Source organism: Oncorhynchus tshawytscha, linkage group LG01 (assembly GCF_018296145.1).
Source record: "Oncorhynchus tshawytscha isolate Ot180627B linkage group LG01, Otsh_v2.0, whole genome shotgun sequence".
Classification (NCBI taxonomy): Eukaryota; Metazoa; Chordata; class Actinopteri; order Salmoniformes; family Salmonidae; genus Oncorhynchus; species Oncorhynchus tshawytscha.
Genome location: NC_056429.1, coordinates 57645279 through 57717367, shown reverse-complemented (window position 1 = coordinate 57717367; position 72089 = coordinate 57645279). Strand labels below are relative to the sequence as shown.

Below are 72089 nucleotides of genomic sequence, written 5' to 3'. Positions count from 1 at the left end.
TCTATAAGTAATTTATATTTTCCAGAATCAATTTGGGTCAGTTGTGTCACTTTTGTATGAGGAACCTTGACATTAATAATTGAATAGTCGAAGGACGCACGTGGCTGTGTTTTATGAGAATGTATTGGGGATGCATTGGGCATTCAGGGGCCATGTGAGTTAAAGTTACATTCTACCATTTACACAAACAAAAAACAAACCTTGAATAGCTAGTGGGTGGTACATTTCTATTTTTTTAACATTAAAAAATACACTTATTTTGTTACCAGTCCTTTATTTTCTGTGTTTTTCTGTTATTGTGTGCTCAATACTGCATTTGGTCGCCTCTAGAAGTAGAGAGGTTTGTCTTGAATACCGTCATCAATTATCTTTTTCAGTTGAATAAGAACATTTAATAAGAAAATATATTTCTTTAATACCTTGGATATTTCTGTCAATACTTTGAAGGACCACATTTTCATAGCTGAGTTATGTGCTAGCTAACAATGGCTTTATTGTATTATCTTAATTGAAGGTCACAAGGGTTTACCCATTCAATTGTTGGCATTCTCTCAACCAGCTTCACCTGGAATGCATTTCCAAAAGTCTTGAAGGAGTTCCCACATATGCTGAGCACTTGTTGGCTGCTTTTCCTTCACTCTGCGGTCCAACCAATCCCAAACCATCTCAATTGGGTTGAGGTCAGGTGATTGTGGAGGCCAGGTCATCTGATGCAGCACTCTCTCACTCTCCTTCTTGGTCAAATTTCCCTTACACAGCCTGGAGGTGTGTTTTGGGTCATTGTCCTGTTGAAAAACAAATGATAGTCCCACTAAGTGCAAACCAGATGGGATGGCGTATTGCTGCAGAATGCTGTGGTAGCCATACTGGTTAAGTGTGCCTTGAATTCTAAATAAATCACGGACAGTGTCACCAGCAAAGCACTCCCACACCATCACACCTCCTCTTCCAAGCATCATGATGGGAACCACACATGCGGAGATCATCTGTTCACCTACTCTGCGTCTTTCAAATAGATATTGCGGTTGGAACCAAATATCTCAAATTTGGACTCCACAGACTAAAGGACAGATTTCCACCAGTCTAATGTCCATTGCTCGTGTTTCTTGGCTCTCGCAAATCTCTTCTTCTTATTGGTGTCCATTAGTAATGGTTTCTGTGCAATTTGACCATGAAGGCCTGATTCACACAGTCTCCTGTGAACAGTTTATGTTGAGATATGTCTGTTACTTGAACTCTGTGAAGCATTTATTTGGGCTGCAATTCCTGAGGCTGGTAGCTCTAATGAACTGTTCCTCTGCAGCAGAGGTTACTCTGGGTCTTCCTTTCCTGTGACAGTCCTCATAAGAGACAGTTTCATCATAGCGCTTGATGGTTTTTGCAACTGCACTTGAAGAAACGTTCAAAGTTCTTGAAATATTCCGCATTGACTGACCTTCATGTCTTAAAGTAATGATGGACTGTCATTTCTCTTTGCTTATTTGAGCTGTTCTTGCCATAACATGGACTTGGTATTTTACCAAATAGGGCTATCTTCTGTATACCAATCCTACCTTGTCACAACACAACTGATTGACTCAACCGCATTAAGAAGGAAAACATTTCACATATTAACATTTAACAAGGCACACCTGTTAATGGAAATGCATTCCGGGTGACTACCTCATGAAGCTGGTTGAGAGAATGCCAAGAGCGTGCAAAGCTGTCATCAAGGCAAAGGGTAGCTACTTTGAAGAATCTCAAATATTTTCTCATCCTCCTGGTTTTGACCCTTGCCTGTCCTGACTATGAGCCCGCCTGCAGTCCTGTTCCATTTTGGACTCTGCCATGGCTATGAACTCTTGCCTGTCCTCGACCTGCATTTGGTCTATCCCTTGGACTATGATAAATATCAGAGCTCAAACCATCTGCCTCCTGTGTCTGAATCTGGGTCTCGACTTGTGTCCTTATAGTGCAACACTGTAATCAAGACAATGGGTGGCTACTTTGAAGAATCTGAAATGTAACATATTTTGATTTGTTTAACACTTTTTTGGTTACTACACGATTCCATACGTGTTATTTCCATAGTTTTGATGTCTTCACTATTATTCTACAATGAAGAAAAAATTACAAATAAAGAAAAACCCTGGAATGGATAGATATGTCCAAACTTTTGACTGGTACTGTATAGTGTGCAAAAAAAAAATCTACAAGCTGTTAAATCAAATAACTCCAATCTTTAAGCTGCATATAACTTTTATTTCTTACTGAATTTTCTCAACTTCTGAATGAACATAATGGCTGTTGATTTTGAAGGAGCAGCCTACCGAAGCCATTTGTAAAGACCACTGTATGAATTGTTGCCTACAATGTTTGATCTCAATACTCACCTTTATGGAACGTAAAAACTGGAATAAGGGAGGATGGAGGTAATGCTTCTTATAAAATCTCCTCCTGAAGTGGTACTGTATAGTTATTATTGATCAAAATCCAGACAGTATCTTTTGACTGATATCAGGCAACATGCTGTGGCTGAGATGATACAGAGAGTCAAGAGAGGGGTTCACCTCCGACACGTGGGCCAGGCCCTCAACAGAACCAAAGCCATACATACCTCACAAAGGGTCACCAACATTGTACCACTTCACCTCAGAGAAAAGCTGTGTTTAAACATAAATGCACTCTTTCATCTTTGCTGGTGAAATGGCTTTATGACTTGTGCAATCATATTCATGGGCGTGTCTCCCTGTTCCTGTACTCCCTGCTCACCCACAACTGTGTGGCCACGCACGACTCCAAAACCAAGTTTGCTGATGACACAACGGTGGTAGGCCTGATCACTGGCGACAATGAGACAGTCTACAGAGAGGAGGTCAGTGACCTGGCAGTGTGGTGCCTGGACAACCACCTTTGCCTCAACGTCAGTAAGACCAAGTAGCTGATAGTGGACTACAGGATATGGTGGAGGCGAGCACTCCCCGATCCACTTCGACGGGGCTGCAGTGGAGCGGGTCGAGAGCTTCAAATTCCTCTGGGTTCAAATCCCTAGGGACTTAAAATGGTCCACACACGCGCGCACAGTCCTGAAGAAGCTTGAAAGCTCCTCTTTCCCCTTCAGGAGGTTGAAATTGTTTGGCATGAGCCCTCAAGTTCTACAGCTGCACCTTTGAGAGCATATTGATTGGCTGCATCACTGCTTGGTATGGCAACCGCACCGCCCTCGATCACATGGCTCTACAGAAGGTGGTGCGGACACCCAGTAGGGGGCCGAGCACCCTGCCATCCAGGAACTCTATATCAGGCCGTGTGACAGGAAGGCCCGAGAAATCGTTAAAGTCTCCAGCCACCCAAGCCATAGACTGTTCTGTCTGCTTCTGCATGGCAAGCGGTACCGGTTCATAAAGTCTGACACCAACAGGGTCCTGAATAGCTTCTATCCCCAAGTCATAGGACTGCTAAATAGCTAACAAAATGTCTATCTGAGTTGACCCATGCATTTATTTTTATTTTTGCACTGTCTCTATGCACACTCACAGGACTCATGCTCATGCACGCTGACACTCCAACACACACAACATGCACATACATTTATACTGACTCTACACACACACACACATGCACACACCCTCACATAAAATCTTCATTTACACTTACACTACTCTGTTTGTCATACATCCTGATGCCTAGTCACCTTTCCCCTATACATGTCTACCTCTGTAACTCCAGTATCCCTGCACATTGTAAATATGGTACTGGAATTGACCCTGTATATAGTTTCTTACTTCAAATCAAATCCTGTGTATTTTAGTTCAAATTTAATTTGTTGTGTGTTTTTGATCTACCTTGTTATTTTAGTACTACATTGATATTGATTACTGCAGTGTTGGGTTTAGAGCTTGCAAGTAAAGCATTTCACTGTACTTGTGCATGTGACATTCAAACTTGAACTTGAGACTGGAAGCAAACTTAAAATAGAAAAACCTAATCCTGCATTATTTATTCACAACTGGTAAATGTTAGTCAACTGATAATCAAGGTTTAAATAGCATGTCAATGTCAGTATCACAAATAATTAATGTATCAAAATGGCATGTCAATATCTATATCACATTCATCAGCATCAATATATATATATTTTTTTTTTCAACCTTAATTTAACTAGGCAAGTCAGTTAAAACTTTTTAGGGCTAGGGTCCTTTTTTCAGAATTTCCACCTGACTGACATGCCCAAAGTAAACTGCCTGTTACTCAGGCCCAGAAGCCAGGATATGCATACAATTGGTATCATTGGATAGAAAACACTTTGAAGTTTGTAGAAATTTTAAAATAATGTATGAGACTATAACACAATTGATATGGTAGCCGAAAAAAACAACCAGAATATTTTTTTGAGATCCCATGCGCTTTCAATGGAAAGCTATGGGTCCTATGCAGTTCCAGCTCCCAGATTGCAATTCCTATGGCTTCCACTAGATGTCAACAGTCTTTGTTCAAGGTTTAAGGCTTGTTTCTTTCAAAACGAGGAATAATTTTGAGTCTGTGGGCATGCAACGAAGAGGACGCACACTTGCTAATTTTACTTTTCTATTGAACATACTTCTTCCTGCATGAAATATTATAGTTTATTTACATTTTAGAGCAGCTGAGGCTTAAATAGAAAAGTAGTTTGACTTATTTTAACAAAGTTTAGTGGTAGCATGTTGAACGAGTGGATTACTGAAATCGATGGTGCCAACTAAACTGACTTTTTGGGATTTAAAGAAGGATTTTATCTAACAAAACGAATATGCGTGTTGTAGCTTGGACCCTTGGGATTGCGAACAGAGGAAGATTTTCAAAAAGTATGTGATTATTTATTTGCTTTTTGTGATTTCATGAAGCATGTACTGGTTGAAAAATATGTTGATGTGGAGCACCGTCCTCAAACAATTACATGATATGCTTTCGCTTTAAAGCCTATTGTAAATCAGACAATACAGTTAGATTAACAAGAATTTAAGCTTTTAACCGATATGAGACACTTATATGTTCATAAATGTTTAATATTCTGATTATTTGTTTGAATTGCGCACCCTCCAATTTCACCGGATGTTGACAACAGGTGTCCACTGTCGGGACGCTTACCGCTAACACATTATTATTTACAATGAAGGACAGAGACCTGGGCCAACACTTTCACATCCATCCTTCTCCAGTCAGTAGGTCATCATCAGGGTGGTGGTGGTGCTTGGAATCATTGTTCTTCCTCTGTCAACCATGGTTTCCTGCAAGGAAACGTGCCGTCATCATTGCTTTGCACAAAAAGGGCTTCACAGGCAAGGATATTGCTGCCAGTAAGATTGCACCTAAATCAACCATTTATCGGATCATCAAGAACTTCAAGGAAAGCGGTTCAGTTGTTGTGAAGAAGGCTTCAGGGCGCCCAAGAAAGTCCAGCAAGCGCTAGGACCATGTCCTAAAGTTGATTTAGCTGCGGGATCGGGGCACCACCAGTACAGAGCTTGCTCAGGAATGGCAGCAGGCAGGCGTGAGTGCATCTGCACGCACAGTGAGACAAAGACTTTTGGAGGATGGCCTGGTGTCAAGAAGGGCCGCAAAGGGCTCTCTCACAATTTTGCCTAAGAACACAGCCATGAATAAAGAATGATACCAACACATCCTCTGAGAGCAACTTCTCCCAAACATCCAGAAACAATTTGGTGACAAACAATGCATTTTCCAGCATGATGGAGCACCTTGCCATGAGGCAAAAGTGATAACTAAGTGGCTTGGGGAACAAAACATCGATATTTTGGGTCCATGGCCAGGAAACTCCCCAGACCTTAATCACATTGAGACCTTGTGGTCAATCCTCAAGAGGTGGGTGGACAAACAAAAACCCACAAATTCTGACAAATTCCAAGCATTGATTATGCATGAATGGGCTGCCATCAGTCAGGATGTGGCACAGAAGTAAATTGACAGCCTGTCAGGGCAGATCGCAGAGGTCTTGAAAAAGAAGGGTCAACACTGCAAATATTGACTATTTGCATCAACTTCATGTAATTGTCTATAAAAGCCTTTGACGCTAATGAAATGTTTGTAATAATACTTCAGTATTCCATAGTAACATCTGACAAAAATATCTAAAGACACTGAGGCAGCAGACTTTGTGAAAATTAATATTTGTGTCATTCTCAAAACGTTTGGCCATGTCTGTACACTTGGGTGCGACACTCACATGCCATCTCAGCAACACTATGGGGGCCTTGACGAAGGGACTGGAGTCGTTTAGCGGCATCCTTCCCACAGACCGGGTGGTCGAAGACTTTCTTTATCTCCTCCGTGAATCTGGAGTAGAAGAAGCAGATTGGGGACTGTCTCTCCCACACCATCGTAGCCCAGGAAAGCGTTGCTCCATGGAGGCAGCCAATCAGGAAGGAAATCTTGGCCCTATCGCTATCATAAGATTAGGGTTGTTGCTCAAGTGACTCGTGAACATTGTACTAAAAAGGCTCTGCAATCTCCGAGGTAGCCATCGTAGTGCTCAGGATTTGGAACAAACGGCTCCCAGGGCGTAAAATAAGTATTTGGGACTGGTTGTAAGCTCTGGACGAAGGTTCGGTCCTGTAGGTCAGACAGACTCAAGGAAAATGAAGTGAAAACTCCTTGATGTGTTCCAGAAGGGCTTTCAGGGCCTGGTCATGTTGCTTGAGCAGGGCGCCTTGGCCAGCGAGGGTTTGGTGGAGAGGATCTGAGTCTGCTGGGTTCATCTCGTTGGCCAGATCGTACTGTTAGGCAGAGTGGAACAGGGAAACCCAAGAGCAGTCTCAGATGAGGAGACTGGGATGAAGTAACCAAGGTATTTATTGAAATACAGGGGTAAGATGGAGTGCAGGCAAGGGGAAGCTCGGTCAGGTTGCAGGAAACCAGTTGCTGAGGCTGGAGCGAGAGGGGTTGGGAGAGGGTAAGCAGGTCTGTAGGGGAATCCAAGGGAGCAGTAGAGTGGGGAATCCAGGGTAGAGTAGCAGGATGAGGAGACGTGGGACTGGAGACAGGAACCAGTCAGAGCTGGCAGAACTGTATCGGAGAGGAAAGCCATGTCAGGCAAGGAAAACAGGCACAACAGGATAACAGGAGCTAAATAGTAACAAATGGCTAGAAACGTAGACTGACTGAGCAGAGATTACGATCTGGCAGTGTATAAGTGGCAGGACTGAATATTTGTAAAGGTCTTGGTTATGGAAGAGGTTGCAGCTGGTGGGGATCTGCTCAGACTCTAACACACCTGTCTCTGCCCACACAATCACACACACACACACACACACACACACACACACACACACAGAGGGAGAGGGAGAGAGCACTGGGGGAGTGGCGTCAGGTCAAGGAGACACAGGATGAGCAGTAGAGTGCGTGGCAGGAGTAGATGTAACATGTTCGTTCCTGATGCCGTCCACTCCGCGGTCCTGGAGTGGGCCAACTCCTTCAGGCTTGCCTGCCATCTGGGCTCCCGTCGGACCCTAGCTTTTGTGCAACAATGCTTTTGGTGGCCTACCATGGTCCCTGACGTGTCCAGATTCGTCTCCGCTTGCATGGTTTGTGCACAGAACAAGACTCCTTGGCAAGCTCCGGCTGGTCTCCTCCAACCTCTGCCTGTCCCTCATCTCCCTGGACTTTGTCACAGGTCTTCCCACGTTTGATGGCAACGCCATCCTGACCATGGTGGATCGGTTTAGCAAAGCCGCCCACTTCATTCCTCTCCCCAAACTACCCTCTGCACCCAGCTCATGGTGCAGCACGTCTTCTGGATACATGGTCTAACAGTAGACATGGTCTCCGACCAGAGTTCTTGTCCCAGTTCTGGAAGGCGTCCTGCACCCTCATTGGGTCATCGACCAGCCTGTCCTGATGGTTCCACCCCCAGTCCAATGGCCAATCAGAGCGAGCCAACCAGGACCTAGAGACTACTCTGCACTGCCTGGTCTCTGATAAACCCCACCACCTGGAGCCAGCAGCTTGTGTGGGTCAAATATGCCCGCAACACCTTTCCCTGCTCCGCCATGGGCCTATCACCTTTTGAATGTTTCTTGAGGTATCAGCCCCCGCTCCTCCCTGAGCAAGAAGAAGAGGTTGGCATACCTTCAGCCCAGATGTTTGTCCACCGCTGTCGTCGTACCTGGAGGAGAGCCTAGCCGGGCCCTCCTCAAGACCACCTCCAGGTATCAACGACAAGCAGATTGCCACAGGAACCCGGCTCCCCGGTATCGGCTAGGGCAGAAGGTATGGCTGTCCAACCGGGATCTGCCTCTCCAGGTTTAATCACACAAACTCTTCCACCAGTTTATCAGCCCGTTTCCTATCTCAAAAGTCCTTAACCCCTCTGCTGTTCATCTTCTGTTGCCCCATACCTTTCGTATACATCCTACCTTTCATGTGTCCAGAGCCAAACCCATGTCTCACAGCCCTTTGTCTCCTGTTTCCAGGTCCACACCTGTCCCCATCTCAACGACGGGCAACCGGCGTACACTGTGAGGCGTCTCCTGAGGGTTCAACCTCGGGGCAGGGGGTTCCAGTACCTGGTTGACTGGGAGGGTTATGACGGGAAACTGGCGTACACTGTGAGGCTTCTCCTGAGGGTTCAACCTCGGGGCAGGGGGTTCCGGTACCTGGTTGACTGGGAGGGTTAGAGGTGGTGGGTCCCCACCAGGGAATTCTGGACCCAGGCCTCATCGTGGATTTCCAATGCCGGCACCCTAGTCAACCAGGTAGGACGCCAGGTGGCGCTTCTAGGGAGGGGGGGGTGTTACTGTCACACCCTGATCTGTTTCACCTGTCCTTGTGCTTGTCTCCACCACGGTGTTGCCCATCTTCCCCATTATCCCCTGTGTATTTATATCTGTGTTCTCTGTTCGTCTGTTGCCAATTTGTTTTGTTTTGTCAAGCCTACCAGTATTTTCCCCTCTGCTTCTGTCTCTCAATTGTTCCTGTTTCCTAGTTTTCCCGGTGTTGACCATTCTGCCTACCCTGACCCTGACCCTGACCCTGAGCCAGCCTGCCGTCCTGTACCTTTGCCCCACCTATCTGGATTACTGACCTCTGCCTGCCCTCGACCTGCCTTTTGCCTGCCCCTGTTCGATTAATAAACTGTTGTTACTTCGACATTGTCCTGAAACGTGATAGCGGGGGAACTGTGTATAATGTTGAGTCATTATACACAGCGGAGAGTGGCTTCTTGCCTAGTTAAATAAAAAAATAAAAGAAGCAGGGGTTGGAACCATTACAGGGAACAGAACCGAAAATCAAAAAATAACTAACGAAAGTGATCTCTAGTGTTCTGGAACAGAACCGTTATTTTAAAATCTAGAGAACCGGTTCATCGTGCTACCCACTACTCCTAGAAGACCTGACAGAAGCCCGCACCATTACATGGAGTCAGCAGGAGCAGCGGGAACTCCTCTTCCATCTATGGAGGAGCGCTTCCTCCATCATACGGCCATCCTCCATCGTATCGGGTCAGCAATGGACCAAATTATGGAGAGAATGGACCGATGGGAGGGGAGTGGTCTCCCTACCTCGCTTCCAGCACCACCTTCAATGACTTAACCCACTCCTCCGGCGGCGTCCGGCCCCAGCGCACTTTGTCTCGCGCCCCCGAGGGAGTACGATGGAGCGGCGGCTTAGGTGCCAGGGATTGTTGCTCCAGCTTGAGCTATACCTGGCTACCGTTCGGCAGACTCCCTCGGGTGAAGAGAGTGTGAGCGTCCTCGTCTCCTGCCTGACGGGCAGAGCCCTGGAGTGAGCCAACACAGTTTGGAATAGCCCAGAATCTGCTAGGAACCACTACCCAGAGTTCACCGCCGTTTCCGGACTGTGTTCGACCACCCTCCAGAGGGCCGAGCGGCTGTTCCACCTTAGGCAGGAGACGAGGAGCGCGCAGGACTTCGAGCTGGAGTTCGGGACCTTGGCCACTGGGGCGGGGTGGAATGACAGGGCCCTGATGGACCTCTACCAGTGTAGCCTCCGGGAGGACGTCCGAAGGGAGCTAGCTTGTCGGGACGCCACTCTCTCCCTCAATGAGCTCGAAGACATGTCGATCAGACTGGACAATCTGCTGGCTTCCCGCGGGCGTTTAGAAAGGGCCCTGTCAGTTCCACCTCCTGGCCCTCCCGCTCCCATACCTATGGAGTTAGGGGGGAGGGGGGCGCAGGGACGGGGACCGGAGGAGGAGGCTCCTCCTGCACCAGCTGTGGTCGGAGAGGACACACTTCCGACCGGTGCTGGAGGAGCTCGTCTGGGAGTTGATAGGGCCAGCAGAACACTTCTCGGTCACCCCAGGTGAGTCAGCACCACACTCACCCAGAGCTCCCTGTTGGTCACATGTTTTTTTCAATTTCGTTTCCTGAGTTTTCTCCCTCTCTTCAGCATAAGGCGCTAGTCGATTCAGGCGCAGCTGGGAACTTTATGGATCGCGGACTCGCCCATAGGTTGGGGATTCCGCTGGTGCCAATAGATCCACCCTTCCCCGTGCACTCCTTAAATAGCCGACCGTTCAAGTCAGGGCTGGTCGCGGAGGCCACGGTTCCACTGGACATGGTAATGCAGGGGGATCGTAGGGAGCGGATTAGTCTCTTCCTTATCGATTCACCTGCGTGTCCAGTGGTGCTGGGGGTTCCCTGGCTGGCTAGCCACAATCCCAGGATTTCATGGAAACAAGGGGCTCTTCAAGGGTGGTCAGAGGAGTGTTCAGGTAGGTGTATAGGAGTTTCCATTGGTGCCACGTCGGTGGAGAGTCCAGACCAGGTTTCCACTGTGTGCATTCCCTCAGAATATGCCGATTTGGCTATCGCCTTCTGTAAGAAGAGGGCAACCAAATTACCAACTCATCGACGGGGGGATTGCGTGATAAACCTCCAGGTAAACGCTGCACTTCCCAGGAGTCATGTGTACCCATTGTCACAGGAGGAGACATTGGCTATGGAGACATATGTCACTGAATCTCTGGGATAGGGGTACATTCGGCCCTCCACTTCACACGTCTTCTCAAGGTTCTTTTTTGTGAAAAAAAGGAGGGAAGTCTGCATCCGTGCATTGATTATCGAGGTCTCAATTCCATCACAGTGGGGTTTAGTTACCCGCCACTTCTCATCGCTACGGCGGTAGAATCATTTCACGGAGCGTGTTTTTTCACGAAACTGGACCTCAAGAGAGAGTATAATCTGGTGCGAATTCGGGAGAGAGATGTGTGGAAAACCACGTTTAGTACCACATCTGGCCATTATAAGTACCTTGTCATGCCGTATGGGTTAAAGAATGCTCCAGCCGTCTTTCAATTCTTTGTAGACGAGATTCTCAGGGACCTGCACGGGCAGGGTGTGGTGGTGTATATTGATGATATCCTGATCTATTCCGCCATATGCACCGTGCATGTGTCTCTGGTGCACAAGGTACTTGGGCGACTGCTGGAGCATGACCTGTACATTAAGTCTGAGAAATGTGTGTTCTCCAAACGAGCCGTTTCCTTCCTGGGTTGTCGCATTTCCACATGGGACATCCGGACCCCTCTTTGGTGTTCATAGTGGAGGTGGACGCGTCCGAGGCTGGGGTTGGAGCCGTGCTATCACAGCGCTCGCGCACGCCACCGAAGCTCCGTCCCTGCGCTTTCTTTTCGAAGAGGCTCATTCCGGCGGAGCGAAACTATGATATGGGGGACCATGAGTTGTTAGCTGTGGTAAAGGCCCTGAAGGTGTGGAGACATTGGCTTGAGGGGGCCGAGCACCCTATCCTCATCTGGACTGACCACCGTAATCTGGAGTATATCCGGGCAGCGAGGAGACTGAATCCTCATCAGGCAAGGTGGGCCATGTTTTTCACCAGATTTAGGTTCACTATCTCTTATAGACCGGGTCCCTCAACATGAAAGCCAACGCACTGTCCCGTCTCTATGACACTGAGGACCTACAGCCTTTAGATGTAGTTTCAGGCCTTTATTTTGAAGAATGAGCGTAAACGACTACATTGCGTAAGTGGCCACCTGAGGGCTCTCAGAGTGATTCTTGCGTAAAAGACAGAGGTAGTACATTTTCCTCTCGCTCCTACTGAAAAGCAAATTGTCCCGGTTGATATATTATCCAATAGATATTTGAAAAACACCTTGAGGTTTGATTATAAAAAACGTTTGCCATGTTTTTGTCGATATTATGGACATAATTTGGAATTTGGAACACTACGATCCTGGTCGTAGTGGATTGTTTTTCTAAGTCCTGCCGTCTCCGCCCGTTGCCCGGTCTCCCTACGGCCCTACAGACTGCGGAGGCCCTGTTTACCCACGTCTTCCGGCACTACGGGGTGCCTGAGGACATCGTTTCTGATCGGGGTCCCCAGTTCACGTCCCGAGTTTGGAGGGCGTTTATGGAGTATCTGGGGGTCTCGGTCAGCCTGACCTCAGGTTATCACCCCGTGCGTAATGGAGAGAGTGAACCAGGAGGTGGGTAGGTTTCTGCGGTCGTATTGCCAGGACCGGCCAGGAGAATGGGCGGGGTACGTCCCATGGGCGGAGGCAGCTCAGGACTCACTCCGCCACTCCTCCACGAACATGTCACCGTTTCAATGCGTGTTGGGCTACCAGCCGGTCCTGGCACTGTGGCATCAGAGTCGGACCTAGGCTCCTGCGGTGGAGGAGTGGGTGCAGGAATCACTTAAGCAAGGGCCATCCAGGAATCACTTAAGCAAGCTGGTGGACGGCAGAAGAGGAGCGCTGAACGCCACCGAAGTGAGGCCCCCGTGTTTGCACCGGGAGACCCAAAACCTGCCCCTCCGCCTGCCCTGCGGGAACTGAGGCCGCAGTGTGTGGGCCCATTTAAAGTCCCGAGGAGGATGAACGAGGTGTGTTATAGATTACAACTCCCTTCTTACTATCGTATTAACCCCTCGTTTCATGTGTCTCTCCTCAGGCCGGTGGTAGCTGGTCCCCTGCAGGAAGGTGAGGTGCCGGAGGTCCCCCTGCCCCCTCTGGACATCGAGGGGTCCCCGGCGTACACAGTAAGTGCTGTTCTGGCCTCTAGACGCCGAGTGAGGGGCCTGCAGTACCTCGTGGACTGGGAGGGGTACGGTCTGGAGGAGAGGTGCTGGGTACCGGTGGGGGGCATCTTGAATCCGTCACTGCTGAGGAATTTCCATCGCCTCCATCTGGATCACCCTGCACCTCGCCCTCTGGGTCTCCGCGTCGGGGGGGTACTGTCACGACTCCCACCGAAGGTGGCTCCTCTTCCTATTCGGGCGGCGCTCGGCGCTCGGCGTCACCGGTCTACTAGTTGCCACCGATCCCCTTTTCCTTTTATGTTAGCTTTGTCTTATTGGTTACACCTGTTTCTTGTTTGGGTTTTGGTTAGGGCTATTTAAGCCGGTTATGCCCGCCTGCTTTTGTGCAGGCTTGTTCCTCTGTTAGTTTGTGGATGTGCATTTGTATTTTATTTTCTCCGGACTGTTTGGGTCCTGTTTTTGGACCGGTTAGTTTTATGCGCCTAGTATTTTTGGCGTGGCCGTTTTGTACCGGAATAAATACGATTGTCCTAACCCTCTGCTCTCTGCGCCTGACTCCAAACCCACTACTCCTAGAAGACCTGACAACCGGGGAAATTTCAGTCGCATCTCACACTTGCACATATCTTACCAATCCATGGCAAGCTCTATCTGTGCTAATTAAAAACTATGTGGATTTCACAAGTTAAAAAAATAACGAAAATTAAATATGGACCGTTACTTTTTTGGGTTCAAACCGGTTCTGACCTAGGGGTTCTGTTTGGAATGGAATGATTGGGAAAATAATTTTGGTTCCAAACCCTGATTAGAAGTTATTCTCAAGACCATACCAGAATCTGATTCACTTTTTGTTCTAACTGTACAGGACACTTTCAAAGGCCCTCCCCCCACATCAAAGTTGTATCTCCGTTAACAAACCCTGAGTGTGTGCTGGAGAGTGTCGTTCTAAAGACACTGAGTCTGAGCTTTCGAGACCTCATTTGTGACCTCACATGAAAGTTGTGAGTTTTGTATCCTTTAAACTAAATAAAATTAAAGAATGACGAGCCCATACTTACTCTGAGGGTGGACTCTGGAGGGGGTTTCAGTAGTTGTAAACATGAGGAACAATATTTTATCACTTTTTGTCAATTAAGACAGACCACTAATAGTTAAAATAAGAACAGCTTATTTTATTGTGAATGTTAAATTTAACAAGTGGCATGACATTACATTTTAGAAAACTGTATGAGGCATTTAGATTTACAAATGTATTTCTAGTAATTCACACAATAATAAGGTTATTGCCTTACTCCCTTCACCTGTTGTGAAATGCATATAAATATGAATAATTTCCAGACACATTCTAATTATAGAATAGTAATTTAGTGAAACAAAATATTGTAACAAAAAAAATACATTATGACATTCCATCTTCCACACAGCCCACCCAAGTTTTGTAGTAAGGGTACCGCTACTGAGGAGGTGGTTCTTGTCTGCTGGTTGTTGATTTTGTTAAACGTTCAATACCTTTTTTATGTGTGATTCCACACAGCCCACCCAAGTTTTGTAGTATGGGCACCGCTATTGAGGAGGTGGTTGCTGTCTGCTGGTTGTAGATTTTGTTAAATGTTAAAAACCTTTTTTATGTGTGATTATTTGATGCTCCTCTGCAATAAATATAACATATAAGAAGTTAAGTTGTGCCCTGTTGCAAACATAACTTCAAATAATTTCAGTTCTCTGCCACTGCAAATCTTTCCATCAGACAAATGGCATAGTCGCGCAAAGTAGGAGTGCTGCAGCTCATCAAATATTTATAACTGTCTGTGAAGGTTCGCCGTCCTCACCGTATCCCTTCCCCAGCAGTGTACTGGATGTCACCAGTGTGAACAGCCCCAGACCAAGCAGAACTCCCAGGACTCTGTACAGTTCTAGGCCCACTCAGCTGGCCTGAGACCTGTTCACTAGCACCCCAGGGCCCTGGGTAAGTATGCCTCACTGCATTAATCAACACCTCAAATATACCATCACTGCATGACTTACACTGACGTTCAAGTCCCAAGACCCAACTGGTTGAAAATTTAAAACCTACTTCTTTCTGTAGGAAAAAGCTCATATAGTGTAAGAACCAGTCTTGATGTAGTTGTTTCTGATGATCACATGAATTATTACAGCAGGTCTGAGGCCCAGTGGCTTCATATTGTATTAAGCTGTGATGTCCTGATACTGCTGCTTGTTTTGTTTTGGGGAGGGAGTGCCCTACAGTATGAAGGATTACCATGGTGCAATTTGATTTAAGTGAAATGAAATACTTTGTTCGCACAACCTGAGGCTTTGTTCAAATTTCCTTAATGGTGGTAATGGTTCCTTGAAGGTGAAGCCCAAATTATTGACAGTCTTTGTTTGCACTGAGAGGATACGCCAGCCAGTTTTTGTAGCCTTGAGCATTTGCCAGAGCAAGTATGTCTTTTAAATTGGTCTGTCTAGACCAGTATTAACCTTGTAGCCTCCCAGTGAGCAATTACAGGGCACTGTGGCAGATTTTGTTTCCACTACTCCCCTCGCTCGTTGCTTCCCCAGACCTTCATGGACCAGGATTGTTTTGGGCAATGGGACCTCTTGTGTCAGGCTGTGCAGGTGTTACATGAAGGTGTTATTGTAAAGTTGTTTATGCAGAATCAATTGGTCACTATTGGCCATTTCAAACTAAAGAATTTCAAGCATGTAATTCAGCATCACAGCTGGCAGTGCTGGAGCTTTAGAATTGAGTCAAATGTGAGAACTCAAGATGGCACCGATAGAGATGGCAGCTTCGCTTTAAGTCGTTAGGAAACTGTGCAGTATTTAGTTTTTTTAATGTATTATTTCTTACATTGTTAGCCCAGAAAACCTTAAGTGTTATTACATACAGCCGGGAAGAACTATTGGATATCAGAGAGACGTCAACTTCCCAGCACAACCAGAACTACGATCAGGAATACGACTTTCCCAAAGCGGATCCTTTGTCTGCACCTCCCAGAGCATTTGAACTGATTCCAGAGGCCGACCCAAAACAACGTCATCGGAAGAGACGGTGCCGGAGCGGTCCTCTAGTGAGGCTTCGGATGCGCGCACACCACCCACCGCTTCAGAGTATATTACTCGCTAATGTCCGGTCCCTAGTTAACAAAGTCGATGAAATTAGGGGAAGAGTTGCTTTCCAAAGAGATAGCCAGGATTGTAACATACTCTGTTTCACGAAGACATGGCTAGCTGGGGACATGCTGTCAGAGTCCGTTCAGCGAACGGGATTTTCAGTGCATTGCAACGACGTGAACAAACATCTCTCTGGTAAGAAGAAGGGCAGGTGTGTATATTTCATGATTAACAACTCATGGTGTAATTGTGACAACATACAATAACTCAAGTCCTTTTGTTCACCTAGAATTCCTCACAATCAAATGCCGACCGTGTTATCTCCCAAGAGAACTCTCCTCGGTTATCGGCACAGCCGTGTATATCCCCCCGCAAGCGGTTACCAAGACGGCCATCAAGGAACTTCATTTGAATTTATGCAAACTGGAAACCATATATCCTGAGGCTGTATTTATTGTAGTTGGGGTTTTAACAAAGCTTATCTGAGAACAAGGTACCTAAATTCTATCAGCATATCGATTGCAGTACACGAGCGAGTAACACACTCAACCACTGCTACTCTAACTACCGCGATGCATACAAGGCCCTCCCCTGCCCTCCTTTTGGCAAATCTGACCATGACTCCATATTTCTGCTATAGGCAGAAACTTTAACAGGAAGCACCCGTCCTTAGGTCTGTCCAATGCTGGTCTGACCAATTGGATTCCACGCTTAAAAATGGCTTCGATCACGTGGACTGGGATATGTTCCGGGTAGCCTCAGACAATGACATTGACGTAAGTTTATAAGAAAGTGTATAGGAGATGTTGTACCCACTGTGACTATTAAAACCTTTCCTAACCAGAAACCGTGGATTGATGGCAGTATTTGAGCAAAACTGAAAGCAGGTACCACCGCATTTAATCATGGCAAGGCGACTGGAAACATGACCGAATGCAAACAGTGAGTTATTCCCTCCGTAAGGCAATAAAACAAGCAAAGCGTCAGTATAGAGACAAAGTGGAGTCGCAATTCAACGGCTCAAACATGAGACGTATGTGGCAGGGTCTACAGACAATCACGGATTACAAAAGGAAAACCAGCCCCGTTGCGGACAACGATGTCTTGCTCCCAGACAAATTAAATAACTTATTTGCTTTGAGGACAATACTGTGCCACCGACACGACACGCTACCAAAGACTGTGGGCTATCCTTCTTTGTGGCCGACATGAATAAAACGTTTAAACGTATTAACCCTCGCAAGGCTGCCGGCCCAGATGACATCCCTAGCCGTGTCCTCAGAGCATGCGCAGACCAGCTGGCTGGTGTGTTTACAGACACATTCAATCAATCCCTATCTCAGTCTGCTGTCCCCACATGCTTCAAGATGGCCACCATTGTTCCTGTTCCCAGGAAAGCAAATGTAACTGAACTAAATGACTATCGCCCCGTAGCACTCACATTTCTCATCATGAAGTGCATTAAGAGGCGAGTCAAGGATCATGTCACCTCCACCCTACCTGTTACCCTAGACCCACTCAATTTGCTTACCGCCCCAATAGGTCCACAGACGATGCAATCGCCATCACACTGCACACTGCCCTATCCCATCTGAACAAGAGGAATACCTATGTAAGAATGCTGTTCATTGACTACAGCTCAGCATTCAACACCATAGTGCCCTCCAAACTCATCATTAAGCTTGAGACCCATGGTCTCGACCCCACCCTGTGCAACTGGGTCCAGGACTTCCTGATGGGCCGCCCCCAGGTGGTGAAGGTAGGAAACAACATCTCCACTCCGCTGATCAACAACACTGGGGCTCCACAAGGGTGCGTTCTCAGCCCTCTCCTGTACTCCCTGTTCACCCACGACTGCGTGGCCATGCACGCCTCCAACTCAATCATCAAGTTTGCAGATTACACTCCAATGGTAGATTTGATTATCAACAACGACGAGACAGCCTACAGGGAGGAGGTGAGGGCCCTCGGAGTGGGGTGTCCGGAAAACAACCTCTCACTCAATGTCACCAAAACAAAAGAGATGATCGTGGACTTCAGGAAACAGCAAAGGTAGTACCCAACTATCCACATCAACCGGACAGCAGTGGAGAAGGTGGAAAGTTCCTTGGTGTATATATCACCAACAAACTGAAAAGGTCCACGTACACAGTGCCTCTTCAACCTCAGGAGGCTGAAAAAAATGTGGCTTGTCACGAAATCGCTCACTAACTTTTACAGGTGCACAATCGAGAGCATCCTGTCGGGCTGTATCACCGCGTGCTATGGCAATTGCACTGCCCACAACCGCAGGGCTCTCCAGAGGGTGGTGCGGTTTGCACAATGGATCACCAGGGGCAAACTACCTGCCCTCCAGGACACCTACACCACCCATTAGCACAGGAAGGCAAAAAAGATAACCAAGGACAATAACCACCCAAGTCACTACCTATTCACCCTGCTTCCATCCAGAAGGCGAGGTCAGTACAGGTGCATCAGAGCTGGGACAGAGAGATTGAAAAACAGCTTCTATCTTAAGGCTAATAAATGGAATTCTTGTCACTTTAATTAATAATGTTTACATATCTCGCATTGCTTATCTCATATGTATATACTGTATACTGTATCCTTCACTATCTATTCTTTACTATCTATTGCATCTTAGCCGCTCTGTCACTGCTCATCCATATATTTTATACTTATATATTCTCATCCCATTCCTTTACTAGATTGTGTGTATTCGGTTTGTTGTGGAATTTGTCATTTTTAGGTTTTGTTGTGGAATTGTTAGATATTACCTGTTAGATACTACTGCACTGTCAGATCTAGAAGCATAAGCATTTCACTACACTCACAATAACAACTGCTAACCATGTGTACGTGACCAATAAAATTTGATTTGATTTGATGTTTGGCACATCAGCTAGAGGTTAAGGTGTTTCTTACAGACCAATTGGATTGGGATCAACCTGCCCTCAGAACGCCACAATGACCATCATGCTTAGTTGACCATGAGAATGTGGCTTTTTTGTTTTCCCTCACCTGTACACATTTGTTGGACTATTTTTGAAGTGAGGGGGAAATTTGAGAGCTAGGGTGACGTCCCGTAACCATTGTGTGGGGCATTAATTGAGGATTTGGGCCTCATTTGCCGCTAAGGCACAATTTCCACTTGGAGCACAGCTGAAAGAAAGGTGAAATCTCCTAGGATTGTGTAGGAAATTCAATGTAAGTGACTTTTCTTTCTGCCATATTGTTTACATACATGCAACTTACCCCCAAAAGCCTATATGAGGATAAAGTGTCCTGTGTTAGATTTATCTCGCGGGGTCCTCAAGGGGCTCAGACTTCATCTTAAGACCGATTGGCTCTGCACATTCATTCCTCAGCTGACTGCCCCTAAACACAGACGAGGCTACAACATTGTTGGAAGAGGAAGTCACTTTGTAATTTTATTTAATTGCAGACTTCCCCTCAACAATGGCCTAGCAGACAGAGGGAGCCGTGGAAAGGGGGACTTTGCATGGACCAAGGACTCGGAATTGTGCAAACTGACATGTTTTCTTATGGCCCTCCATTTTTCTGTCATGTTGAAGGAAGATGAGGTTAACTAAGACTTAACTCCGATAACGCCCAATGAGATGAGTGTCATTGAGCAGCAGACCTTGCTTGAGTAAGCAGCTCTACATGCTGGATAGACAAAAAGCGAGACAAAGAGAGAGTAAAGGGATGGAAAGAGAGGGATGGAAAGAAAGAGAGAAAAAGATAATTCTTTAGTAATAACAGATATTATAGCAGAAAATGGTGCCACAGGCTGAGATTCAAACAATCTTTGCACTGTGATCCTGATTCAAAAGTGTAAAATATTTCCTTGTTTCCATGTGTGTCAACTGTCAAAATGCCTATAGAATATGTGTACAACCACTTGATTAATTTATATATAGGGTTTTTCTTTGTTTGTACAATTTTCTACATTGTAGAATAATAGTGAAGACATCAACACTGTGAAATAACACATATGGAATCATGTAGTAACAAAAAAGTGTTAAACATAATAAAATATATTTTATTTTGGAGATTCTCCAAAGTAGCCACTAAGGAGGTGTGGGAAGCCCAGCCGACCCCCTTTTTGCAGCGTGGTGGAACACAGAGACGACGAGGGAGCAGATAACAGCCATATGGCTAGTAGTAAGGGAACATATGGAGAAGGCCCAGCGCGCCCAAGCCAAGGTCTACAATTGGGGTACCCGGCCCCGAGAGTTCCATGTGGGTGACAAGGTGCTAGTTTTTTAAGTGCGCCCAGGTGGAACTGGACACACTCAGGCAAGCCGGGTTGACAGCGAATGCCAAGAATGCAAGCTGGGGTTCGAGGATGTTGAGTACCTAGGGTACGGCAAGCCCCAGGAGAGGAAGGTCCAGTTGGTTTGTGACTGGCCCGTTCTCCGCACCAAGACATGCTGATTCCTTCCGAAAACAGTGAAGTGGTCGTATGAGGCCGAAGCTGTGTTCAGGCACCTGAAGGAAGCCTTGTGCTCCCATCCAATTCTCGGGACACACCATTTCCAGGTACTGATGCTGGTGCAGACGGATGCCTGCGACACGGGACTAGGGGCCATCCTGTCCCAGGTATACGATGGGGAGGAACACCCCATCATGTACAAAAGCCGGAAGTTGATACCTGAGCAAAGAAGTACTTGATTGTCAAGAGAGTGTCTAGCGGTGAAGTGGGCGCTAGATACTCTTAAGTATTACCTGTTGGGCACTCACTCACCCTGGTCACAGACCATGCTCCTCCGGCCAGGACTAATTGAGGCTGATTGAGACTGGTGAGTAATCAAGGCGCTGAATGCTCACCAGCCATACGGGGCCCATAAAGGTGCCAGGAGTGCAGCACACGGGAGGGTTGGAGGTAGCGAGAGGTTGCTACCAGATAGACGTCCTCACAGTCTGCTAGAACCGAGGGGCTAGGTGTTCTACCCCAGGGGAGACGGCATTCCCCAGAGCCCAGAAGGCGTTAACCCAGAAGTGGTCTCCTTGAGGAGACCGGTTTCTTTTCTTTTTCTTTATCATTTTAAATAAACACCCTTGAAACTGAGGTATCACACTTGTGTCTGTGCCTGATCTGTGTAAACATCTAGATTAAACCCCCTGGTCTGCCACACCAGTCATATGAAATCCATAGATTAGGTCCTAATCAATTTATTTAAAATGACTGATTTCCTTATATGAACTAAAACTCAGTAAAAACTTTGAAATTGTTGCATGTTGCGTTTTTTTTGTTTTTTTTGTTAATTGTAATTGTAGACCGACAATTCACCGACAGTATCACCGACAGTATCACCGACAGTATCACCGACTATGGCCAGCAGATACTTGCTCCCCTTGGAGCTGTTGTTTTCAGCCCGTGGACAGCTCAGCAGTTCAGTGTTGAAACGGAGTCGATGACCTGGTCAATACCTTTCCCTGCTTCCTTTTCAGTGACCTGCAGTCTGACATTGATTGACAAGCAGTAAATATTCTACCGATTAGGCCATGTAATTAACCAGAGCCATGCTGTGTCCCTTTTTTCTATTTTGGTGAGAGACATCTTTTACCGCTCTCAATTTCTGTTGCCATCAGCCATTACAATGCAACGTTTTGTTGTTTTCCCCCCTCAGAGGGATTGGCATTTAGGAATCCCCTTTTTTAGTGTGTTTAGGAAACACTTAATTTAGCCTATTTTGTCAGTCATTTCATTTATTTTCCAAACAGAGTAATTGCCTGGTAGGGAGCCATGGCTGCTCAGGGCCAATGTACAGGACTGCTTTGTCTGGCTAACCACACTCATTGATTAGAGGATGTCTGTAAATATCCCGTGTGCTCCCTATCTCTTTCTTTCTCTCCTTCCTTGGTTTGTTTGGAGGTTCAGGAGATGGCTGTATGAACACACAGAATATTCCCAAATGTTTAGCAACCATTTCTACTACATACATACCAAAATAGATGATGCAATGCTGAGCTAAGCACTTTGAGACCAAGTGAAATCCAGTCTATTATGATACTTAATCTTTTTTTGTAAGTTGATATTTCAATTTAAATGCAATTTTACTCACACTAAACTGTTGTAATTACACAGGTATGCTTGATAATAGGAGTAATTGTGCTTTGTGCCATGTGCAGCTACAGATAGCTTATGTAGGCCTATCGTTCTAAGTTATTATATTATTATTATTATTATTATTAAATTATGAATTGAATTTTGGAAAAATATCCCTAAATCATAAATCAAGTAAGTTGATAGGTGAAATACAGTAATTCATGGATCATGTCGCTAAATCAACGTTGTCTTTCGAGTTGAAAAGAGGCATGAATGAAGGAAAACTCCTTTGACAGGCTCATTGATGCAGGCCATAAGTGCTCCAACACAGTTGTGTGCTGGTTCTCCCTGTCTATTGGTGCCCAAAGCAGCTTTGAACTCTACTTCCCACTGGAACAACTGCCCCATCTGTTACGCTGGCGCAGGGGATGCCACAACTGTTTAGACCGGTGTTTCTGTCTTTATAAAGGACTTAATTTCCTCTAGAAACTGTATTGTGGGGTCAGATGAGAATATGACAAATTATGAAGGGGCCCTTTCTCAGTGTGTTGGCTTTACTTGGTAGTCAGCATCCTCTCAACATTGCTTAACCTTATTGTAATAGATTTCCAATAAAATGTGCAAAAGTATCTTTTTAGCAAATAAAACTATTTCTCAAGCAAGAATTTAGCTAGGACTGTCTGGGAGTGGACTGAGTGGAGAGGGGGAAACTGAAAATTAGCTGTTTGGAACTCTCTTTATGGGTCTATTAACCAATTTACCGTATGGTGTTGTCACCATGGAAAGCCGAAAAATCCCACCTATCCAAACCTGCTGATTGGAAAGTCCTGTGGAGATTGTATTTTCAATCAGAAACTATCAGGAATTAACACTGATCACACGTTTACAGTATTCATTTCATCAGCTGTTGTACAATATGATATAAAACACAGATTTTTTTTTTTTTTGACTGCACTGGGCCGTTAAGTGTTGAAATCCTTGGTCTTGCTCAGTGTCTCATCTATACTGAGCAAAAACTATAAGCACCACATGCAACAATTTCAAAGTTACAGAGTTACAGTTCATATGAGGAAATCAGTCAATTTAAATACATTCATTAGGCCCTAATCTATGGATTTCACATGACTTGGGAATACAGATATGCATCTGTTGGTCACATAAACCTTTAAAAAAATGTGCATTCAAATTGGCATCGATAAAATGCAATTGTGTTCGTTGTCCGTAGATTATGCCTGTCCGTACCATAACCCCACCCCATACTGCTGAATTATCTAAATTGACGTTGGAGATGGCTAATTGTAGAGAAATTAACATTAAATTAATTGGCAACAGCTCTAGTGGACATTCTTGCAGTCAGCATGCCAATTGCACTCTGCCCCAAAACTTGAGACATCTGTGGAATAGCATTACGTGACCAAACTGCACATTTTAGAGTGGCCTTTTATTGTCCCCACCACAATGTCCACCTGTGTAATGATCATGCTGTTTAGTCAGCTTCTGATATGCCACACCTGTCAGGTGGATGGATTATCTCGGCAAATGAGAAATGCTCACGAACAGGGATGTAAAAAAATGTGTACACAAAATCTGAGAGAAATAAGGTTTTTGTGCATATGGAAAATGTCTGGGATCTTTTATTTCAGTTCATGAAACATGGGACAAACACTTGTTGTGTTTGTATATGCCTTTCTATCTATGTATCTTCATACAACAGACCTGCATCTGTCAATGCCACAGTCCGTTCTCTGCTGAAGGAAAGAAGACCTCAGAATACAAAGCCCGTCTGTTGTCCACACTGCATTATATCAATAATGGAAAAAATATTCATAAACCACACCAAAAAGTATGGTTATTATATGGACAGGTTTATTCAATATAATGATGACCACAGCACAGTGCCTTACATTGAATTAGATTAAACATATATATATTCTTTGGAATTTGAAAATATGTTGAAATATCATTTTCAGTTCATTTCAGAGTTTGCAATGCAAAAGTATTTTGATCAATTTCAGTTTTGTTACTAGGGTAAAATACAGACCAAGACTTCATTTGGTTAGAGTGAAACCTATTTGCACAAAGTGAAGGCTGGAAAATCCATTCAGAAATGTAATGGTGTATCATTTAAATAGATTGTATGAGCTATTCATTTTAAGTCCTGTATTTACATTATATTGATGTGAACATAAATAGAAAATGTAATTTGGAATAAAAACATTATGGTTTTTGTTCAATACTTGTCCCCGAGAATATTATGTAGATGACTGCTCCTCCGTTTCTCCAACAAAGAGAGGGGATGTGTGTTGTTTTCTTGAATCTGCAGACAGGGAAAAAAAGTGGAATAAGTTGAATGGACAACAAAGACTTTAAAAAGGCCAAAGAGAAACTAGCCCCTGTATGACAGCCTATTGAACGAGTTCTGTAGAGGTCTGTGTACATTGAACATGCCCCTCCTTGCTCCAGGCCCCTCTATTCTAGGTCTGTGATGTTTTCTACTGCTTTGACAGTACTAAAAATATATATTCCCACAGAGCCAGAACCAAACAGTATACAAGAGTCCTGTATATGCAACTGGTGCACAAGTTAATTATTTATTTTATACAAAGATGAACTCGCTTTTCAGCAATTGTCCAATGTCCCTGTCCCTCGGGGGGGAGGGGGGGCATAATTATGTAGCCAATTAACAGAACCAAGGTAGATTTTTTTTGCCAGCTCCTTTCCCCCCCTTCATGATTCCTGACACACAGTTTCCTTTCACAGGCAGTTAGAGATGTGTTCTCACCAGCCAACCCATTACTGCCTCTCCTCCCCATAGCTTTGTCTAGCCTCCTCTTTCTACCGGCTGAAAAGACAAGAGAAGAAAAAGCCATACCCAGTATTCCCTGCTGGGCCAATTCTTCCTCTATAGAAATCAGACGGTTGTATTTAGTCAGCCGCTCTCCACGATTCAGACCTCCCAGTTTGACATACCCAACTCCCAGGCCTACGACCTGAGGGAGAGAGCGAAACGCACAATGACAACAGTTTACAGGCATAGAGCTCCAACATGCAACTGCTCATCAGCAAGGGAAGGACAAGATGCCGTCAGTTAGCTTTGTTGTAGTGTGAGTACACAATGACAGGCAAACTGTTTATGATATCTCTTCAACAGAGGTTATTGGGCCTTGTAAATACACACACGTGTATTGTCAAACTCGTGCAGAACAGAATACATTCATAATTGCTGAGTTACTGCAATTGATTGTGGGTCGTTCCACGAAATGAGTGCCTTTTGCGTCCCTTGTATATTTTAAGAAGAAATTGTGTGCAAATATTTAATAAAAACATCCTGTTATATAAAATGAAATGCCCTTTAATATAGACAACATTGAATATTCAAAAAATCAGATTTTTTATATAATTAGACTTTACTAAAGAGCCCATATTCTGCATTTTGACATCTCTCTGTGACTTCTATGAAGATTTTAACCCAAATAACCCAAACACTTCTCCAAGTTTTCACCATCATTCTAAAGCCCTAGTTATTTAGATGGGATAAAAATGTTTCAACAACTTTTTTTGCGAAACTTGGATTAAAAAGTTCCTCCCGGTTGCACACAACAAGCTTCCATTCCCCCTGTTACAAGGGGATTTATGGCTGATTTAAGATAAAGTTGTCAATCCTGTTATGGTCAACCCCGTTATACTTATTAGGCACTTACTATAGTTCTTTTTTTATTTAACCTCTTGTGATGGAAAAATGGGTTTTTCAAGAAGTTGAACATGTGCTTTTTATGACAGAAAGTAAAACATTTGGTAAAATAAAATAAATCATCAAGTTCCACTACGTAGCCCTTTACACTCGTACAGGTTGAAAATAGAAGATTTGGGAACTGGTAAGCTCCTAAATTGGAACGCAGTGGCTGTACAGTAACATGCTATACATGATGTCAGAGCTCAGGCTCTACGCTTCATTCATAGTATTCTTGGGTTTTGACTGACAGCCGTTCTGAACTTGGGCACAGCACGTGACAAGATGTTGCCCCAATCCCTCCGACTAATTGGTCAACTTTTGCCATTTTTTTGTAGTCTGAATCAGGGAACTGCTGTCAATTAAGAGGACTCTATGTATTTTGAAAGATGAGACGTTGAGGATTATAATAAACATCCCTTTGAAGTTATACAAGCAAGCCAAATACCCAGTCCAAATGTGCACTTCACATTTCCATATCATAAAAATCTGGTCATATACAGTGTCAACATTTATGATCACTATGTTACATGTACAGTTACAAGATGACATAGTGTCATAATCTGAATGCACTCATGACTCCTTTCTAAACGCACCAAAATAACAATCTGTTTTTTTATTTGCCCCGTATGATCCTATTTTATAACTTAGCTAGTCATGTAGGCAATAGAACAAGCTTTCAAATTATGCCTACCTGACCCAGATTGCGATTTATAATGGGCCGTTTTTGGATTGCGTAAACAACAACAGTAACTGTGTGATGGCAGGGACGCAGGGTTGTGTTCCAAACAAAACAACTACAAGTGTGCTTCCTCTAGTTCCTCAACAGCACAGCTAGAAGAGCCCAAAAGCACCTTATAGTTGAAGACTATTCTTTAAGTCATAAAAGTGCATTGAAATTATTTAGGAACTGTGCACACTTTGGAGAGGTGTGTGGCCACTTGGAGACACCAGTTAGTCCTCTCACTCAAACCCGTGTAACGTTTTTGGTCTTATGTCGCACCTACGCCACATTTTCCAGGAATATTCGTATCATGTTACTGAATGTATCCAGAGTATTTTCAGATTTTGTTATTAGCTAATGCGGTGAAAAGTACAGTAAATGTCAAATGCACATAAAATGAACAGTGTAATTTTGTGTCCCAGGTGAAATGTTGTGTCCTCAACTTTGGTTTAAAACCGTTCCCTTTCAAATGCTACCATGCTTATGCATATTATCATATTTCTTCTGTCAGAAACATTTCAATTGAGCCCTATCCATATATGCCAATTCCCACGAGTGTAAAAAGTTAAAAAGGCACCTAATTGGTGGAACGACCCTTTCCGTCAAACAGATTGATAGATAAAGACACAGAGAGAGATACACATGTAAACATATAGATGTAAAGAGACACACAAAGCCAGGGAGTAGATGACTAAACCTCACCACATCTGAGAGGGCGTCATCACTGCAGGGTTCACCGCACGTCGTTCCAATTATCACTGCACCTGACATACAAAAGGTGACACACACACACCCACACTCAAGTCATTTACTGTACATGACCAGGTCAATTAATCAACTCTTTACACTATCTGTCATTACAGGGGTTTGTTCCCTCTTGAAATACACTGCATTCCCCAAAATAAACATGAACAAACTAACAAACCTTAGTTTCATATAAACATTCATTTGAGTGAGATCGTAAGAACAATCTCCGAAACCCAGAACTAGAATCTTGCGAAATTGTGTCAGATGCTCGGTTAAATCCTGCGGGGAGACATGCTAGAAAATATACTAACGAGACAAACGAAGCCTCAACCCCTCTAAGTGGAAACTATCGCGATGAATCCCAAACAAGCCCCTCGGCCCTACCATACTCGAAATGAAGGTTGCGTTCCTCTGCTCAGACATTGCATGCATCAACCAATGGTTGCATGCCACGTCATTCGACTGTACCGTTGGGCACCAGATTGCTATAACATATGATGTGGTTAGCTGATACTTAAAATACCTATCCAGACTAGGGTTGAAAGGCGGGAAACCGGTTACGGAGATTTACCAAGAATTACTGCCCAAACCACCCCCTTTTCCTGGGTAAAATCACTTAGAGAAACCGGTAAATTATAATAAATGATTTATATGAACAGCATGACGTGAAATGGAACTGTTAAATTATATGCAATGTCTCAATCTGGATTCTCTAAGGCTTTCTCTCTGCTCTCTGCATGATCAATCATCAATGCTCAGGGTGGGAACAGACAGCCCATCTCAGTATGGACGGCAGTTGACAATGCATGTCGACCTATCATCTCATCATGGGAGCTTTTTTTCTTGTGACAGGTGGGCCTACATTTTCTGCAGCATAGCTTATGCTACAGTAATATAAGGACCGAATGCGCCTCTAATTTACACATCTCCATCTGGCTTTTGGGGGTCACATTATTTGTTTAATTTTAGTTACATTTTTTTTAAACAGCCTATCACTCAAATATCGTTGCTTTAAAGCAGTGCATGTGCGAGCACTCTTGCAGCATTTCTCTATCCATCAGTAATAGACAATCCTGTTCAATATATATATATATAAATATATATAATATTTATATATAAATATAAATATATATACAGTGGGGAGAACAAGTATTTGATACACTGCCGATTTTGCAGGTTTTCCTACTTACAAAGCACGTAGAGGTCTGTAATTTTTATCATTGGTACACTTCAACTGTGAGAGACGGAATCTAAAACAAAAATCCAGAAAATCCCATTGTATGATCTTTAAGTAATTAATTTGCATTTTATTGCATGACATAAGTATTTGATACATCAGAAAAGCAGAACTTAATTTTTGTTTTAGATTCCGTCTCTCACAGTTGAAGTGTACCTATGATAAAAATGACAGACCACTACATGCTTTGTAAGTAGGAAAACCTGCAAAAATCGGCAGTGTATCAAATACTTGTTCTCTCCACTATATATATATATATAAATATATATATATATATATTGAACAGGATTGTCTATTACTGTCTATTACTGTCTATTACTGATGGATAGAGAAATGCTGTACCAGTCAAAATATACAGTACCAGTCAAAGGTTTGGACACACCCACTCACTCCAGGTTTTTCTATATTTTTACTATTTTCTACATTCTACATGTAGAATAATACTGAAGACATCAAAACTATGAAATAACACATATGGAATCATGTAGTAAGCCAACAAGTGTTATACAAGTCAAAATATGTATTATATTTGAGATTCTTCAAAGATTCTTCCCTTTGCCTTGATGACAGCTTTGCACACTCTTGGCATTCTCTCAACCAGCTTCAATTAACAGGTGTACCTTGTTAAAAGTTCATTTGTGGAATTTATTTCCTTCTTAATGTGTTTTAGCCAATCAGTTGTGCTGTGAATGTAGGGGTGGTATACAGAATATAGCCCTATTTGGTAAAATACCAAGTCCATATTCTGGCAAGAACAGCTCAAATAAGCATAGAGAAACAACAGTCCATCATTACTTTACGACATGAAAGTCAGTAAATCCAGAACATTTCAGGAGGATACGTTCATTACCAGCCTCAGAAATTGCAGGCCAAATAAATGCTTCACAGAGTTCAAGTAGCAGACACATCTCAACATCAACTGTTCAGAGGAGACTGCATGAATCAGGCCTTCATGGTCGAATTGCTGCAAACAAACCACTACTAAAGGACACCAACAAGAAGAAGAGACAGGCTTGGGCTAAGAGACACACGAGCAATGGACATTAGACTGGTGGAAATCTGTCCTTTGGTCTGATGAGTCCAAATTTGAGATTTTTGGTTCCAACGGCCGTGTCTTTGTGAGAAGCAGAGTAGGTAAACGGATGATCTCCGCGTGTATGGTTCCCACCGTGAAGCATGGAGGAGGAGGTGTGATGGTGTGGAGGTGCTTTTCTGGTGACACTGTCAGTGATTTATTTAGAATTCAAGGCACATTTAACCAGCATGGCTACTACAGCATTCTGCAGCGATATGCCATCCCATCTGGTGTGGGCTCATTTGTTTTTCAATAGGACAATGACCCAACACTCCTCCAGGCTGTGTAAGGGCTATTTGACCAAGAAGAAGAGTGATGGAATGCTGCATCAGATGACCTGGCCTCCACTAACCCCCGACCTCAACCCAAACAAGATGATTTGGGATGAGTTTGACTGCGGAGTGAAGGAAAAGCAGCCAACAAGTGCTCAGCAGATGTGGGAACTCATAGAAAGAGGAGGAAGGGAGGCGCTACTAAGGTACACAATAGTAAATATTGGTAGATAGAAGGTGCTCTTTGGTAAAAGGGGTAAATTGGTCATCAAAAAGAAAGGAGGACCAAGGCACTCTTCATATAATTAATTAAAATGCCTTTATTAGTATGGCATGTTCAATAGAAACAAAGTTTTTTTTAAGCAACGCATTTCGGCTGCATGTGGGTGTGTCCATGCAGCCCGAAACGCGTCGGTTTAAAAAAAATGGTTTCTATTGAACATGCCATACTAATAAAGGCATTTTAATTAATTATATGAAGAGTGCCTTGGTCCTCCTTTCCTTTTGATGTGGGAACTGCTTCAAAACTGTTGGAAAAGCATTCCAGGTGAATCTGGTTGAGAAAATGCCAAGAGTGTGCAAAGCTGTCATCAAGGCAAAGAGTGGCTACTTTGAAAAATCTCAAATATAAAATATATATTGATTTGTTTAACACTTTTTTGGTTACTACATGATTCCATATGTGTTATTTCATAGTTTGATGTCTTCACTCTTATTCTAAAATGTAGAAAATAGTCCAAATAAAGAAAAACCCTGGAATGAGTGGGTGTGTTCAAACTTTTGACTGGTAGTATATATATATAAAAATATATCAGACACTGTATATACGGTGCATTCGGAAAGTATTCAGATTCCCTTGACAGAGATGTTAGTTCGGGTTCAAGTCCGGGCTCTGGCTGAGCCACTCAAGGACATTCAGAGACTTGTCCCGAAGCCACTCCTGCACTGTCTTGGCTGTGTGCTTAGGGTCGTTGGCCTGTTGGAAGATTAACCCTCACCCCAGTCTGAGGTCCTAAGCGCTCTGGAGAAGGTTTTCATCAAGGATCTCTCTGTACTTTGCTCCGTTCATCTTTCCCTCAATCCTGACTAGTCTTCCAGTCCCTGCCACTGACAAATATCTCCACAGCATGATCCTGCCACCACCATGCTTCACCATAGGGATGGTATGGCCAGGTGATGAGTGTGACGCTTGGCTATCAGGCCAAAGAGTTCCATCTTGGTTTCATCAGACCAGAGAATCTTGTTTCACATGTTCTGAGAGTCCTTTAGGTGCCTTTTGGCAAACTCCTAACGAGCTGTCATGTGCTTTTACTGAGGAGTGGCTTACTTCTGGCCACTCTACCATAAAGGCCTGATTGATGGAGTGTTGCAGAGATGGTTGTCCTTCTGGAAGGTTCTCACATCTCCACAGAGGAACTCTGGAGCTCTGTCAAAGTGACCATCGGGTTCTTGGTAACCTCCCTGACCAAGGCCCTTCTCCCCTGATTGCTCAGTTTGCCTGGACGGCCAGCTCTAGGAAGAGTCTTGGTGGTCACAAACTTCTTCCATTTAAGAATGATGGAGGCCACTGTGTTATTGGGGACCTTCAATGCTGCAGACATCTGTTGGTACCTTTCCCCAGATCTGTGCCTCGACACAATCTTGTCTCAGAGCTCTACGGATTATTCCTTTCACCTCATGGCTTGGTTTTTGCTCTGACATGCACTGTCAACTGTGAGACCTTATATAGACAGGTGTGTGCCTTTCCAAATAATTTCCAATCAATTAAATTTACCACAGGTGGACTCCAATCAAGCTGTAGAAACAGCTCAAGGATGTTCAATGGAAACAGGATGCACCTGAGCTCAATTTTGAGTCTCATAGCAAAGGGTCTGAATACTTATGTAAATAACGTATTTCAGTTTTTATTTTGAATACATTTGCACGCATTTCTAAAAAAAATGTTTTCGCTTTGTCATTATGGGGTATTGTCACGATCATCTAATGAAATAACGGACCAAGTTGCAGCGTACGTAGAGTTCCAGATTGCCCCCCATCTATCTTCTGAGCTCGTGCTACTAGGTGACCTAAACTGGGACATGCTTAACACCCTGCCCATCCTACAAACTAAGCTTGATGCCCTCAATCTCACACAAATTATCAATGAACCTACCAGGTACAACCCCAAATCAGTAAACACGGGCACCCTCATAGATGTCATCCTAACTAATTCGCCCTTCAAATACACCTCGGCTGTTTTCAATCAAGATCTCAGCGATCACTGCCTCATTGCCTGCATCCGTAATGGGTCTGCGACCAAACGACCACCCCTCATCACTGTCAAACGCTCCCTGAAACACTTCTGCGAGCAGGCCTTTCTAATCGACCTGGCCGGGGTATCCTGGAATGACATTGACCTCATCCCGTCAGTAGATGATGCCTGGCTATTCTTTAAAAGTGCCTTCCTCACCATCTTAAATAAGCATGCCCCTCTCAAAAAATTTAGAACTAGGAATAGATATAGTCCTTGGTTCATGCCAGACCTGTCTGCCCTTGACCAGCACAAAAACATCCTGTGGCGTTCTGCATTAGCATCGAATAGCCCCCGTGATATGCAACTTTTCAGGGAAGTTAGGAACAAATATACACAGGCAGTTAGAAAAGCTAAGGCAAGCTTTTTCAAACAGAAATTTGCATCCTGTAGTACTAACTCAAAAACGTTCTGGGACACTGTAAAGTCCATGGAGAATAAGAGCACCTCCTCCCAGCTGCCCACTGCTCTGAGGCTAGGAAACATTGTTACCACCGATAAATCCGCTATAATTGAGAATTTCAATAAGCTTTTCTCTACGGCTGGCCATGCTTTCCACATCGCTACCCCTACCCCGGTCAACTGCCCGGCACTCTCCACAGCAACCCGCCAAAGCCCCCACCATTTCTCCTTTACCCAAATCCAGATAGCCCATGTTCTGAAAGAGCTGCAAAATCTGGACCCCTACAAATCAGCCGGGCTAAACAATCTGGACCCTATCTTTCTAAAAATGATCTGCCGAAATTGTTGCAACCCCTATTACTAGCCTGTTCAACCTCTCTTTCGTATCGTCTGAGATTCCCAAAGATTGGAAAGCTGCCGCGGTCATCCCCCTCTTCGAAAGGGGGTGACACTTTGAAGAGGGGGATGACCCAAACTGCTACAGACCTATATCTATCCTACCCTGTCTTTCTAAGGTCTTCGAAAGCAAAGTTAACAAACAGATTACTGACCATTTCGAATCCCACCATACCTTCTCCGCTATGCAATCTGGTTTCAGAGCTGGTCATGGGTGCACCTCAGCCACGCTCTTGGTTCTAAACGACATCATAACTGCCATAAGAGACATTACTGTGCAGCCGTATTCATCGACCTGGCCAAGGCTTTCGACTCTGTCAATCACAAAATGCTTATTGGCAGACTCGGCAGCCTTGGTTTCTCAAATGATTGCCTCGCCTGGTTTACCAACTACTTCTCTGATAGAGTTCAGTGTGTCAAATCGGAGGGCCTGTTGTCTGGACCTCTGACAGTCTCTATGGGTGTGCCACAGGGTTCAATTCTCGGGCCGACTCTCTTTTCTGTATACATCAATGATGTTGCTCTTGCTGCTGGTGATTCTCTGATCCACCTCTACGCAGACGACACCATTCTGTATACTTCTGGCCCCTCCTTGGACACTGTGTTAACTAACCTCCAGACAAGCTTCAATGCCATACAACTCTCCTTCCGTGGCCTCCAACTGCTCTTAAACGCAAGTAAAATTAATGCATGCTTTTCAATCGATCGCTGCCCGCACCTGCTCGCTCGTCCAGCATCACTACTCTAGACGGCTCTGACTTAGAATACGTGGACAACTACAAATACCTGGGTGTCTGGTTAGACTGTAAACTCTCCTTCCAGACTCACATTAAGCATCTCCAATCAAAAATTAAATCTAGAATCGGATTCCTATATCGCAACAAAGCATCCTTCACTCATGCTGCCAAACATACCCTCGTAAAAGTGACCATCCTACCGATCCTCGACTTCGGTGATGTCATCTATAAAATAGCCTCCAACACTCCACTCAACAAACTGGATGCAGTCTATCACAGTGCCATCCGTTTTGTCACCAAAGCCCCATACACTACCCACCATTGCGACCTGTACGCTCTCGTTGGTTGGCCCTCGCTTCATACTCGCCGCCAAACCCACTGGCTACAGGTTATCTACAAGTCTCTGCTAGGTAAAGCCCCGCCTTATCTCAGCTCACTGGTCACCATAGCAGCACCCACTCGTAGCACGCGCTCCAGCAGGTATATCTCACTGGTCACCCCCAAAGCCAATTCCTCCTTTGGTCGTCTTTCTTTCCAGTTTTCTGCTGCCCATGACTGGAACGAATTGCAAACATTTCTGAAGCTGGAGACTCACATCTCCCTCACTAGCTTTAAGCACCAGCTGTCACAGCATTTTACAGATCACTGCACCTGTACTTAGCCTATCTGTAAACAGCCCATCTATCTACCTACCTCATCCCCATACTGGTATTTATTCATTTATTTTGCTCCTTTGCACCCCAGTATCTCTACCTGCACATTCATCTTATGCCGATCTACCATTCCAGTGTTTAATTGCTATATTGTAATTACTTCGCCACCATGACCTATTTATTTCCTTAACTTACCTCATTTGCACTCACTGTATATATACTTTTTGTTTTATTTTGTTCTACTGTATTATTGACTGTATGTTTTGTTTATTCCATGTGTAACTCTGTGTTGTTGTATGTGTCGAATTGCTACGCGTTTATCTTGGCCAGGTTGCAGTTGCAAATGAGAACTTGTTCTCAACTAGCCTACCTGGTTAAATAAAGGTGAAATAAAATAAATAAATAAACATGTTTAATCAAAATGAAACTCACAAAAACAACAAAGAAGAATAAACGATACGTGAAACTCAAGCAGTGCTCAACAGGCAACTACACAGAAAACAAGATCCCACAAAGCACAATGGGGAAATGGCTGCCTAGATATGATCCCCAATCAGAGACTAAGATAAACAGCTGCCTCTGATTGGGAACCATACCAGGCCAACATAGATATACCCACCCCAGACACACCCCGACCTAACCAAAATAGAGAATAAAAAGGCTCTCTTTGGTCAGGGCATGACAGGTGCGGGTGGGCGTCTAGCGTCGGTGGCGGCTCCAGTGCGGGTCTTTGGCCCCGCCCAGACCCCGGGTCCAGCCATGGTAGAACGCCGTACCCGGACTGGGCACCAGCGCCGAGGAAGGCTCCTGCCATGGAGTGGGACTGGTTGCCGTGCCTGGACTGGGCATCGGCACAGAGAAGGGCTCCTGCCATGGAGCTGGACTGGACGTCGTGCTCAGACTGGGAATCGGCGCAGGGGAAGGCTCCGGCCATGGAGCTGGAGGTTTCGGACCGTTGCAGGAGGTTCCGGACTGTGGACTGTCCCAGGAAGTTCCAGACTGGGGACCGTCTCAGGAGGTTCCGAACTGGGGACCATCTCAGGAGATTCCGGACTGGGGTCCGTCTCAGGAGGTTCCGGACTGGGGACCGTCTCTGGAAGTTCCAGACTGGGGACCGTCGCTGGAGGTTCCGTTCTCGGGACCGTCTCAGGAGGTTCCGGACTGTGGACCGTCGTTGGAGGTTCTGGACTGGGAACCGTCGCTGGAAGCTCTGGACTAGGAACTGTCGCCGGAAGCTCTGGACTGGGAACTGTCGCCGGAGGCTCTGGACTGGGAACCTACGCCGGAAGCTCTGGACTGGGGATCGTCGCAGGAAGCCTGGTGCGTGGGGCCGGCACTGGTGGTAACAGACTGGTGACACGCACCTCAAGGCGAGCGCAAGGAGCAGGCACAGGATGTACCAGACTGGGGACACACACTTCAGGGAGAGTGCGAGGAGCAGGCACAGGACGTACCGGACTGGGAAGGCGCACTGGAGACCTGGTGTGTAGAGCTGGCACAGATGGTGCCGGAACGATGACGCACTTCGCACGGCGAATGCGGGGAGCTGGCGCAGGACGTACTGGGCTGTGGAGGCGCACTGGGGACCTGATGCGTAGGGCCGGCACAAATTGTACCGGAACGGTGACACACACTTAAGGGCGAGTACGTGGAGGAAACACAGGCAAAAGCAAAGCAGGCAAAAGCAGTCCCCACGTTTTATGTACTACGTCATTCAATGGTGTACTACGTCATCAATTTCGTATGCTATGTTACATCCTGCAAAAATTACAATGATTATTTATAGTTTTTATTTGTATATGTTACGAATCCATTTCGTACTATATGTTCCGAATTTGTTGCGTTTAAATTCCTGGAGTGCATCTCTAACATGGACAGATTTTGGGCACTTACCAACTCGTCGTCACGTGTTGCTGACGAAATTCCAAGGGTGACTTCAAGAGTACCGGACCAAATCTGAACCAATCATAGACATCTACAGGTAATTGCCAAAATAAAGGATACACTCATAAAGTGTCTTAATAGCGCGTTGGACCACCATGAGCCATGACAGCTTCAATGTACCTTGGCATAGATTCTACAATCGTGAAGGGCATGAGTTATCGAGTACTCGAGTATACAAATGGATGTCAAAACTCAATCTTTAACCAGAGATTACATTTTTGTGCTTTGTGGCTGCCCGAACGAGCAAGTTAAATGTGGTCCCTATTCTGTGTCTGGGGCTCTATTGGAAGGATGTGACACCATTCTTCCACAATAAATTCCATAATTTGGTTTTATTGATGGAAAACGTGTGCCTCTCAAGAATCTCAAGTGTTCAATTGGGTTGAGATCTGGTGATTGAGATGGCATATGGTTTACATCATTTTCATGCTTATCAAACCATTCAGTGACCACTCGTGCCCTGTGGATGGAGCATTGTCATCCTATGGGGGCATAGCCATGGTAGCAAAAATAATGGCCAACAGAATGGCCTGTTCAGAATTTTTATACATGATCCTAAGCATGATGGGATGTTAATTGCTTAATTAACTCAGGAACCACACCTGCGTGAAGCACCTGCTTGCAATATGCTTTGTATTCCTCATTTACTCTAGTTTTTCCATTATTTTGGCAGTTACCCGTATGTTTCACAAGTTGACAGCACAGTACAGTACTGTACAGTAAAAGAAAGTACAGTACAGTACAATAAAATACACCAGAAGACATTAGAGTACAGTAAATAAAAGAAAAGTCAAATATAGTGTACTATTGTACCCTACTATACTCTAATGTATACTCTGCTGAACTAAACTATACTATACTGAGTAAAACCCTACTGTCCTATACCGTACCATGCCATACTGTACTATACTGAATAAAACTCTACTGTCCTATACTCTACCATACCATACTGTACTTCACTGAATAAAACTCTACTGTCCTATACCGTACCAAACCATACTGTACTTTACTGAATAAAACTCTATTGTCCTATACCGTACCATACCGTACTGCATTGTACTCCACTCGATTTTTACCTGCTAGGCTCTTCAGTACTCGGCGGTCCTGTTATGTGAGCTTGGCCTACCACTTGTGTGACCTATCACTTGTGTGGCCTACCACTTGTTGCTCCTAAACATTTCCACTTCACAATAACAGCACTTATAGTTGACTAGGGCAGCTCTAGCAGGGCAGACATTTGACAAACTGACTTGTTGTTTGTGGCATCCTATGATGGCGCCCCTTTAAGTCACGGAGCTCTTAGTAAGGCCATTCTACAGCCCATGTTCGTGTATGGAGATTGCATGACTGTGTGCTCAATTCTATACACCTGTCAGTCATAGGTGTGGCTGAAATCGCCAAATTCACTAATTTGAAGGGGTGTCCACATACTTTTGTATTTATGATGCACAGTATGTAACTGTTACTGAGAATGTTATTGTAGTTGAAGTGGTCTGTTGGTTTATTCTGTAGGTTTGACTACTATGAACGTCATCGCTGCTTTTGAAAAAGCTAACATAAGTCCATGTGACAGATATAATACATTTTTTTATTTTTTTATTTCACCTTTATTTAACCAGGTAAGCTAGTTGAGAACAAGTTCCCATTTACAACTGTGGCCTGGCCAAGATAAAGCAAAGCAGTGCGACACAAACAACAACACAGAGTTACACATGGAATTAATAAGCATACAGTCAATAACACAATAGTAAAAAAAGAGTCTATATACAGTGTGTGCAAATGGCGTGAGGAGGTAAGGAAATAAATAGGCCATAGTAGCGAAGTAATTACAATTTAGCAGATTAACACTTAAGTGATAGATGAGCAGATGATGATGTGCAAGTGATGTGCAAGAGCAGAAAAGTAAATAAAAACAATATGGGGATGAGGTAGGTAGATTGGGTGAGCTATTTACAGATGGACTATGAACATCTGCAGCGATCGGTTAACTGCTCAGATAGCTGATGTTTAAAGTTAGTGAGGGAAATGTAAGTCTCCAGCTTCAGCGATTTTTGCAATTCGTTCCAGTCACTGGCAGCAGAGAACTGGAAAGAAAGGCGGCCAAAGGAGGTGTTGGCTTTGGGGATGACCAGTGAGATATAGCTGCTGGAGCGCGTGCTACAGGTGGGTGTTGTTATCGTGACCAGTGAGCTGAGGTAAGGCGGAGCTTTACCTAGCATAGACTTACAGATGACCTGGAGCCAGTGGGTCTGGCGACGAATATGTAGCGAGGGCCAGCCGACTAGAGCATACAGGTGGCAGTGGTAGGTGGTATAAGGGGCTTTGGTAACAAACAAAAAAAATCTTCAGCTAGCTCCTCTTTCTTATATTAAGAGGCTTGAAAAATTATTATTGTGATATAATGCTTACTTCAATGAGAATGTATGTGCAGTTGAAATTTGGCCATAGAATTAATGACTGAAAAAAAAAACGTATTTTGTGTAAATTACGTATTTTCAACGTCCGGAAAATACGTATTTTCACCTTTCATTCAGCACCTAAAATGCACCGGATTTCAATGTCCGGAAAATATGTATTTTCAACGTCCGAAACATACGTCTTTTCGACATCCGTAGAATACGCCATTGCACCTTTTATTCAGCACCTAAAATGCACCCGATCTGGAAAGGACGTCTAAAAGATTCATCCAACAGAATCCATCAGAGCAACCATATATGTCAGTGTGTGAGTGAACTCACCCCATCCTTTGGTACAAATCCTTAGTTCCATCTCTGTCGTATACACTGTGTCTATTCAGTTTTGATGTTATGACGTCAATTAATTTAGGTCAATCTGGCCAATATGTAGGCTAATTCCACTAGCATGCATTTGACATTCCCTCCATAAAACTATGCATACTATACATTTGACTTACAATAGGACAATGAGTCATGTGTTAGTAAACAATAGCTCTATGTAAAACTGACTCCATCAGTGGCTCCCTTACCGTTGTTCTCTGTGGTGACGTGGATCAGGTCGGTGACTGTGGTCTCATTGCTCTGATTGAGGATATACCCTCTGACCCCTGGAAGAGATGGGGTGTCTTCCCGTGAGCTGTGACACTGGGGCTTGGAGGAGATGTCAGAGAGCAGGCTACACGAGGCTCCAACCACACTGCTCAGTCTCTCCCACTGCTCCACATCCTTACACAGGGGTCACATACCATGAGCTTCTACAAGCACATTTGTACTCACCAACGCATGTCTTTTGTTTACTGCAGTATTGTGTTCAGAGCTGTGTTTCCGTCTTACCTCTTTTCGCAGAGGATCGATCAGAGCTACGACTGCTGGGTATTTACTAATCAAAGCCTCATACATGTCCACTAGTTCATCAGGAGACTTGGGTGTTCCTGTAATAACTTCATACTTTCCTTTTGGCTGTAGAGGAGCAAAGACAGAATGAAGACATAGAATTGTACTCATTGGTGTAAGGGCACACTGCATGTTTTAACATTCTGTTTACATACATAGTCCATTAGGTTGTGAGCAGCACAGTTTACTGCTAAATGGATCCCCTTTCCAAGTGCCAATCCAAGATTGTTAGATGCTTCAGTAATTAGATCGAGAGGCTGCTCAGGACGCTCATACCCAACAACTAAGGCTCCAGAGTCAGACACTGTTGGCAGTACAGGCTGGAAAGAGAGAAGGAATGTTTAGTCAGCCACCTGGAAAGGAACACAAAGTGTCATTGTTAATAATATACCTATATATGTGGAGAGAAGTGCTGGATCATCTATTTGCAGTTTGATAGTGCAACTAGTACTTAACCATAAACAGACGGCATTGAATTGATTCAAGCCTTGAAAAATGTACGCTTTCATGTAAGGTATACAGTGCCTTCAGAAAGTATTCACACCCCTGGACTTTTTCCAAATTTAGTTGTGCTACAAAGTGGTATTCAAGTGGATTTAATTGTATTTTTTTTTCCAAGGATTTACACAAAACAGTATGTAATGTCAAAGTGGAATGAAAAATCTAACATTTGTGAAAAGAAAAAAAGAAAAAGAAAACACTTAATTTATCTTGATTAGATAAGTATTCAACCCCGAGTCAATACATGTTAGAATCACCTTTGGAAGTGATTACAAATGAGTCTTTCTGGATAAGTCTCTTTTTCCCAAATTCTTCAAGATTTGTCAAATTGGTTGTTGATCATTGCTAGACAAGCATTTTCAGGTTTTGTAATAGATTTTCAAGCAGATTTAAGACAAAACTGTAACTCGGCCACTCAGGAACATTCACTGTCTTCTTGGTAAGCAACTCCAGTGTAGATTTGGCCTTGTGTTTTATGTTATTGTCCTGTTGAAAGGAGAATTAATCTCCCATGTCTGGTAGATAGCAGACAACCAGGTTTTCCTCTAGGATTAGCTCCACTCATTTTTTTTTTCACCCTGAAAAACTCCCAGTCCTTAACAATTACAAGCATAACATGATGCAGCCACCACTATGCTTGAACATATGGAGTGGTACTCAATAATGTGTTGTATTGGATTTGCCCCAAACATAACATTTTGTATTCAGGACAAAAAGTGAATTGCTTTGTCACATTTTTGCAGTATTACTTTAGTGCCTTGTTGCAAACAGGATGCATGTTTTGGAATATGTGTATTCTGTACCGACGTCCTTCTTTCACTCTGTCAATTAGGTTAGTAATTGTGGAGTAACGACATGTTGTTGATCCATCCTCAGTTTTCTCCTATCTGTACCTTTGTAGTGACTGGGTGTACACTATCCAAAGTGTAATTAATAACCTCACTATGCTCAAACGGATATTCAATGTCTGCTTAAAAAAAAAATATATATATATATATATATATATAGATATACCAATAGGTGCCCTTCTTTGTGAGGCATTGTAAAGCCTCCCTGGTCTTTGTGGTTGAATCTGTGTTTGAAATTCACTGTTCGACTGATGGACCTCACAGATAATTGTATGTGTGGGGTACAGAGATGAAGAAGTAATTAAAAAATGTAAAAACTATTATTGCACATAGACTGAGTCCATGCAACTTATTGTTGTTGTTAAGCAGTTTTACTCCTGAACTTATTTACAGTAGTCTTGCTAAGGCGTTGACATATCAGGTTTTCATTATTAATTAATTAGTAAAAAAGGTTAAAATCATAATTCCACTTTGATATTATGGGGTATTGTGTGTAAGCCAGTTACATAAAATCTCAATTTAATCAATTTTCAATTCAGGATGCAGCACAACAAAAGTTGGAAAAAGTAACACTCAGTCTTAGAAATAAATCAAAAGATAACATATCTAAACTCAGCAAAAAAAAGAAATGTCCTGTCACTGTCAACTGTGTTAATTTTCAGCATACTTAACATGTGTAAATTATGTATGAACATAACAAGATTCAACAACTGAGACATAAACTGAACAAGTTCCACAGACATGTGACTAACAGATATGGAATAATGTGTCACTGAACAAAGGGGGTCAAAATCAAAGTAACAGTATCTGGTGTGGCCACCAGCTGCAATAAGTACCGTAGTGCATCTCCTCCTCATGGACAGCACCAGATTTGCCAGTTCTTGCTGTGAGATGTTACCCCACTCTTCCACCAAGGCACCTGCAAGTTCCCCAACATTTCTGGGGGGAATGGCCCTAGCCCTCACCCTCCGATCCAACAGGTTCCAGACGTGCTCAATGGGATTGAGATCCGGGCTCTTCGCTGGCCATGGCAGAACATTGACATTCCTGTCTTGCAGGAAATCAAGCACAGAACGAGCAGTATGGCTGGTGGCATTGTCATGCTGGAGGGTCATGTCAGGATGAGCCTGCAGGAAGGGTAACACATGAGGGAGGAGGATGTCTTCCCTGTAAAGCACAGCGTTGAGATGGCCTGCAATGACAATAATCTCAGTCCGATGATGCTGTGACACACCGCCCCAGACCATGACGGACCCTCCACCTCCAAATCGATCCTGCTCCAGAGTACAGGCCCCGGTGTAACGCTCATTCCTTTGACGATAAACGTGAATCCGACCATCACCCCTGGTGAGACAAAACCGCGACTCGTCAGTGAAGAGCACTTTTTGCCAGTCCTGTCTGGTCCAGCGACGGTGGGTTGGTGCCCATAGGCAACGTTGTTGCCGGTGATGTCTGGTGAGGACCTGCCTTACAACAGGCCTACAAGCCCTCAGTCCAGCCTCTCTCAGCCTATTGCGGACAGTCTGAGCACTGATGGAGGGATTGTGCGTTCCTGGTGTAACTTGGGCAGTTGTTGTTGCCATCCTGTACCTGTCCCGCAGGTGTGATGTTCGGATGTACTGTCCCAGCGCAGGTGTTGTTACACGTGGTCTGCCACTGCGAGGATGATCAGCTGTCTTTCCTGTCTCCCTGTAGCGCTGTCTTAGGAGTTTCACAGTACGGACATTGCAATTTATTGCCCTGGCCACATCTGCAGTCCTGATGCCTCCTTGCAGCATGCCTAAGGCATGTTCCCGCAGATGAGCAGGGACCCTGGGCATCTTTCTTTTGGTGTTTTTCAGAGTCAGTAGAAAGGCCTCCTTAGTGTCCTTGACATTAATTGACCTTAATTGCCTATCGTCTGTAAGCTGTTAGTGTCTTAACGACCGTTCCACAGGTGCATGTTCATTAATTGTTTATGGTTCATGGGAAACCGTGTTTAAACCCTTTACAATGAATATTTGTGAAGTTATTTGGATTTTTACAAATTATCTTTGAAAGACAGGGTCCTGAAAAAGGGATGTTTCTTTTTTTGCTGAGTTTATGTCCACCAAAATGTATTTGCTTTCTTTTCTAGAAGGTAGAGTAAGAAAGACAACATGTACTGTAGACCCTGACTCAACTGTGAGTCATAAGACACAAATAGAGCCCTATACTGTACAGTAGAGCCAATATACAAATATCTGCCGCAATGTTCCTTACCCCTGTTTTTGAAGCAGCGTTCATTATTTTCATCATCTCCTTTTGAAGCTCAAGTACCATTGTAATGATCTGTTGGGGGAGTTCACAGGTTGTCTTCGATACATGTTCCTTTAAACTATGTAATACCAACGCTTGGCAGAGAAAATGTGCTATGTTGGAAAACAATCAGGAACATTGGTTGACTTAACCTCGACACTCTCAAGACTAGTATTCAGTAAGTCCTGTATGGTCGTGTGCGGCGTAGTTGGTAGAGCCTGGGGCTTGCACCACCAGGGTTGTGGGTTCGATTCAAGCGTGGGACCAGAATGAATGTATGCACTCACTACTGTAAGTCGCTCTGGATAAGAGGGTCTGCTAAATTACTTAAATGTGTAAGTGTCCAGATAGAACACAAAGAATAAACTTGAGTTTTGATGGACTCTCCCAGTAATACTGGGCAGATGGAGAACAAAATGTGTAACTTGAAATTGGAGAATAAAGGCTGAAAATATGTTGTGGTTGTGAGTGTCAGTACTTGTTTCAGTCTTTGTCCAGCTTTAGGGATGACGATGACTTCATCCAGTAAATTGAGTTTTCCTGGGGACATCTTGCCACAGCTCAACAAAGTTACCAAGGGCACAGGGATGTGCATCTCTTTTGGACACGGCTGTTAAAATAAAGAAAAAGCATAGTAAAGCATTTGGTGTTTTACAAATGTGACCCGTTTCAAGAAGCGAGGTGTATGTCGCACGCCACTACTACACAGGAGAGGCATTTTAACATGTTTTTTTTTAAATGTTTTTTTAAATGTAATCGTTTTTTGCCAGAAATGCCTTCTGGAACATAAAAGACTTGGTGAGGTATTATTGAACACTTTAATTACAGTAGCAGATTTTGGACATTATATGCCCAAGTCAAGAGAAGATGGTCAATATTATTACTCAGCACATCTTTAAAAACTACTGGCTACATGTTTTGTATGACAACTAGATGAAATAGCCTCCCTACACCCACATATACTGTATAGTATCTGGTATTGCCCTTAGGCCTATCATTCCTGATCAATGACCTATATCACATTGCATGGTGTGTTTGTGTGTGTGCAGGTATGTGTGTTGAAGGGAGGGCTCACTGACTTGTTGGTTTCTCAGAGCTTTGATGTACTTGTACAGGGGGAGGCATTGCAGTAGAGCCCCAGTCTTGGCCACGGCCAAGGACACTGAACCAATGGCCATGCTGCCAGGCAGGACCAGCTCTGAGGGCTCTGGAGGTGGAATGGGCTTCTCTGTGCTGTTGCCTTTTTTGCCTGGAAAACCAGAAACAAACTTCATCTGCCTCAATGTTGTTACACAACTTGAGAGGAAGAACATTTTTCCCCAGTGACTGACTGAGAGGCCAGGTCTCCCACAGGGACTCTCTTACAACACTAGAGAGAGGGGAGGAGACGGTTTACCACAGGGGGACCACTAGGGAAATAAGAAAGAGAGCATTGCATTGGACCAGCGCTTCAACTAAGACTTCTCTATGGAGCCGGGACCTAATACTGGCAGAGCTCTTAAAATAACACCTCTCAATGTGTCTCCCAGGTGCAAACTTCAGCGTAACATTGAACCTGCACATAACCTCTGAGCACCAGTCCATTTCTTTATGCATACTTAAAACATACACAGGGTCCCGCTGCTGTATTTGATTGAGAACAAGCTAATGTTTTGAAAGAAAAGCATCCAGTGGTAATATGATGTGTGATGTCAGATTATCTGGCAGGCTGGCCCATGGGAGAGGTTCGTTACCTTTGTCTCCACCCTTCTTGTCTTTGTGGGGTGCGGTGGGAGGGGATGGCTCAGGCACAGGCACACTCGGTGGCGGGTTCTCCTTCTCTCTGTTCCGAATGTCCTGGTCCTCCAGGTAGCGGGCCATGAAGAAATCACTGCCACACAAAACAAATACCATTTGGCCTTCATCCACAGGAGCAGCATAGTTATCAAAAGCAGCATGCATGACACTATGGGGTTGATTAGGACAAGGGTTTATTTTACCCTTGGATGAGCCATTGTATAATAGGAGAAATGTCAGATATTGACCAAATAGGTACTGATGGAGAATGGAACACACTCCTTGTGTGACACCAGAGTTACCGGAGCATTGTATTTGAGAGAGCACAGCAAACTATGTTTTGTCTCTGCTATTACAAAGCCATCATACACTTCTTAAATTATTTCTGAATTAGGTACAGAGTAAACAAGCTTGCTTGATTGGCTATGTAAAAACAAAGCACAGGGTCTTATTTTCAGTTTATACATTTTAAACGTGTAGGCTAATATTTTTGGAGGCTGTCATGTAAAGCTGGGAAGAACAACTGAAAATTATCGACACCGACAAAACCAACCACCTATCGTGAACTTTTTTCTGATAGTGTTCATTACGAAAAATAGCCTATTCTGCCAGACACCTGGTTGAAACAGCTCTTATTTGCTCCCCCTTCACAGTAGAAGCCTGAAACAAGATTCTAAAGATTGTTGACATCTAGTGGGAACCTTAGGAAGTGCAATATGACCCCATAGACACTGTATATTGGATGACTTGAAAAACTACAAACCTCAGATTTCCCACTTCCTGGTTGGATTTTTTTCTCAGGTTTTTGCCTGCCATATGAGTTCTGTTATACTCACAGACATCATTCAAACAGTTTTAGAAACTTCAGAGTGTTTTCTATCCAAATATACTAATTATATGCATATTCTAGCGTTTGGGCCTGAGTAGCAGGCAGTTTACTCTGGGAACCTTATTCATCCAAGCTACTCAATACTGCCCCCCAGTCCCAAAGAAGATTAAGAGGGTGTGAACGACTCTGAATAGGTGTAGACAAAGAATCAAATCAAATTCAAACTTTATTAGTCACATGCGCCAAATACAACATGTGTAGACCTTACCGTGTACATGTAGGTAGGGGTGAAGTGACTATGCATTGATAATAAACAGCAAGTAGCATCAGTGTAAAAAACAATGTAAATAGTCCGGTAGCCATTTGATTAATTGTTCAGCACTCTTATGGCTTGGGGGAAGAAGCTGTTAAGGAGCCTCTTGGACCTAGACTTGGTGCTCCGACACCGCTTGCCGTGTGGTAGCAGAGAAAACAGTCTTTGACTTGGGTGACTGGAGTCTTTGACAATTTTGGGGGCTTTCCTCTGACACCGCCTAGTATATAGGTCCTGGATGGCAGGAAACTTGGCCCCAGTGATGTACTGGGCCATACGCACTGCCCTCTGTAGTGCCTTACGGTCAGTTGCTGAGCAGTTACCATACCAGGCGGTGATGCAACCGGTCAGGATGCTATCGATGGTGCAGCTGTAGAACTTTTTGATGATCTGGGGACCCATGCCAAAACTTTTCAGTCTCCTGAGGGGGAAAAGGTGTTGTTGTGTCCTCTTCATGACTGTCTTGGTGTGTTTGGACAATGATAGTTCGTTGGTGATGTGGACACCAAGGAGCATGAAACTCTTAGCCAGCTCCACTACAGCCCCGTCGATATTAATGGGGGCCTGTTTGGCCCGCCTTTTCCTGTAGTCCACGATCAGCTCCTTTGACTTGCTCACATTTAGGGAGAGGTTGTTGTCTCTGACCTCCTCCCTATAGGCTGCCTCATCGTTGTTGGTGATTAGGCCTACCACTGTTGTGTTGTCAGCAAACCTAATGATGATGTTGAAGTCGTATTTGGCCATGCAGTCGTGGGTGAACAGGGAGCACAGGAGGGGACTAGTGTTGAGGATCAGCGTGGCAGATGTTTTGTTGCCTACCCTTACCACCTGATGGCGGCCCGTCAGGAAGTCCAGGATCCAGTTGCAGAGGGAGGTGTTTAGTCCCAGAGTCCTTAGCATAGTGATGAGCTTTGTGGGCACTATGGTGCTGTACGCTGAGCTGTAGTCAATGAACAGCATTCTCACATAACGTGTTCCTTTTGTCCAGGTGGGAAAGGGCAGTGTGGAGTGCGATTGAGATTGCGTCATCTGTAGATCTATTGGGGCAGTATGTGAATTGGAGTGGGTATCTAAATTATCCGGGAGGATGCTGTTGATGTGAGCCATGACCAGAAGCACTTCATGGCTACCGACGTGAGTGCTACGAGATAATCATTTAGGCAGGTTACCTCCGCTTCCTTGGGCACAGGGACTATGGTGGTCTGCTTGAAACATGTAGGTATTACAGACTCAGTCAGGGAGAGGTTGAAAATGTCAGTGAAGACACTTGCCAGTTAGCCCACGCCTGCTTTATGTACACGTCCTGGTAGTCCATCTGGCCCTGCGGCTTTGTGAATGTTGACCTGTTTAAAGGTCTTGCTCACATCGGCTACCAAGAGCGTTATCACACAGTTGTCCAGAACAGCTTGTTGCTTGCCTCAAAGTGAGCATAAAAGGCATTTAGCTCGTCTGGTAGGCTCGCGTCACTGGGCAACTTGCGGCTGGGTTCTCTTTGTAGTCCGTAATAGTTTTCAAGCCCTGCCACATCCAACGAGCATCACAGCCAGTGTTGTAAGATTCAATCTTAATCCTGTATTGACGCTTTGCTTGTTTGATGGTTCGTCTGAGGGCTTAGTGGGATTTCTTATAAGGGTCCGGATTAGTGTCCCGCTCCTTGAAAGCGGCAGCTCTAGCCTTTAGCTCGTTGCAGATGTTACCTGTAATCCATGGCTTCGGGTTGGGGTATGTACGTACAGTCACTATGGGGACGACATCGTCAATGCACTTAGTGATGAAGCCGACGGCTGAGCTGGTATAATCCTCAATGCCATTTGATGAATCCCGGGAACATATTCCAGTCTGTGCTAGCAAAACAGTCCTGTAGCGTAGCATCCGCGTCATCTGACCACTTCCATATTGAGCGAGTCACTGGTACTTCCTGCTTTAGTTTTTGCTTGTAAACAGGAATCAGGATTATTGTCAGATTTGCCAAATGGAGGGCATGGTCTAAAGTTTTTTCCCTCTGGTTGCACATGTGACATGCTGGTAAACATTTGGTAAAACTGTTTTAAGTTTGCCTGCATTGAAGTCCCTGGCCACTAGGAGCGCCGCTTCTGGATGAGAATTTTCTTGTTTGCTTACGACCAGCATCGGTTTGTGGTGGTAAATAGGCGGCTACGAATAATATAGATAGTGTGGGCTACAGCTTATCACAAGGTACTCTAGCACAGGCGAGCAATACCTCGAGACTTCTTTAATATTAGACATCGCGCACCAGCTGTTATTGACAAATAGATACACACCCCCGCCCCTCGTCTTACCAGAAGTAGCTTCTCTGTCCTGCCAGTACATGTAAGATCCCGACAGCTCTATATACTATGTGTCGTCGTTCAGCCACGACTTGGTGAAACATGAGATATTACCGTTTTTAATGTCCCATTGGTAGTATAATCTTAGGTCATCCATTTTATTTTTCAATCATCGCACGTTGGCCAATAGAATGGATGGCAGTGGGAATTTACTCACTCGCCTACAAATTCTCAGAAGGTAGGCCAACCTCCGCCTCCTTATTCTCAGTATTTTCTTCAAGCAAATGACAGGGATTTGGGCCCATTCCCGAGAAAGCAGTATATCCTTCACGTCAGATTTGTTAAAGTAAAAATCTTTTTCCAGTTTGAGGTGAGTGATCGCTGTTCTGATGTCCAGAAGTTATTTTCAGTCATAAGAGATGGTAGAAACAACATTATATACAAAATAAGTTTAAAAAATAAGTTACAAACAACGCAAAAAAATGAACAAAATAGCAGTTGGTTGGGAGCACGTAAAAAGTCAGCCCTCCGGCTCTGCAATAGGTGTACCAAAACATTCAAGGGCCATTTTCTCAAAAGTGGGGTTACAAGTTTATCAGTGTTCAAAGCAGAATTACTTTCCCATTGTTCCTCAACTGCATTGTATGATATACCGACCCTGATTTCCACATCCACGGACGTTGGTTCTTGGTTCGGGCCAGACCAAATCTGAATCAATCATAGACTTCTAGCCTTGATTTAGTCTATAAATGACATATTTTCAACATTCATTCAGAACCAAAAATGACCATGATTATAACAGCCGGAAAAATACGGATTTTAGACGTCTTTTCAACATAATTTTGCTTACTGGGACTATTGGCAAGTTTTTGGGTCAGAACAAAGGATGTAATGGCCAGGACCGGCCCTGCCAGACGTAATGTTTGACTAAAAACATAATAATTTCAAACACTGTTTACATTCAGGGCAGCAGGTAGCCTAGTGGTTAGAGCATTGGGGCAGTAACCAAAAGGTTGCTATATTGAACACCAAAAGGTTGCTATATTGTATACCGAAAGGTTGCTATAACCGAAAGGTTGCTAGATTGAAAAGGTATAAATCTGTCATTCTGCCCTGAACAAGGCAGTTCTTAGGCCGTTATTGTAAATGAGAATTTGTTCTTAACTGACTTGCCTAGTTAAATAAAAAAATATTTGTATACAATAACATATGCAGTATTTCTCTATTATGCATGGCAATACTTTGGAACAGACTTCCCAAATTAAATTCACTTGGAGCTGATTTCCTGGTGTTTTTAGTCTTTTATGTCCAACAATGAAAATTCAGAAAATGTTCCCCCCCCAAAAAATCAGGAGAACCCTGATATGCAGTATACAGTGCATTCGGAAAGTATTTAGACAACTTGACTTTTTCCACATTTTCATACGTTACAACCTTATTCTAAAATTGATTATTTTTTCCCTCATCAATCTACATACAATACCCCATAATGACAAAGCGAAGACAGGTTTTTAGAATTTTTTTCAAAAAACAGAAATACCTTATTTACATACGTATTCAGACCCCTTGCTATGAGACTCAACATTTTGCTGTTTCCATTGATCATCCTTGAGATGTTTCTACAACTTGATTGGAGTCCACCTGTGGTAAATTCAAAAGATTGTAAATGATTTGGAAAGGCACGCACCTATCTATATAAGGTCCCACAGTTGACAGTGCATGTCAGAGCAAGAATCAAGCCATGAGGTGAAAGGAATTGTCCGTAGAGCTCCGAGACAAGATTGTGTCGAGCCACAGATCTTGGGAAGGGTACCAAAACATTTCTGCAGCATTGAAGGTCACCAAAAACACAGTGGCCTCCATTATTCTTAAATGGAAGAAGTTTGGTACCACCAAGACTCTTCCTAGAGCTGGCCGCCCGGTCAAACTGAGCAATCAGGGGAGAAGGGCTTTTGTCAAGGAGGTGACCAAGAACCTGATGGTCACTCTGACAGAGCTCCAGAGTTCCTCTGTGGAGATGGGAGAACCTTCCAGAAGGACAACCATATCTGCAGCATTCCACCAATCAGGCCTTTATGGTAGAGTGTCCAAACTGAAGCCACTCTTCAGTAAAAGACACATGACAGCCAGCTTGGAATTTGCCAAGATTGACCAGAGAAACAAGATTCTCTGCTTTGATGAAACCAAGATTGAAATCTTTGGCCTGAATGCCAAGCGTCACGTCTGGAGGAAACCTGAAAAGCCAGAGCCCAGACTTGAACAATAGATCTAACATCTCTGGAGACCTGAAAAATAGCTGTTCAGCGACGCTCCCCATCCAAACTGAAAGAGTTTGAGAGGATCTGCAGAGAAGAATGGGAGAAACTCCCAAAATCAGGTGTGCCAAGCTTGTAGCATCATACCCAAGAAAACTTGAGGTTGTAATCACTGCCAAAGGTGCTTCAACAAAGTACTGAGTAAATGGTCTGAATAGTTATGTAAATGTGATATTTCATTTTTTATTTAAAAAAAAATACTTTTGCAAACATTGCTGAAAACCTGTTTTTGCTTTGTCATTATGGGTTATTGTGTATTGATTGATGAGGGTAAACAATGATTTAATCCATTTTAGAATAAGGCTGTAACGTAACAAAATGTGGAAAAAGTCAAGGGTTCTGAATACTTTCCAAATGCACTGTATACACTGAGTGTACAAAACATTAGGGACACCTGCTCTTTCCATGACATAGACTGACCTGTTGGATCCAGGTTAGAGCTATGATCCCTTATTGATGTCACCCGTGTAGATGAAGGGGAGGAGACAGGTTAAAGAAGGATTTTTAAGCCTTGAGACAATTGAGACATGGATTGTTTATTTGTGCCATTCAGTGAATGAAGAACATTTATTTGAAGTGCCTTTGAACGGGTTATGGTAGTAGGTAGCAGGCGCACCGGTTTGAGTGTCAAGAACTGCAATGTTGCTGGGCTTTTCACACTCAACATTTTGCAGTGTGTATCAAGAATGGTCACCACCCAAAGGACATCCAGCCAACATGACACAACTGTGGGAAGCCTTAGAGTCAACATGAACCAGCATCCCTGTGGAATGCTTTTGACACCTTGTAGAGCATATCCCGACAAATTTAGGCTGTTCTGAGGCCAAAAGGGGTTGCACCTCAATATTAGGAAGGTTTTTCTAATGTTTTGTACACTCAGTGTATACCAAATCAAGACTTTTTCAGAAACAACCCAGCTGAAATTTGTATGAGTTAATGTTTGTGTCACTAACGTTATACCCTTTAGGCAAGGGTATCTAATTTGATATTGCAGCTATGCCAAGAGGAGAGAACGACAGCAGTTCAGCAGAGGACAATAGCATGCTAGGCTTTGGCATCTTGGCACAGTATGCGCCGGGGGCAGGGGTAAAGCTAAGCAGTGACCCCTCCTCCCTCTAACCTAGTGCCCTTGTGACTCCCCAGGGATGCCAATCTCTGTGAGATCATATTATGTGATCATTACAGCTAATGCTGCCACTTGGAGAAGTGCCATGCCTTTCAAATAATCTAATATGCATGCACTGTTAGACAAGTATTGGCATTACAAGCTATGCCATCCAACTTGAGGAGAAAAATATGAAAAATATTCCTCTAAGACAACTGGAATTTGCCTTTTTTTCAGTTAAGAACAAATTCTTATTTACAATGACAGCCTACACCAGCGAAACCCAGACGACGCAGGGCCAATTGTGCGCCGCCCTATGGGATCACAGCTGGTTGTGATACAGCCTGGAATCTAACCAGGGTGTCTGTAGTGACGCCTCTAGCACTGATGCAGTGCCTTAGACCGTTGCGTGACTTGGGAGGCATCAGGATTTGCTGGATGGAGATTCAAGTTCTTTATCATTTAATACATTTGTCTGGGAACATTTATCAGACATTTGATATATTTCACTAGGATTTAGCACAAGCTACAGTCCCTGGTTCTAGAACAGGCAAACCGGTTTAATTTATTCATTTCATTTATTTATTTTGATTGTTATTAATCTAGTTTTGTCTTTTGGGGCATTCTATAAAATAACTAGAATAATATAGTTAATTAACTAGAAGATACTCTTAAAATGTTGCAGCTGTGATATACTATTTAATTACATTAGATACTTTGTGGACACCAAATAGTTTAGGCTCCATTGAATCAATGCATTTCCTTAAGTCTAGACCACATGTCAAACACAAGGCCCGGGCAGAATCCAGCCCCTGACACATCTTTCCGTTGACACGTGCAATGATTTGTGTTGTCAAATAATTTTGGACCGCTTCCATATCGCCCCTGATGCTCTACACTACAAGTCACAGCAAGTACTGCTAAAGTACTGCCAATGCACTGCCTACACACACACCCCACTCCTCCCAGACCCACACAATCAATTATTCTACCGGACCGAAACTTTAAACATGTAGGGTAAATGTTCATGCCAAGTTTCTGTTCTAACAGGTCATTGCTGAAAATGTAATCTTTGTTGTCAAAAAGTTATAAAATAAAGGATTCGCACGCGGACCATAGGACACAGCGAGTATAAATAAGTAAACAGCTGAGTCATCTACTTTATGGAATTACAGCCCAATGCACTTGCATTGGGTGAATGCAATGTCAATTGCGCTGCTTTCGTGTGTCCTGTTTACAGCGCGCAGCTGAGGGAAAGTGTACAGACAGCTTGGATTTTGGCATCTAGGCTACTAAAATGTTGCAGTCTGGCTTCATTCTTTTAAAGCTTGACAACGAATAACCAATAACCAACCCAGGCCTATTACAGGAACATTTGAGCAGTGGCCTAGGCTGGCTACTCAACTACAAGACATATTGAGCGCACCATACAGCAATGCTGCATTCAACCAATGATTGCTATGATTCATTCAACACTGACCTTGACTTAACTTTAACCCTCCTGTTGTGTTCGTTTCATGTTAATTAATGATGTGTTCCCGTTCCAAAATGAACGCCCCATTATAGTTGATTATAAATCCATAGTAATACATATATTATCACTTAATGTTGTGTTAGATCTTTTTATCAACTTAAGTTCTTGTGAACATTACAGGTTTTGAACGTCTATTAGCTATTTATAGCATGTAGGCCTCATTGACCTGAGCTCATACAACTCGTTTTTGAGTTTAAAAAAAAGCAAAATGTATGGATTATTTTGACTACAACAGATACTCAGATGAAACATATTGTGCTATTTGTCACAGACTATTTTGTGTCAAAGTTTAACAAGGACTCTCTCCCCTCACCCGTGTCATGATCAAAGATATGATCAAGAGCCTCACATACAGTATATCGTTTGGTCATTGTGCTGCCACAGAATGAATTGTGAGCAAGGCCTCAAAAAAGCTTTATATACCAGAGTTGCAAGAAAAGTTGTATATATCATTGAAACGATGTTGCGATTGTTTGTGAGAATGCCAACAGGTGTGGTTCCTGTGGGGAAAAGATTATATTGGGGAAAGGTTCCCGTGGAGGTTGCCATGAAAGAGTGAGGTGTGTGTGTGTGCGCTCAAACACACTTGCATGTGGGGGTCTGGGAGAGGAAGTGTGTCCTTCTAATGAATAGGCATGTGCCTGAACTAAATTTTATACACTAATTGTAGTCTCACTCATTAATTTCTAATGACCGGTCCGGGAACACCGCTGGTGTACAAGAGTTAAATAAAACACCCAAAATGTTATGAAAATCACCCAAATGTATTTTGTGTGTTCAGGTTCCCTGAGTGGACAAAGTAATGGAACCTTAGGACAATCAATTTTCAAAACTTGTAAATCGGTTCAAATCTACAGCAGGAGGGTTATTATTAGACCTGCGGGTATTTCAGCAAGGTTGTATTTATAGTTATTAGTTACATATCCAACCATGTAAAAAAATAATAATAATCTACACTCTGCGAATAATATCTGATAATCATTCTTCACCAATATCTTGACTTTCAGTATTGACAACTACTGGTTTCGCAAACATATCTGTGCACAGAGCTCTAGAGAGGATGCGTACCTAAGTATTTTATCCACTCCTGTCTGGTCGCAGGGATCAGAGCCCTTTAGGATTGTGTTCAGTGATTCATGGATCCAGTGGAGAGCGGCCATCACAGAATCCCTCCTCTTATCATTGTTGATATTGGTCACACCACTTGGGTCCTGGAAACTGTTGTCGAGGACCTCCCTGTGGCTTGATATCACCGCAGAACATGTTGTCTAAACACAAAGACAAGGGGGAGGAGGGTTTTAGCAAGAAAAAGCAGTGGGTGGACAATGTGAGGCAAAACCTACTATGATGCCTTTTAGAAGAATGATGATGCTGTCTGCTACATAATCTACTATAGTCCTAGGAATACCATGAAAAAGTATTCATCCCCCTTGGCATTTTTCCTATGTTTTTCCTATGTTGTTGCATTACAACCTGTAATTAAAATAAATTTAATTTGGATTTCATGTAATGGGCATACAAAAAATAGTCAAAATTGGTGAAATTCTAAAAAATTACTTGTTTCAAAAAATTCTAAAAAATAAAAAATGTTAAAGTGGTGCATGCATATGTATTCACCCCTTTTGCTACAAAGCCCCTAAATAAGATCTGATGTAACCAATTACCTTCAGAAGACACATAATTAGTTAAATAAAGTCCACCTGTGTGCAATCTAAGTGTCTCATGATCTATCAAATGATCTCAGTGTATATATACACCTGTTCTGAAAGGCCCCAGAGTCTGCAACACCACTAAGCAAGGGGCACCACCAATCAAGCGGCACCACGAAGACCAAGGAGCTCTCCAAACAGGTCAGGGACAAAGTTGTGGAGAAGTACAGATCAGGGTTGGGTTGTAAAAAAATATCAGAAACTTTGAACATCCCACGGGGCACCATTAAATCCATTATTAAAAAATGGAAAGAATATGGCATCACAACAAACCTTCCAAGACGTCCACCAAAACTCATGGACCAGGCAAGGAGGGCATTAATCATAGAGGCAACAAAGAGACCAAAGATAACCCTGAAGGAGCTGCAAAGCTCCACAGCGGAGATTGGAGTATCTGTCCATAGGCCCAATTTAAGCCGGACACTCCACAGTGGACAGAAAAAAAGCCATTACTTATAGACAAAATAAGCAAACATGTTTGACGCATGGTGGTGGCAGCATCATGCTGTTGGGATGTTTTTCCATCGGCAGGGACTGGGAAACTGGTCAGAATTGAAGGAATGATGGATGATGCTAAATACAGGGAAATTCTTGAGGGAAACCTGTTTCAGTCTTCCAGAGATTTGAGACTGGGACGGAGGTTCACCTTCCAGCAGGACAATGACCCTAAGCATACTGCTAAAGCAACACGTGAGTGGTTTAAGGGGAGACATTTAAATGTCTTGGAATGGCCTAGTCAAAGCCCAGACCTCAATCCAATTGAGAATCTGTGGTATGACTTAAAGATTGCTGTACACCAGCAGAACCCATTCAACTTGAAGGAGCTGGAGCAGTTTTGCCCTGAAGAATGGGCAAAAATACCAATGGCTAGATGTGCCAAGCTTATAGACATTTTTTAAATTTCACCTTTATTTAAACAGGTAGGCCAGTTGAGAACAAGTTATCATTTACAACTGCGACCTGGCCAAGATAAAGCATAGCACTGCGACAAAAACATCAACACAGAGTTACACATAAACAAACGTACAGTCAATAACTCAAAAGAAAAGAAAAATAGAAAAATCTATGTACAGTGTGTGCAAATGAAGAAGAGTAGGGAGGTAGGCAATAAATAGGCTATAGAGGCGAAATAATTACAATTTAGCATTAATACTGGAGTGAAATATGTGCAGATGATGATGTGCAAGAAGAGATACCGGGGTGCAAAAGAGCAAGAGGGTAAGTAATAATATGGGGATGAGGTAGTCAGTCGGGTGTGCTATTTACAGATTGGCTGTGTACAGGTACAGTGATTGATAAGCTGCTCTGACAGCTGATGCTTAAAGTGATGCTGATGCTTAAAGATCGATAACATCCCAACATATAAGACTCCAGTTTCAGAGATTTTTGCAATTCGTCCCAGTCATTGGCAGCAGAGAACTGGAAGGAAAGGCGACCAAAGTAAGTGTTGGCTTTGGGGATGACCAGTGCAATATACCTTCTAGAGTTGGTGCTACGGGTGGGTGTTGCTATGGTGACCAGTGAGCTGAGATAAGGCGGGGCTTTACCTATCAAATACTTATAGATTACCTGGAGCCAGTGGGTTTGGCAACGGATATGTAGTGAGGGCAGCCAACGAGAGAATAGAGGTCGCAGTGGTGGGTAGTATATGGGACTTTGGTGACAAAACGGATGGCACTGTGATAGACTACATCCAGTTTGCTGAGTAGAGTGTGGGGGGGCTATTTTGTAAATGACATCGCCGAAGTCGAGGATCGGTAGGATAGTCAGTTTTATGAGTGTATGTTTGGCAGCATGAGTGAAGGAGGCTTTGTTGCGAAATAAGAAGACGATTCTAGATTTCATTTGGGATTGGAGATGCTTAATGTGAGTCTGGAAGGAGAGTTTACAGTCTAACCAGACACCTAGGTATTTGCAGTTGTCCACATATTCTAGGTCTAAAGAAGGGCCAGATGTATACAGAATGGTGTCGTCTGCGTAGAGGTGGATCAGAGAATCACCCGCAGAGAGAGCGACATCATTGATATATACAGAGAAAAGAGTCAGCCCGAGAATTGAGCTCTGTGGCACCCCCATAGAAACTGCCAGAGGTCCGGACAACAGGCCCTCCGATTTGACACACTGAACTCTGTCTGAGAAGTAGTTGGTGAACCAGGCGAGGCAGTCTTTTGACAACCAAGGCTATTGAGTCTGCCGATAAGAATGAGGTGATTGACAGAGTCAAAAGCCTTGGCCAGATCGATGAAGACGGATGCACAGTACTGTCTTTTATCAATGGCGGTTATGATATAGTTTAGGACCTTGAGCGTGGCTGAGGTGCATCCATGACCAGCTCGGAAACCAGATTGCATAGTGGAGAAGGTACGGTGGGATTCGAAATGGTCGGTGATCTGTTTATTAACTTGGCTTTCGAAGATTTTAGAAAGGCAAGGCAGGATGGATAAATGTCTATAAAAGTTTGGGTCTAAGGTGTCTCCCCCTTTGAAGAGGGGGATGACCGCTGCAGCTTTCCAATCTTTGGGGATCCCAGATGATACGAAAGAGAGGTTGAATAGGCTAATAATATGGGTTGCAACAATTTTGGCGGATAATTTTAGAAAGAGAGGGTCCAGATTGTCTAGTCCAGCTGATTTGTAGGGATCCAGATTTTGCAGCTATTTCAGAACATCAGCTGTTTGGATTTGGGTCAAGGAGAAAGGGGGGGGGGGCAAGTTGCTGCAAGGGGTGCTGAGGTGTTGGTCGGGGTAGGTGGAAAGCATGGCCAGCCGTGGAAAAATGCTTATTGAAATTATCGATTATCGTAGATTTATCGGTGGTGACAGTGTTTGCTATCATCAGTGCAGTGGGCAGCTGGGAGGAGGTGCTCTTATTCTCCATGGACTTTACAGTATCCCAAAACCTTTTGGAATTAGTTCTGTTTGAAAAAGTGTAGCCTTGGCTTTCCTAACTGACTGAGTATTGGTTCCTGACTTCCCTGAAGTTCTGCATTCGATGCTAATGCAGAACCCCACAGGATGTTTTTGTGCTGGTCAAGGGTAGTCAAGTCTGAGGTGAACCAAGGGCTATATATGTTCTTAGTTCTACATTTTTTGAATGAGGAATGCTTATTTAAGATGGAGAGGAAAGCACTTTTGAAGAGCAACCAGGCATCCTCTTCTGATGGGATGAGGTCAATATCCTTCCAAGATACCCGGGCCAGGTTGGTTAGAAAGGCCTGCTCGCTGAAGTGTTTTAGGGAGTGTTTGACAGTGATGAGGGGTGATCGTTTGACCGCGGGACCCATTACGCACGCAGGCAATGGGGCAGTGATCGCTGAGATCCTGGAGACAGCAGAGGTGTATTTAGAGGGCAGGTTGGTCAGGATGATACCTAAGAGGGTGCCCATGGTTATGGATTTTGGGTTGAACCTGGTATGTTCCTTGATCATTTGTGTGAGATGAGGGCATCTAGCTTAGATTGTAGGACGGCCGGGGTGTTAAGAAAGACCCAGTTTAGGTCACCTAACAGTACGAACTCTGAAGATAGATGGGGGGTGATCAATTCACATATGGTGTCCAGGGCACAGCTGGGGGCTGAAGGGGGTCTATAACAAGCGGCAATGGTGAGAGACTTGTTTCTGGAAAGGTGGATTTTTAAAAGAAGAAGCTAGAATTGCTTGGGCACAGACCTGGGTAGTATGACAGAACTATGCAGGCTATCTCTGCAGTAGATTGCAACTCCACCCCCTTTGGCAGTTCTATCTTGTCTGAAAATGTTATAGTTATGGATGGAAATTTCAGGATTTTTGGTGGCCTTCCTAAGCCAGGTTTCAGACACAGCTAGGACATCCGGGTTGGCAGAGTGTGCTAAAGCAGTGAATAAAACACATTTAGGGAGGAGTCTTCTAATGTTAACATGCATGAAACCAATGCTTTTACAGTTATAGAAGTCAACAAATGAGAGAGTCTGGAGAATGGGAGTGATGCTGAGGGCTGGAAGGCCTGGGTTAACCTCTACATCACCAGAAGAACAGAAAAGGAGTAGGATAAGAGTATGGCTAAAGGCTAAAAGAACTGGTCGTCTAGTGCGTTCGGAACAGAGAGTTCCGCTAGCAGACAGGGGCTAGCAGCAGGCTAGCAGATGGGCCTCAGGGGGATGTCGCAACGGGGGAGCCTGTTGAAACCCCCTCGGATGGTTACGTCGGCAGACCAGTCATGATGGATCGACGGGGCTCCGTGTTGGCAGAAAAGGGTCCAGGCCAATTGGCAAAAGAGGTAATTGAAGCCCAGGAATTGCTTGATAGATCTCTTCGGCTAGCCGGGAGATGGGCCTAGATTCAAGGCTAGCTCCAGGTTAACTGGTGCTTGCTTCGGGACAGAGACATTAGCCAGGAGTAGCCACTCAGATAGCCGCTAGCTAACTGCGATGATTCAGGGGAGTAAAGGTTCAGAGCTTGCGGTAGGAATCTGGCGATATGGTGGAGAAAAGCAGTCCGATATGCTCTGGGTTGATATCGTACTGTGCAGGCTGGCAGGAGTTTTCCGGGCTGAAGCTGGCAGATGTCCCAGTTAACGGTGATGGCAAACTAGCAGTGGCTAAATGACGACTAGCTAGTAGCTAGTCAGCTGACTAGCTTCTGAAGGGGGTTACGGTTCTAAAGTATAAAAAAAATTGCAGATCTATACCGCATTGGGTGAGGCGGGTTGCAGTCCGTAGAAGGAAAAATTTGAAGAAAAATATATACGAAATATATACGAAGAAAGAAACAATATATACAAGGGACGGGACAAGACATACCCCAATAGACTTGCAGCTGTAATTGCTGAAAAAGGTGGCTCTACAAAGTATTGACTTTGGGGGGGTGAATAGTTATGCACTCTCAAGTTTTTTTGTCTTATTTCTTGTTTGTTTCACAATAAAACATATTTTGCATCTTCAAAGTGGTAGGCATGTTGTGTAAATCAAATGATACCAGCCCCCCAAAAATCTATTTTAATTCCAGGTTGTAAGGCAACAAAATAGGTTGAATGCCAAGAAGGGTGAATACTCCTCGCAAGCCACCGTATACAGTAACGGTCTGTAACAAGTTTTACCATAATAAACAGAGACTTTACTCAATCCTTGTGCGAACATCACATGGAAACCATAAAGTTCTGAATGTCACATCCATAGAGATATCCCCCCAAAATGTGACTATGGTCACACCTCCAATACCAACAAATTATATCATACGTCTATTCATGTGGGGGCTAATTCCGACCCGAGTTAAGTGTGCATAAATGGAACATACTGTAATTCACCTTTTATGCACTTTTATCTCTATGCATATTCTGACCTTGAGTTTAAGCATGAGAAAAGCATGCTATCACCATCATATATAATTTATTTGGGGTGGAGAGCAAAGAAATGTGTGGTGGAGGTGTCTACAGATATGCCACCTGACCTTGACTTAAGTCCCTCATAATACGTCCACCTTTACACAATGAATAAGGTCGAGCAACCTGTCAGTTCCAAGTGGAACAACATCTACTTCATTTTTTAATTCAGAAAGAACACCATTCTCCATGAACTGTAATTTACAAATGGATAACAGCTCTTGATAAGAGCTAGGTAAATGAGTAAGCCGTTTGGATAATGGGATTGTAAATATAAATGACAATTGTTTTAGATCTATTTTAGGCCTATCTTATGATAGCTGGAAACAAATGTGAAACCAGTCATATAGCAGCCAACCGAAGCATATCAACATATTACCTTTTGCACAGTGAATTTTATGAAATGCTGGCCTTATAACTTGCAAAGATTAAATTTGGAGACACAAGCTATAGGCTTCTGTAGCCATGCGCAAATGACCGTATAGCGCCAAACCTACCGAGTTTATTTATAATTTCTAGAATCTTTAAATTATATGCCCAGACTTTTTACTGTATGCTTTACAATTTGTATAGTGTTAAATATGAACCACTATCGGTAGCCACCGTCAGTTCTACCAACATACATTTATAACTGTCACTTTAGTGTTAGTTTCCTTACATTTTGCATCATTCCATTACATCGTTAGTTTACCTTTCTTTCCTCTGTTACGTTTGTGTGGTAGTTCCTGAGGGTCGCTAGCAACAGTGGATCATATTCGACTAACATGTTACAAATTGTGCAATAATTTGGGACATGTAGCCTATTTGAATCATTATAAAACGCAGACCATACATAGCAGTTTAAACCCGGAGCCTGGGGTACTCAATTCACGTGGACTGGACCATTATCATCACAGTTCCGTGATCAGGGAGGATTATTAGGGTAGATATATAGGACTACTGTTCAAGCTCTCTTGTACACTTTTATCACCGTCCAATATTTCATGGATTTAACTGTTTAAAATATGGCAACTTTCAGGATGAAACACCGTTTTTTGATTCAACAATTTATTTTGTGCATAAAGGCTGTCCAAACCTGTTTTTTATTATTATTCATAAATACTTTCCTAACCCTAAAATAATATAGATCCGAGTATTTTTAAATCTACCAGTTGGTGCTAAAAATTAGATGAATATGAGTGTATTTAGGGATTCATGGCTTTTCCTAATATGATCCCTACAATTCTGAACTGTTCTCTCCATATATTCTAGTGAGTCTTTCAAGAAAAAAAGTTATAATTAAAAGCTACACCAAATTTAAAGGGACTGATTTAGGTAAATGTACTGAAAACCCTATTGGATGAAAACTCCATGAGAACATCTTTGTCCGGTAAGCGGGAAATAGTTTTCAGCAGTTCAATTACATTTATACAACATGTGCAAGGGAACCACACCTGCAAAGCCCTTTACACACCTACACAGGGGTAAGTCTGAATACCAACTACTAAGAAGTATGAAGGAAAGCCACATGAAAGGCATGCATTTCCTAAGTCTGAATCAGGCCCAATGTCAACATACAGATTTGTTTTGGTTCGATTAGGGGGAAAAGATTTAGAAATTTAACCAGAGTTCCACCGTGTAAACAAAAACAAAAAAAATTCAAACAAAAACAGCATCTGTCAAAAGCATTGCAGACTGACTGACTGAGTTAAAATGGCTCAAGGTGTGAAACAATTCAAATGTTGCACTGAGGGAGAACAGTGAAATAAAGGTTTTTGTGCCTCCCTCTGCCTCGGCTGCCATCTTAGAGTGGTCCCAGACTGTGATGAGCACTGAGGCAGGCAGCGCGAACACAGGCACCTCCCACTGACCTGAAGCCAGCAGCGTAGTTAGAAGGTGGAATATCTGAGTTAATTATCCACTTTCTTCTTTCTCTATCTCTTTCCCTTTAGGTTCAACCACTAGCCTCGCTGTTCCCTGTCATGGCAGATTACCATCAGCCATCTCATGGTATCTGCCAAGTGGGGATGGTAATAATCCAAGAGCATCACTCTAAAGGCTGCTAAATCCACTACTCTGTCCCTTGGGCCAAAATGTTTCTCTGTCGACTGTGAGAGAGGTTTCCTGTGTCGAATCTATACTGAACAAAAATATAAACACAACATGTAAAGTGTTGGTCCCATGAGCTGAAATAAAAGATCATAGAAATGTTCCATACACTCACAAAGCCTATTTCTCTCAAATTTTGCACACAAATTTTGTGCTTGGGACAATAAAAGTTTGCTCTAAAATGTGGAGTTGTGTCACACAACACAATGCCACAGATGTCTCAAGTTTTGAGGGAGTGTGCCAAACATACCCTCGTAAAACTGACTATCCTACCGATCCTTGACTTCAGTGATGTCATTTACAAAATAGCCTCCAACACTCTACTCAGCAAATTGGATGTAGTCTATCACAGTGCCATCCATTTTGTCACCAAAGCCCCATATACTACCTACCACTGCAACCTGTCTGCTCTCGTTGGCTGGCCCTCACTTCATATTTGTTCGTCACCAAAACCACTGGCTCCAGATCATCTATAAGTCTTTGCGAGGTAAAGCCCCACCTTATCTCAGCTCACTGGTCACCATAGCAGCACCCACCCGTAGCAAGCGCTCCAGCAGGTATATTTCACTGGTCAACCCTAAAGCCAATTTCTCCTTTGGCCGCCCTTCCTTCCAGTTTTCTGCTGCCAATGACTGGAACGAACTGCAAAAATTACTGAAGCTGGAGACTTACTCCCTCACAAACTTTAAGCACCAGCTGTCAGAGCAGCTCACAGATCACTGCACCTGTACATAGCCCATCTGTAAATAGCCCATCTGTAAATAGCCCATCCAACTACCTCATCCCCATACTGTTATTTATTTTGCTCCTTTGCACCCCTGTATCTCTACTTGCACATCCCTCTTCTGCACATCTATCATTCCAGTGTTTAATTGCTATATTGTAATTATTTCACCACTATGGCCTATTTATTACCTACCGCCCTTATCCTACCTCATTTGCACACACTGTATATAGACCTTTTCTATTGTATTATTGACTGTATGTTTGTTTATTCCATGTGTAACTCTGTGTTGTTGTTTGTGTTGCTTTGCTTTATCTTGGCCAGGTCGCAGTTGTAAATGAGAACTTGTTCTCAACTAGCCTACCTGGTTAAATAAAGGTGAAATAAAAAAAAATATTTAAAAAAGTGTGCAATTGGCATGCTGACTGCAGGAATGTCCAACAGAGCTGTTTCCAGGTAATTTAATGTTAATGTCTCTACCATAAGCCGCATCCAACATTGTTTTAGAGAATTTGTCAGTACATCAAACCGGCCTCACAATCGCAGACCACGTGTAACCACGCCAGCCCAAGACCTGCAGGATCGTCTGAGGGGGAAGGGGGTGCTGAGGAGTATTTCTGTCTGTAATAAAGCCCTTTTGTGGGGAATAACTACTTTTGAATGGCCGAGGCTGGCTCCCCAGTGGGTGGGCCTATGCCCTCCCAGGCCCACCCATGGCTGCACCCCCTGCCCAGTCATGTGAAATCAATAGATTAGGGCCTCATTTATTTATTTAAATTGACTGATTTCCTTCTATGAACTGTAACTCAGTAAAATCTTTGATATTGTTGCATGTTGCATTTATATTTTTGTTCAGTGTAGAACTGCTGGCCTCAGCACAGTCGGATGTAAACGAATGCCCAGGCGTTGTAGAGGCGACTGTTTAGTAAAAACTGATAGTTCATGATTATGTTTCTTTGACTAGACTAAAATACTGAAAAACTGAAATGGCAAAGGGCATGGGGTCAGTGGTTGTCCTCTGATGACTACCCTCCAAGCCTGCTCGTTTCCCCAGCTGCATCTTCACATTAGATCTCCCTGAATAGCTGAAGAGCCCAGATACTGTCATGTCAAACATTACCATACTGGTAATTCCAATTGAAAACCTTAGCAGTCATTTTTTTTTTGTCAACAATGCCTCACTTGATAGCAACAAATACATTTGATTGAATATCCATAATATGACAGATGGAAAAACTTTCTGGAATTGTACTAGAAATTAGGTTACATTACGAACCTACTGCCAGTGGTGTAAAGTACTTAAGTCAAAATACTTGGAACTACTACTTGGGAGGGTATCTGAACTTTACTATTTATATTTTTGACAACTTTTACTTTTACTTCACTACATTCCTAATGCCAATGATGTCATTTTTACTCCATACATTTTCCCTGACACCCTAAAGTACTCGTTACATTTTGAATGCTTAGCAGGTCATAAAATTATCTGGCTGACTGACTAAACACATGCAACATTTGTAAATTATGTCTGAGTGTTGGAGCATGCCTAGAAACTAAAAACTAGAAAATGGTGCCATCTGGTTTGCTTAATATAAGGAATTGGAAATGATTTATACTTTTACCTTTTACTTAAGTATATTACTTTTGAAACTTAAGTATATTTAAAACCAAATACTTTTAGACTTCTACCCAAGTAGGATTTTACTGGGTTACTTTCACTTTTACCCGAGTCATTTTCTATTAAGGTATCTTTACTTTTACTCATGTATTTTTCCCCCACTGCCTATTGCAACCTCTACAGATATTGATCACAGATTTGGATATATGAATTGAACATTTGGGAAGTGAGTGGGCTACTTCAATTTCCAACAAGGAGAAGATGCACAAAACTGAAAAGAACCTGGTACAAGGAAAAAGGAGCTCGCTAGCTAGCTTGCTCATGAACTTACCTTTTCTTCGTTTTTGATGATGCAGAGGACCTGTGCCTGGAGGGATAGTTGACCCTTTCCATCATAAATTTCTTTCCCCAATAGTCTGCTTATCACAGGTGGCGATGATAATTTTGAGAAGTAATTTGCCTAGAACATTTCATAAAACTTTTAATAATCACAGCAGAAAGAAACAACAACCTGGATATTGGGACCACACCAGCCGGTGCACTGCAGTGCCACAGCCCAGCAGGATTACTGATTCAATTAGGCCTAAACAAGGGCATGATTTGGTCATCAGTGCTCAGTAACACTAGTGCTCGACTTGAGCCAAAACTAGCTAACGTTAGATAGCTGTTTTTTGTTTACATGGTAAGCTAAGGCTAAATAACGTTCCCCTTGAGTCAGCTACAGAAGCTAACTAAACTCAACTCCACGATTTACGATGAAGTTGTGCAGCCACTACTAGGGAGGACTGGAGCTTAGACATTACATACAATTTATTTTTTATTTAAAAAAAAAATTAAAAAACGAATTTCAGCACCCAAACACTTGCCCGCATTTACACATGACTTCTGGCTCCAGTAAGTTAGCTGATTAACTTAACGTTGGCTTAGCAAACTAGCTAGATAGAAAGCATGATAATATGATGGTCAGCAGTTCAGAAATCAATGAATCATTGTCAATCATACCAGGTAACCATAAATATCCTCGGGCTTATCAAAGAACATGTCGTTCAGGACACCCTCCAACTTCTGTGGGACGCCGTTTGCCCTATAATATTCTGCAGCTTTCATTTTTAAATCATAAAACTCCTGCTCTTCTTTGGAGACACGACTGTTACAATTTATAAAGCCTTTATAAGACATAGCTATAACGTTCTGTCGGAGTGTTGTAGAGAAAATAAGCCTTGTATTCGCAGTCGCCACATCCAGAGAAACGAGCTACCGACAGTACTGCAGCTACTGCTACTGTTCACTTACATAGCTACTACACCAAGCAAACTGTCAACAGAGCCGTGTCTTTGTGTACAATACTGGTCGCTTAGCAACTTAAATGTGACATAACTTCCTACATTGAATTATATCATTTACATGTTTCAGCAGAGAGAAAAGAACGTAACACGATCGTTCGAAACATATCTGGTTACATTTTCATCTATAACCTGAACTATGGATATGTGAAGAGAAATCGCTGGTGGGCATTTAAGCCCGGAACAGCGCCTGACAGGCAGCCTTGTATTCCAGGCTGCGTGCTGCCCCAAGACCAGCGGAGGAATAACGAGTCAAGGAACAATGCTCTATCAAGCCACATTCAAACAGCCAGAATCCTGAAGCCTAGAGGGGGGAAAAATAGTTAGCTAACATCTTTCTAAATTGAGGCAACTTTATACTGATATGTCACAGATATTATATCAACCATATTAACCATATTTGTGTGTTTTTCGGTAGCTTGCTTGCTAGCAGGGCTGCTAGTCTTGTGAGCCAGGGTTTCCCAAAATTGGTCCTGCCTCCTCGGGTTTTTGCCTTAGCAGTGCTAAGTTAGCACTACACAGTTGATTCAAATAACCAAAGCTTGATGATGAGTTGGTTATTTGAATCATCTGTCTACTGCTAGGGACAATAACAAAATGGAACTAGCTAGGTAGTCTTGTGAGCTATCTAGGTAGTCTTGCTAGCTAGTTAGCTACCTAGTTATCTATGCTGGTTGTTAGCTTGCATAACTGATCTGTATAATTATAACAGACACTTCGTGTTTTGTGGTTAATATTTACATATACAGCGCTCCATTCCTGACAGGCTGATCAGATTAGCTTTTAGCCTCAGAGCTTGATCAGATTGTAGGCTGTTTCATGAGCAAAGCTCCTTGCAGGCATATAAGCAGTCAACGTGCCTTATAGGCTAATGCATATGATCCAGTGGGTGAGCGCTATTCCTGGCAGGCTGATCAGATTCAATAGCAGCCTCAGAGGCTGATAAATCAAGATGCTGCAGGCTGTTTCATGAGCAAAACTCATTGCAGGTATATTAGCAGTCAAAGTGCCTTTTAGGCCTACTGAAATGAATGATACTTTTAAGAAATACTACGAAGGCCTCTACACTTCCCAATCAAGCGATGATCTATCAGAGATCGACTCCTTTCTCTCCACTCTCAACCTCCCATGCCTGTCAGAGGAAGACAGAGAGCGCCTGAACAGTTCTCAGTTCCTGAATTGTTGGAGGCCATTAAATCCTTACCTTCTAATAAATCTCCCAGGGAGGATGGCTTCACTCCAGAGTTCTATAAAGAATTTAGGGAGCTGTTGGTCCCCTACCTTATGGATGTACTTAAAAAAGCTGGGGAAGACAACTGCTTTCCGGAATCTTTCTCTCAAGTAGTGATTACTGTAATCCACAAGAAAGGGAAAAACCCGCTAAATTGCGCCTCCTATAGACCAATCTCTCTCCTTAACACAGATTGTAAACTGGTCACCAAGATGCTATCTAAGAGACTGAAGTCATGTCTTCCCCTGTTGGTCAACCCAGATCAGACTGGTTTCATAATTAATAGATTGTCCTCCAATAATCTCAGAAGGTTCTTTGATATAATTCACCTTGCTAACAAAAACAAAATACCTAGTGTCCCTCGACACTGAAAAGGTCTTTGATAGGGTTGAATGGCCATACCTCTTTCGCGTCATGGAAAAGTTTGGTTTAGGTACCGTGTTTGTAAATTTGATAAAATCACTCTACAAATCTCCTAAAGCTAGGATTGCTACCAATGGGATTACTTCCTCCTCTTTCCCTCTCTATAGGATGAACAGGCAAGGTTGTCCAATTAGCCTCCACCTCTTTGCCCTCGCCATCGAACCGCTGGCTGAAGCTATTAGAACGTGCCCTGTCATACATGGCTTTGAGGTGGGCCCCCATACCCATAAGTTATCACTCTTTGCGGACGACCTTATCTTATTTCTAACAAACCCAGAACACTTCCTCTCTCACTTGCAGATCCTACTACAGTGTTATAATTTTGATCAAAGCGAAATCTTACCGTTGTCTGTCTTTGACCACCATACCATCAAGCACAAGTTTCCTTTTAGAAGGTCGTCTATGGGCTTCACATATTTGGGCATAATGGTGGTTGGTAACCTGAACAACCTATATAAACTCAATCTGGCCAGCTGTTGCAAAAGGTGGAGGGTGACCTTTGTAAATGGATGGACTTGCCTCTCACTCTACTGGGTAGAATACATTTAATTAAAATGAATGTCCTGCCCAGATTTCTATATTTGTTTCAATCTCTCCCTATCCCTGTGCCCGCAGCATTTTTTTCCTCTCTCGACAAGCTGACCAGACGGTTTATCTGGCACGGCAAAACCCCTAGGGTTGGCCCGGATAAACTGACCCTTGATTACGGTCAAGGGGGCTTAAACCTCCCCAATTTTAGAATGTACTACTGGGCTGCACAGTCTAGGTTTCTGGCTCAGAGGTTTGACAATGGTCCCTATCCCTCATGGTTGAACATTGAAAAGTTTGAGGTGAATGATGACACTGGGGCAGAATTGTTTTAAAAATGGGACAGAAAATCTATAAAAACCATCACAGACAACCCTTTAATCATACATTCTGTCCTGGCATGGTGCAAACTGCATGAGCTGTTCAGACGAGGGGGATTCCTTTCCCCTAAAACCCCTTTATGGAACAATAGATTGAGCCCTATGTTTTTCCAGAATAGTAACTTTAGACCATGGTCTGATAAGGGTATCACTCTTCTGGAACATTGTTATGAGGAGGGAGTTCTTATGTCTTTTGAACAGCTGAAACAGAAATACCACTTGCCTAACAGGGACTTCTTTAGCTACCTACAACTACAAAACTTTATTAGGGTGACTCTCAAGGGACAATGGAACCTACCTAAGATGTCACCTATTGAACAACTCTGCCACGCAGACCGAACCACTGTTCAAGACCATTTCCCGTGTTTACGATGCTCTTATGTCAGGACTAACACTGCCTGAGCTAGATAAACCCCAACTTAGATGGGAAAAAGATCTGGGTATTAATCTTGATGAGGGTCTATGGAGTGACCTATGCAGGGAGGGTGTTACATCCACATTGAACTCCATTTACAGACTGATACAGTTTAATTTCCTTCATCAGCTCTATATCACGCCATCTAGACTGCACGTTCAACCATGATATCTCCTCCCTATGTTTTAGATGTGGCTCAGATGAAGGAACATTCCTCCATTCCATTTGGCAGTGTTCAAAACTACACGGTTTCTGGCAGGGGGTATGTGATACCATATCCTCAATTCACAGGGTTGCATTCCGTTTAGACCCGGAGGTCTGTCTACTGGGTAACTTTACGAACTCCAATCTTAGGCAAAGCCATACTATAAAGCTAACAGAAATTTTGTTAGCGATTGCCAAGAAATGTATTGCCTTGAAATGGAAATCGGATTCCCCCTGCCAGTTGCAATGTGGCTATCGAATGTTAATAGTTGTATCCCACTGGAGAAAATCACTTTCTGTTTGAGGAATAAGTTAGAGACATTTTACAGAATTTGGCAACCTTTTATTGACTATATGGAGAACCTCCCCTCACATCACATTGATTGAACCTCTATTTAACCCTTAAATAATGTTTCACACGTAATGTATAATATGTAGCTTACGGCAGGTGACCATATGATCCAATGTCTCATTATTATTATTTGACTCTTTATTTTGACTTATTTATTGTATGTTTGTATATACAATTATTATTTTTTATTTTTTTTACGCTTGTCTGTTACTGTCTCTTTGTCCTATTGCTGTCTAATATCTTTTCACTTTTGTTTTGAATGTTCTTAATTGGAAAATGCAAAAATAAAATATATATCTTTTTTAAAGTGCCTTTAAGGCTGATGCATATGTTCCAGTGGGTGAGCTCTATTCCTGCCAGGATGATCAGATTCAATAACAGCCTCAGAGGCACATAAGTCAGGACGCTGCCATTCATGCTCCTTGTTGACTCAATCTTCCGTCCTCTCTGTCTGTACCACTCCAGACTAGCCAGGTCTCTCAACCTGGTCTCAGAACATTTTGTATTATTCTGTACGTAAATCAGTGACACTCCATTTAGTATGATGTGTGACATTTCGTATGGTTAAAATAAGACCGATGATTACTTAGGACTTAGGACAAAAATTAAAGTAGGATGGTTGGTCAAGGTGAATGGGTATAATGCGAACATCTAGCATCCTAAAGGTTGTGAGTTCAAGTCTCATCACGGACAACGTCAGCATTTTAGATAATTAGCAACTTTTTAACTACTTACTACTTTTTAGCTACTTTGCAACTACTTAGCATGCTAGCTAATCCTAACCTTAAAACTTTTCACTAACCCTAATGCCTCGATCACACCGACAGCTTCATTGCGTTTTGGTACACCAGAAGTACATTCATTTCCAATGGAACGATGCTTTTGCCTTGCAGCATTGCGTTAAATATAAATATATTGCATTTATCGAAGGTATGCATCAAACTATGCGTAGATGGCTTGACAGAAATGGTAGCAGGCCTCCTGAGTGGTGCAGCGGTCTAAGACACTGCAGTGCTTGAGGCGTCACTACAGATCCGGATTAAGTCATGGGCTGTGTCGCAGCCGGCTGCGATCGGGAGAACCCATGAGGCGACATACAATTGGCCCAGAGTCGTCCAGGTTAGGGCGACGGTTTCCCATTGCGCTCTAGAAACTCCTGTGGTGGGCCAGAGCACATGCACGATGACACGGTCGTCAGTTGTATGGTGTTTCATCCGACACATTGGTGTGGCTGGCTTTCTGTCACAACTTCCACCGAAGTCGGTTCCTCTCCTTGTTCGGGCGGCGTTCGGCGGTCGGCATCACCGGTCTTCTAGCCATTGTCGATCCACTTTTCATTTTCCATTTGTTTTGTCTTGTTTACCTACACACCTGGTTTTCATTTCCTCATTAATTGTTGTGTATTTAACCCTCTGTTCCACCCCATGTCTTTGTGTGGAATTGTTTGTTGTAAGTGCTTGTGCACATGTTTACTGGTGCGTGTCGGGTTTTGTACCCATGGTGGTTATTTCTTTATGCTGTTGGTTTTGCAATTAAACTGCTCCGGCTATTACCTAGTTCTGCTTCTGCTCTCCTGCCACCAGTTACGCACCCCTTACACTTCCGGGTTAAGCAAGCAGTGTGTAAACAAGCAGTTCGGCTTGGCAGGGTCATGTTTTGGAGGATGCATAGCTCTCAACCTTCGTCTTTCCCAAGTCCATACAGGAGTTGCAGCGATGGGACAAGACTGTAACTACCAATTGGGGAGAAAAGGGGGTTAAACAAATGGCAGCAGAAGGTGAATGTTGAACTTTTGTTGCACACATATCCAGTTGACACTGTCGTTGTGATTGAGGCGTAACCCTAACCTTAACCCTTTTACTTAACTCCTTAACTTAACCCTAACTCCTAGCGTAGCTAATGTTAGCCAGCTAGCTAACGTTAGCCACCTAGCTAGAATTCGTAACATATCATACGTTTCGTTGCACAAATTTGTTTACATCCCTGTTAGTGGGATTTTCTCCTTTGCCAAGATAATCCATCCAACTGACAGGTGTTGCATATCATGAATCTGATTAAACAGCATGATCATTACACAGGTGTGCCTTGTGCTGGGGACAAAAACAGGCCACTCTGAAATGTGCAGTTTTGTCACACAACACAATGCCACAGATGTCTCGAGTTTTGAGGGAGAGTGCAATTGGCATGCTGACTGCAGGAATGT

At 43.5% G+C, this 72089-nt stretch overlaps 1 protein-coding gene across 1 annotated transcript; it reads right to left on the bottom strand.

Annotated features, from left to right (window-relative positions):
- Positions 1-24023: 24023 nt before the first annotated feature.
- Positions 24024-66357, bottom strand: eno4 (enolase 4). Its single transcript, XM_024426256.2, has 13 exons — positions 66013-66357; positions 65342-65470; positions 54586-54785; positions 45091-45227; positions 44437-44606; positions 43836-43967; positions 43322-43390; positions 39887-40051; positions 39672-39797; positions 39368-39563; positions 27331-27392; positions 25047-25164; positions 24024-24491 (listed from the first exon to the last, which is right to left on the bottom strand). Exons 1-13 carry the CDS (start codon positions 66187-66189, stop codon positions 24427-24429), a joined length of 1746 nt encoding a protein of 581 aa, XP_024282024.1. The 5' UTR covers positions 66190-66357; the 3' UTR covers positions 24024-24426.
- Positions 66358-72089: the final 5732 nt, after the last annotated feature.

Bases quoted from the DNA above. Each gene is read 5' to 3' on its own strand.
- eno4 (XM_024426256.2), bottom strand. From the start codon at position 66,189: ATGTCTTATAAAGGCTTTATAAATTGTAACAGTCGTGTCTCCAAAGAA. The intron at 45,228-54,585 runs GTACGCATCCTC...TTTGTGTGGCAG, and splicing joins GGAGTGGATAAAATACTTAG to TGATTTCTTCATGGCCCGCT. The intron at 43,391-43,835 runs GTACTGACACTC...CTCCCCCAACAG, and splicing joins CTGGACAAAGACTGAAACAA to ATCATTACAATGGTACTTGA.